Raw genomic sequence first — 72,089 nt, 5'->3', positions numbered from 1 at the left:
GCCCCAAGCACCTATGCTAAGAGGCAGTGGAGGGCCATGCTTGCACAAGCCAGTAGATGAAGCCAGGAGTGATGACCTGAAGACATCATGTTGGCATGTAACCCAAATAAAGAGCCCTAAAAACTGACCAATACTGGGTTTCTAACCAAGATCATGATTATTAAGTGGTTTTTTTACAGGTAGAGTTAGACAGTGAGAGAGAGAAAGAGACAGAGAGAAAGGTCTTCCTTTTCCATTGGTTCACCCCCCAAATGGTTGCTATGGCTGGTGCACTGCACCGATCCAAAGCCAGGAGCCAGGCACTTCCTCCTAGTCTCCCATGCGGGTGCAGGGCCCAAGTACTTGGGCCATCGTCCACTGCCTTCCCAGGTCACAGCAGAGAGCTGGACTAGAAGAGGAGCAACCAGGACAGAATCTGGCGCCCTAGAACCCGGGTGCCGGCGCCACAGGCCGTGTGAGCTGCAGTGCCGGCCCTATTAAGTGATTTTTAATCATGCTTTGGGTGAAAAAAGAACCAGCATGTCCTTTACCAGATACAAGGGTACTTACAAAAGTGCATGGAACATGAAATTAAGAGAGAAGTTTATTTTGGTGCAAAACAATTTTTGAAATCCATGAATACAAAAGATCTTTGCAAGATTCATGGAAAACATGTAATTAAAAAAACTATGCATGGATTTCAAAAATGTTTAGTGCTAAAATTAACTTATTTTTAATCCTATTTACTCAAAAATATTTTGAAGCCCCCTAATATCTTTCACACCCTAAGTCACTTTCATCTTTTCTCCATGTGGTCACTGCTCCCAAGCAGCTGGCCTGTGGATGACATTGACAGACAGGGAACTTGGGTGGTTCTATGAGGAAGAGAAGGGGCTCCTTACCTGTAGATTCATCTCAAGCAGCCAGTTTACTGCCTTTCCTATAACTCTTTCTAAGCTCTGAAGGCCTGAGGACGGTAAGAACTCTGCTTCTGCTAGACCAGACTACTATACCGTTCCAAAGGGTTCCCCTATACCACACCTTTTAAAGTAGGTCCTCTTAAATGGATGAAGAAGCCCTCATGGAATTAACTTATTTCAAATCCATCACATATTTCCTGCTTGGAACCTAACTGACACAACTCCAGTGATATGTAGCATTTCACACATGTCCCATTAAGAAAAGTAGCATTACAGTGGTAGGAGGATCAGGGAGGGGATCAGAAGCTGACCATTGAATAAGGTTTCACCCAGACTCAAACAAAAGTAGCTTCACCTGAGATCACAAAGCTCCAAAACCAGGAACACATACCAGCTTATAATGAAGTTACAAGTTCTACTGGCATCAGAGATGTCCCCTTCATATTTGCATTAAACATTTGAAACATAGAACTCTATTGAAAAAGAAGGCTCATTGGGTAATTGCCAATTATGAGAGAAAATTAAGAAATGGAAATAGAGAAAGAGATTTTATAGTGAAAAGACACACTAAACTTCGAAGAAAAGGAGATGCAAAGATCAAAACACACGGGGCAGGTAGAAGTCTGATACATGAGGATTTTCCAGGAAGATCTGGTGTTTTAGTATTCTGCTGTCTATCAGCCAATGGAAACTCTTTATCTAGTAGATAATTTAATTGATGTGAGGTATAAAAGGTGATTTTTTGTCCTACTATAATTTTGGAGGCTCCTCTGCCAATAAGGTGGCAGCCACTATTATCTTTGAGCAATGAGTCCATTTTTAAGCAACAATGTCCAAAATTTTAATCAATCAATCACATAATGGACCCTAAGTCCTGAGTCAGTACTCCTAACACAACCACTTGTCTCTTGATAACATATAGCTGAAAGGATTGATAAGATTGATTTTCTAGGGTTTGGCAACCCTAGAACACGGACCCTGGTCATGGCCAACTTAAGTGAGTGAAGGCTGTATTTTGTTCTCTTTCCCAAGGGGCATCCTGTTTTGGCCTACTCTTGAGATTCTGATATATGGGCTTTGCTATTTCCCCACATCTAGAGATCCATAATGTGCAATGTCCTTATAGTCTAAGAAATGTCTGGAGCTGCCTTAAAATTGCAAGTGTAGGAATTTGCTGTATAGCCTATATCCTCTCTAGGTCAGTACCAATTCCCCAGAAGTGAGGATAAGAACCAACGGGTTAATTTCCTGGAACACCAACTGTGCATTTTCCCTGGATACCTAGTAGCCACATTCTGCCAAAAAGTTAATGATACCAATACAAGTGCCCAAAGCCAAAGTCTTGGGTCAGGGAAAAGATGAGCAAGTCACCTACATATTGGGTTCTCTTTATACGTCCCCTCAAAAGATAGGTTCTTGAGATCCTCTGCAAAGGCCTGCCCAAATAGGTAGGGGTTGTCTCTAAATCCTTGTGGTAACACTATCCAGGTTATATGTTGCTTTAAGAATTGCTTGCTTACCCATTCAAACGCAAATAAAAATTGATAAGAACAATCTGTAAGAGTGCAGAAAAGAAGCATCCTTAAGGTCTAAGACTAAAAACCACTTAGCCTCAGGAATATTTCCCCCAAGATCATGTAAGTGTTGGGCATGATGAGGTGAATGGATATTATTGCTTCATTAATGGCAAGCAAATCTTGAACTAATATGTATGCTCCATTTTTCTTTTTTACTGGGTAAAGTCAGTGTATTTCAATGAGAATTTCAGGGTGTTAACAACTCATGCTGGAGAAATTTGTTGAGTAGGGTTTGCAGGTCCTCTCTGACATCTGGTTTATAATGTATTGTTTCCAAGTTGGGAAACATGAAAAGTCTTTCAACTTAATAGTAATTGGGCAGGCTTTTAAGGCTGAACCAGGTATGTCTGAGGCCCAGATCTGTAGGTTGATCAATGGATCTATCTCCTCATGTGGAGCAACAGAAGTTCTGAGATAACATTCAACATTCTCATGTATGGAGAAGGTTATTTTCATTACTAACTTACTTAGAATGTCCCTTCCTAGAAGGAGCATGGGACATTCAGCAATTACCAAGAACTGATGGGAAAATAAAGGCTGGCATGAATAAGTGTGTGGGGGAGGGCTTGAATCTTTTTAGGAAAGGCACCCCACTGACTCCCATTATTTGGCTGAACTGGGAAGAGAGTTAGTCCAAATAGGTTAGAATAGAGTAGGCAATTCCCTTATCTAAAAGAAAATTCATGATCTAACCTGCAATACCAACAATGACGTAGGCTCCATCCCATCAATAGTGATGGTAACTTGGAGCCAGGTGGAGTGAAGGGCTTAGGACCAATAGTCTTTGGTTTAAATCTGAAAGTACTTCAACATTTAGGACAGTTCCATTTCCCAGTGGCCTGATTTTTGGCAAAGCTGGAGGCCAAGTTCTGTCACAACAGCTGCTTGCTCAATGTCCTGGCTTCCTACATCAATAGCAGGTGCTATTTGGATGGAGACTGGTATTATTGAGTTTATCTGACAATAGATCAACACAAAGCAGCTATCAACTAGGCGTCCACCTATCTTCTCATTGCTGCTTCTGTCTAGTTCTCTATTTTTCCTCTCAGTCTCTGTTAAAGTAAAGTATGGAGGCAGATTTCAGGATGTCAGTCACAGGGATGTTTGGTCCCACCCCTAATTTTTGAAGCTCCCCTCTAACATCAAGGTGGCCTGAACTAGAAATCTATCCTAACACTATATCCCCCACAGGGAAGTGAGAAGTGAGGATACACATTAGTTTATTTTGTAAGGTCCACTTTAAGACTCTCTAAAAAGGCAGTTGGTCCCTGGATTTCTTTGGATTTCTTTTCTAAGTTTGCTAGCTTGTTAAAGTTTATTGGCCATATCTTTTTTTTAATATTTTATTTATTTGAAAGTTATTTATTTGAGAGTTATAGACAAGGGGAGATCCAGAGAGAGAGAGAGAGAGAAAGGTGGAAAGAGAAATTTTCCAACCACTGGTTCCCTATCCAAATGACCTCAACAGTCAGGATTGGGTCAGGCCAAAGCTAGGAACCTGGCATTCCATCTGGGTCTCTTGCATAAATGCAGGGGTCCAAGCACTTGGGTCACCCTCTGCTGCCTTCGCAAAGACCTGGACCGGAAATGGAGCAGCCAAGACTTGACCACCACCTCTATGGGATGCCAGAGTCACAGGTAGCAGCTTAACTCACTTTACCACAACACAAGTCTTTTTGGACACATCTTGCTGGCATGCAATCGTGACAGTATACAAGTGAACATATGATGCCTGCAACCTTGTCCTTTAGGAGAATTATAACTGCCTTTAGGGGCATCCATTGGCAGAGATGTATCCACAATTGGGTATCTTTTATTTTGCCTCAGTAAATTGTTAGAATATGTATGGGCATGTTGTGACACAGCTTGTCTTTCCGTATTAATTAAGAAATTGCCCACAAGGAGAACTATATCCTTCCAGGTAAAGTCAAACATTACAGTCACCTTATACTTCCTGTGTATAATTGTTTAGAGTCATAAATAAAAAATTCTCATCTCACTTTTAATCTGATTTAAGTCCTAAATTGAAAAGGGGACTTATGTAATGATGGAGCCATTTTGTCACACTGCTTCCTCTAGGGAGTATATTCCAGTGATTTTTATTCATGGGGGCAAAGGCATCATCACTAAATAAGGGGGAATAGCCCCCATATTAGGAAGGGCAAGTTTTAAGAGGGGCTCATCTTTATCAGACCCCTAGAGTCCTTCAATGCTTGGGGAATCTTTAGTTTTTGCATAGGCATTCCTCTGTGATAGCAGTTTTTTGTTGTTGTTCTGCCTCACAGTGGGTTCTTGGCAACTGATTAAGTAAAGCTAGCATGGCTAGGTTCAGCCTGCAACTCTTGCAGAGTTCATGATTTTCCTTTAGTGCCAGAAAGGTCTGTACATAAGGGACTTCTGTCCATTTACCATGCCCACAGCAGAATAGATACAGCTATAATGTGCTGTTATAATTTAAGCTCCCATTTTCTGGCCATGTTTCCTGGTCCCCTAATTTATATTGTGGCCAGGCAATGTTACAGAAAAAGATTAGTCATTTCTTCTTTATAGTCTAGGGGTCAAACTGTGGCCAGTTTTTGAGAATACATATTAATGGAGAGTCACATGGTAACAGAGTTTGTTTCTCATCTGGAAGAGAATAGAGGAGAAAAGGAACGAAATGATTCTGGCATTTCTACCCATTCCCAAGAAACAAGGGAAGAGCAGCCGTCCCAATCTTAATCTCCTTTCCCCTTTCTTGGGGAAGACCTAGCTAACTCAGTTGTTTTCCTGGGCTTTCAGACTTAACAAGTATTACCATATGGACTGACTACATCCATTTCCAAGACTTTTCTTTTGAGATTCTTTTGAGAGCCTTTTCTTGCACCTGACTGGACATCCACTTTTGATTCATATTCTAGCCTGGCAATGTATAGCTACTTAATATTTGCCTAGCCTGAGCCTCTATCAGTCCCGTTTCATATGATGAAACAATTTAGCCCTCTAGGGAATGAGTGTGGATTCATCCAATTTTCCTTTTGCTTCTTCCCAAATAGCCATGCATGGTGACATAGTACACACACAGTTGCTAGGTAACATAGGTGCCCTGCTCAGTGGCAGAGACTCCCCATGGATAGGCTCTCCCCAGAATTTTTAAACCTCTGCATTAGATTGTACTAAATATCTGGAGGGGACTGAGTTGAGGATAAGATTACTGGCAAAAAATGGAAGTGCTGGAGGGTAGGCTGCCACATCCAGGACTCAGTGCTGACTCAGCCATGGTCAGGCACCAGGGACAGGGAAACAGCACTCACTCCTGCACCCTGACACATGCATGCAAATCAATACATGAGCTCTCTCAAGGTAAGTTGCCCTCTCTCCTGAACTTGCAGTAGAAATGCTAAAAAGTAGTAGTAGTAGTAGTAGTAGTAGTAGTAATAGTAGTAGTAGTAGTAGTAGGAAAAGCTATGTCTGGCTAAAGCTGTGGGAGAGGAGTCTGCCCTTGAACCAGGTCCCAAGAGTGGTGACTGACCCAAGTGCTTAGGTAGCATTATTGGTAGTGTCAGTCTTAAATGTTGTAGAAGGCTCCCAAATGTCTCTTGTCCATTAATCTTATGTTTCACCAAGAACATCAGCACTCTATATATATATATCATACAACCTTTAGAAAATTTATATCACATCAACAGCACAACTAACCGAGCACAACACAGGGCCAACATCATTTTATAACCTGACAATACATTTCATATAGTCCAAAGTAGCTTAAGTAGCTATTGTCTCTTTAGAACAAGAATCCTTTCCTTTGAAATTTATAGAGATCTGGTTGGAAATCTCAAAGTCCAAAGACTCAATTTACAACTTTTAATGCAAACCATTGTTAGAGGTTTAAAACCTTTGATCAAAATAAGGCCTCAGATCATTTTAAAAGTCATAGTCTCCCACAAGATTCCAAGATGGTAGAATAGGGAAGGGTGTAATGATCTAGGATCTAGGATGGGGGACGAGAAAGGTAGGAAGCAAGGAAGGGAGGGAGGGAAGGAGGGAGGGAGAAAAAGAAAGTATAGGAAATACATTTTCAGGGGAGTTAGAGAGAAAACCACAGTGGAAATGCCATGGATCAGTGCAGAAGATGTGGACACATAGCATGAATAGGGATAAAACACACGACTCCAACAGCCAAGAACCAGAGAAAGTGCCAGCTGTGGAGAATGAGATCAGATTATAGCAGCCTGTACCACTGATGATATAACTGGAGGCAGAATGTGGCATGAGCCCGACCTGGAGCCCTAAAGGGGATAGGGTACCCACTGATCCAGTAAAAAAGGGGAGGGGGCGTGTTTCTCCTACATCATCCCCTCAACAATGGTGCCCAGCAACTGATGAGAGAGGGAGGGCACCATTTGGGGCAAAAACAGCAGCTATGGAGACTCTTGTGCATGCACTAGCAACTGGCTGAGACAAGATGCCGTCTTCTCGGCAGTAGCGGTGAAAGCAGCTCAGATGTGCACACCTGGAAACCAGCAGGGAGAAGGCAACACTCTACCAGTGGCTCTTGTGAACGTGTGTGATCCAGAGATTCTATCAGAGGAAAAAAATCTGCATTCCCCACTGACCTTGAGCCTGGCTGTGAGATGGACAGGAGGCTGGGTACCCATGTAGAACTATGAGCTGCCCCAGCCTCTCAACATATCACAAGCTCCAGGGCTAAAGCCACATAAGCAAAGCACCCAAAGGCATCTGGCTCTGGAAATGTCTCTGCCTCCTTGACGGGACAGGCTAGCAGGGCAGAGCAGATTCTCAGCACTCCAGCTGGGTCTCTGAGCAATCAGTGTGAGTTGCTCCACATGCTGCTCAGATCTCCCTGATTGCCTGGGGCAGGTCATTGCAACTGCATCTGTGCTCACACTGAGGACTGCACAGATCCTTTGTGTGGTTCATAAGGCGACATGGATGAGAATTACACCCACTGTGGCCTAACACCCGGGCATTGATCAGATATTGATCACCTTGGAAAAGAGGAGGTAAGGGTGTGATTATGCCAACAGATAATACCATCCCTTCTGATAAAAAGATCTATCATGTCATTCTGGATACTCACCTCAACCTAAGTACTAACCAGACCACTCCAGCCACATCCAGCACACACCTCTGAGTATTCACTCAAAGAGCAGACACCCTACTAAGCCACAGAGGCATAGTTCAAAGATAAAAGTCATCAGAGGAAAAAGCCAACAAGTATTTCCATAAATGCCTAAAAATAAGTGCAGAAATTCAGGAATCAAGGTTCAGGAAGAAAACATAACCCCATCCCCAAAGGAACACAATACTTCAATATTAAAATATGAAGATGAGGAGATTGATGAAATGCCTGAAACAGAAATTAAAAGATTAATCATAGGATTATTAAAATACAATGATAAGCAAATTAATAAATTAAATAAATCTATACATAACATGAATGAAAAAGTATCCCATGAACTTGAGATTTCTAAAGAGAAAACAAAATGAAATATTGAAAATGAAGAATTCAATATATCAAATCAAAGTACAGTGGAAAGCCTTAAAAACAGATTTGGTAAAGTAGAAGAAACAATATCCAAGCCAGAAGACAAATATTTGGAAAATTTTCAGTCAAATCAAAAAAAAAAAAAAAGTAGGAGGAGGAAGAGGAGAATGAGAAATTAGAAAAATTAAAAACAGTGTTGGAGATTTATGGGATACTCTCAAATGACCAAACATACAGGTCTTAGAAGTTCCTGAAGGAGTGGAAAGAGAGAATGGATTAGAAGGCATATTCAGTAAAATAATTACAGAACACTTTCCCAATTTGGAGAAAGGGATGTCCAAGTACATGAGGCACATAGAACTCCTTATAGAAATGACAAGAAAAGACCTTCACCACAAAACCTTGTAGCCAAACATTCAACAGTAAAACATAAAGGAAAGATTCTAAAATGTGCATGAGAGAAATGCCAGACTACTTTTAGAGGATCTCCAATTAGACTCACAGCTGATTTCTCATCAAAAACCCTACAGGCTGGGAGAAAATGGAGAGACATAAAAGAAAAAAAAATCAACCCAGAATACGGTACACTGCAAAGTTCTCATTTATGAATAAAGGTGAAATAAAAACCTTCTATAACAAACAGAAATTGAAAGAATTTATCACCACTCATCCATCCTTAGAAAGGATGCTTAACGATGCACCACACACAGAAACACAGAAATATGGTCATCACTATGAACAAATGTGAAGGCAGAAAACCTCCCAGTTAAAGTACAAAAGAAATCCAAAATAAGCAATAGAAATATTTATAGAAAAATTTCAAGGCCAAATCATTACTTATCAATAGTAATCTTGAATGTATGGCCTAAACTCTCCAGTTAAAAGATATAAACTGGCGAAATGGATTTAAAAATAAGATCCATCTACTTGCTACCTACAAGAAACACACCTCACCAACAAAGATATATGACCCTGAAAGTGAATGGATAGAAAAAAATTTACCATGCTAATAAAAAGCAGAAACAAGCAGATGTAGCTATTCTAATATCAGATAAAATTGACTTTAACATAAAAACTGTTAAAAGAGATGAAGAAGAGCACTATGTAATGATTAAGAGATCAATTCAGTGGGAAGATGCAACTATAATAAACATTTATGTACCCAAGAATAGGGTGTCTGGCTATTTAAAAGAAATGTTAATGTATCTAAAAGGAGACATAGACTCCAATACAATATTGATGGGGGACTTCTACTCACACTTTCAACAATGGACAGATCAATTAGACAGAAAATCAAAAAAGAATCAGCAGAGCTAATCTATACCATGGACCAAATAGAACTAACTATCCCACAGTTGCAGAATACATATTAATTTCATCAGTGCATGGAACTTTCTTTAGGATAGACCATGTGGTAGGTCATAAATTGTCTCAGCAAATTCAAAAAAATCAAAATCATACAATCCATCTTTTCAAATCACAAAGGAATAAAGCTGGGGATTAAAAACTCAAGAATCTCTAGAACATTTGCAAGCACATGAAGACTGAACAATGTGCTCCTGAATGAACAGGGTGTCATAGAAGAAATCAAAAAGTTTCTGGAAATGAATGAAGATGGTAACATAGCGTATCAAAACCTGTGGAATACAACAAAAGCAATGTTAAGAGGGATGTTTCTATAAACTGGTGCCTACATCTAGAGACTGGAAGGTCACAAAAATAAATGAGCTATCAATGCATCTCAAGGACCTAGAAAAACAACAACAAACCAAATCCAAAATTCATAGGAGGAAAGAAATAATTAAAGTTACAGAAGAAACAAATAAAATTGAAACAAAAAATATGAAAAAATTGGTGAAATGAAGAGCTGTTTTTTTGAAAAAATAAACAAAATTGATACACCATTGGCCCAACTAACCAAAAAAAAAAAAAGAGGGAAAAGACCCAAATCAAAGATGAAAAATAACTGTAATAACAGATAGCACAAAAATAAAAAAAATCAGGAATTATTGCAAATAGCTATATGCTAACAAACAGAAAAATAAAACAGAATGGAGATTCCTGAACACAATCTACAAAATTGAGTCATGAAGATATAGAAACCAAGATAGAAATTAAATCAGTAATAAAAACACTGCCAATAAAGAAAAGCCCAGGACTGAATGGCTTCACTGCTGAATTCTATCAGGCATTTAATGAAGAACTAATACCAATTCTTCCCAAGCTATTTAAAACAATTGAAATGAAGGGAATCCCAAGCTCCTTCAATGAAGCCACTTTACCCTAATTCCTAAACTAGTAAAAGAAACAACAGAGAAAGAACTATAGACCAATATCCCTCAACAACATAGATGCAAAAATCCTCAACAACATATCAGAAAAATCATTCACCCAGACCCAGTGTGATTTATCCCTGGTATGCAAGGATGATTCAACATTTGCAAACCAATAAATGTGATACAGTACACTAACAAACTGAAGGACAAAAACCATCTGATTAGCTCAATAGATGCAGAAAAGCTTTTGATAAATCACAGCATACTTTCATGATGAAAAACTTAAGCATATTGGGTATAGAAGGAGCACTCCTCAACACAATCAAGGCAATTTACGACAAACCCACAGACAGCATTTCACCTCACTCCAGTTAGAATGGCTTTCATATAGAAATCAACAAACAATAAGTGCTGACAAGGATGTGGGGGCGAGGGGAAGGTACTCTAATGCACTGTTGATGGGAATGTAAACTGGTGCAGCTATTATGGAAGACAGCATGGAGATACCTCAAGAAACTGAAAATAGCTCTACCATATGACCCAGATATCCCACTCCTGGGAATTTACCCAAAGCAAAACAATTTAGTGTATGAAAGAATTATCTGTGCCCCCATGTTCATTGCAGCTCAATTCACAATAGCTAAGATACGGAATCAACCCAGATGTCTATCAAATGAAGACTGGATGAAGAAATTATGGTATATATACACTACAGATTAATATTCAGGGATAAAAAAATGAAATCTTGTGTTTTGCAACAAATTGGATATAACTAGAAACCATTATACTTAGTGAAATAAGTCAATTCCAAAAGGACAGATACCATGTGTTTTCTCTGGCCTGTGGTAACTAATAGAGTACCTAAAATGTAATGTATTGGAGTTAAATTGACATATTGAGATTCAATGATTGTTTCTAACCCTTGTCTTGACTTTTGAGGAATAGTATTGTTTGCTTCATACTGTTTACTGAACCCTTTACTTAGTGTGGGATTAATCTATGAGTATAAAGTAAACTAAAGATAGATATTTTTAAAAATTAAGAGTGGTAATAAGAGAGGAAGGAGAAAGAAGGGTGGAAGTGTGGGTGAGAGGGAGGGTAGAGTGGGAAGTACCAGATGCTCCTAAATCTGTATATATAAAATACATGAAATTTGTGTACCTTAAATAAAATTTAAATATGAATAAATAAAGTTCAAAAATGGTAATAATCCATAATCAGGGTGTTTTAACCAGAGATTGAACTAAATTCAATCAAACTAAAAGGATGTAAAGTTGAGCTACTCAAACATTTTAAACCAGGTAGATCATCTTAACTCCTTTAAGACTCAGCACTCTCTAAGCAATCAAAACTCAATAAAGACAAAGAGATCACAAGTAAACTTCCCCATGACACACAACATCCTTGTTTCCTAAGCCAGTTACAAAAGCAAAGAAAAACTTTCAACAGAAATACTAGCACATGTTATCATCCCATTGCTTAGAACAATTTAAATAAATCAAAAAGCCTTTTAAGATAAAAGATCTGAAGAAAAGACCCACCAATTTAATTTAAACAGTATAAGCATGGGGAAAGTACAGTCTAGCTGAGGGGTTGAAAGGGTTAAGTAAGGCTCACTCGGCTAATCCTCCACCTGGGGCGCTGACACCCCGGGTTCTAGTCCCAGTTGGGGCGCCGGATCTGTCTCGGCTCTCTGCTGTGGCCCGGGAAGGCAATGGAAGATGGCCCAGGTGCTTGGGCCCTGTACCCGCATGGGAGACCAGGAAGAAGCACCTGGCTCCTGGCTTCGGATTGCGCAGTGCACTGTCCGTAGTAACCATTTTGGGGGGTGAACCAACGGAAAAAGAAAAACATTTCTCTCTGTCTCTCTCTATCTCTAACTCTGCCTGTCAGAAAAAAAGGGGGGGTTAAGTAAAAATAGATCTTGAACTTAAAAGAGTGAAACTTCCTACAAGCAGAAAATCTTGCTGCTTTCTTATCACAGGGTCCTCTGAACAAGGCCATCAGTCTTGGCTGCAGTGCCCCTCCTCCCTTCCTGACATGTAAGACAAAGGGCAGGCCATAAAAAATTGAGAAGGGCCAAGGGGGATAAGTTAATGAGTTTAGGAAAGAGAGTGTAGAGATGGAGACCTCAGTCCTCCTGATGGGCCCAGAGGAGTGGGCAGGTATGGACTTTCACAGTGTACTTATGGAATGTGGTCATGGTCTTCAAACTGATGGGGTGCCTAATGCAATCATCCTGCTGCACACCCAGCTTATCCTACCACAGGAGTCGTCTTGCAGCAAGCACCCTAGGTGGCAGTTACCTACTAGACTCGTACCTGCACCAATGCAGTATAAAGAGATCATCGCTGCCACTGAGCAAGATAGACAATGCAGGAGGAAAGACAGAAGTAGGCTAGGCTTGGAGAATTCAAGCCTGCAGGTGAGGCTACTCAGACTTACCTCTGATTTTTTTTACTGGCTGGGTTGCCAAAAAGATACCCCTGGAGATCATTGGAACAGAGGTTCTTGTCTTCCCATAATAAAAGAATTTCAGATGTGACACAGACTGGCGGTAAGCAAACTTATAAAGTTTAGTGAAGCCATATACCCAACAGGCTAGGCTGACAACTCAGCAAGGAACTGAGTGTCCAGTGTGCATTTAGACTAGGGTTTGTATGGCTATGGGGTCCAATTCTTCCTGCTATTTCTCCTTCTTTTTCTGGGATATTGCTGGGCAAAGGGCTTTTGGAATGTAAAATTCATGAAACTCCTTCCAAAGTTTTATTACACAGTATTATCAGACCCACAGGACCCCTTGGCACTGGGCCAGGAAGATTCTCCTGGGATGGCTCCAGTGGGGAAGGCTGAGACACACCTGCAAGGTCATGGGCAGGACTGCTGATGAGTGGAAATACCTGGATGTTTCCAAAGTATGCTTTTAGGGCTGCTGCATTCCTTCCCATCTGAACTTCTTGTCTTTTCACTTTCACATACATAGGCTAACATCTACCCTCCTACCTAACATTTTGAAGTGATGCTTTCCATGATTCTCAAAAAGCAAGTTGTCTTTTGTTCTGCCTCTTGAAAAGCTGAATAGGCTGATTTTGATTAAGTAGAATTTTTGGAAACTTCCTTAAACAGTGAAGCGATCTGCAACTTGTACCTCCTCCCTGATCAAACATTTCCTGAAATAGTGAAGTAGACAGGCATACAGGTTAAAATTGATTAGCTTTGTGAGCTGGAAGACCTCGCCTTCACCATGCCCCTGTGTGACCGCATGCCCCTACCTGGCCACACCTGAGCACCTACCAGCCAATCAGGTTAATTAACCACTCCCCTTTGGAAGTGGATTAAAAGCACGGGACAGGGTATGTCCAACCCCTTTCCTCCTTTTTCCTCACCCTGGCCTCTTGCCAGTAGGGAGCTGGCTGTAGCCCTGTGTCTTCAGGGCGCATGGCCTTCAGGTCAACCCACCCTATGCTTCCTGGCCTGGATGCTCCTCCACATGGCTGATTCCTGGTACTTGGTATGAACCCAGATCTATTTCTCTCCTATAGATAAAGCTCTCTCTCTTCTATGCATCTTTCGCACTAAATAAAAACTTAAAATGTACCATGCTGCCTCGTTCATTTATGCTGGTATTCAGAATTCTTCTCTGAATATTAGGAAAGAACTCACACAGTCTTATTAATATTGAGAACTTATTAATAAGCATATGGTGATAGCATATGGCACCCCAAATTCCAATATCATATGGTACCCCAGGTGGGACTTTTGGGTAACTTTAAAGGGCCACATTTCACATATGTTTTAAGGGACCAAATTCCGATATCAATATTATGGTTACAGTAAATTCTACGTGTGTAGAAGAATTAGGTCAGAAGTCAGCAAACTAATCTATGAGTCAAATCCAGCCATTTCCCTACTTTTGTAAATAAAGTTGGGAAGACGGCCACATCGATTTGTCATGAGTAGACTGGCTGCTTTCTACTAACACCCCTTCCCTCAGATCGGACTCTCTCAGGGCTCTGCACCTCTCATGGTCTTCGTGCTATGTTACAGCTCTATAAACTAGACAGTGGGGAAGTGTACAATTATTCTTGTTTGTAGATTCACAAAAGGATTTTATCTGAAGATGTGATTATGGTCCATGAATAACAATTAATTTTGAGTCAACTAATCAATCCATGTCAGTATTCCTAATGGCCTGTATATTTATCTGTTTATCAGATTCTCTGAAATTTTATCAATTTTTGTCTGTTTTTAATATCCATATTAGTTAGAGTTCTCCAGAAAATCAGAACCCAGAGGTGATATACATGTTATGGAGTCCCACAGTCTATTTGGAAGCTAGAGATCCAGGTGGTGGACCGCAGTGTTTATTCCGAGGCCTGAGAACCTGGGGAACAGATGTTGTGAATCCCACCCTAAGAGCCAGAGAAGATGAGATAATATGTCCCAGTCAATGAGGGAAAAATAGGGTGAGTTCTACCTTCTGCCTTTTCTTCTGTTCAGATCCTCAGCAGAGTGAATGGTACCCACCCTCACTGAACAGGGCTATCTACTTTTCTGGGTCCTCTGATCCAAATGTCAGTCTCACCTGGAAATACCATCGCAGAAATGGTGGTTAATCTGGGCCAGTGATGTTGACATGAAACTTAACCACAGCAATATCTTGCCAGTCTCCTCATTAACTAATAATTTAAATAAAAACCTTTGAGCATTTTTTGCTTGTAGGAGAAGTATGACTTTTTTCTTTTCGAAGATTAAGTTTTAACAGGATTGAGATGTCGCAACAGCAGTTATCACAGGGGAGCAGACACATCTGAGGGGCTGCTGAGATCCAGGTGGTATTTTTTGTCTCCATGCAGATACTGATAACAGAGGAGCACTTTAAGCTGCAGACCATGGCTCTTTGTAAATCTATGCTAACTTCAATGAAAAGCTCATTTTGTAAATTAAAAAATAAATAAAACACCAAAAGATAAAGTAAGTTATCTCCCCTCTCACACCCACCAGATAATCACTTCCCTTCTCAACATTAACCACTGTTGTTGAGGGTTTTTAATGTTTCATACTGCGGTTTTTTAAAAGCATATTCAAGGAAATGAGGATATAGATTCTGACTCCCTCACCACTTTTCTGCACAAAAGATACAACATGCACACTGCTCTGTGCCCTTTATTTTTCTCTTAACAGTAAATCTTGGAGATCTCTTCTTATCAGTACATGGAGCCCCTCCATTCTTTATTACAGCTCCATTGTATTTCATTAAATGGATGTGCCACACTTTATTTAACCAGCTCTATTGATGGGCATTTGGGTTGTTTCTAATCTTTCTCTTCATAGGAATATATTGAGCTCCTAGATAATAAGAGGGAAAAGAAAGGAAGGAAGAGGAGAAAGATGGAAATCAGGAGTGAGACAGGGGTGACTGTCACCGGCACAAAGGCCCTGAGCCACTGTGAGGGTGGGGGATGCCAAAGATGGTGGTGGGTGGCTGTGACACCAAAGATCAACTAGCTTTCTTCCAAATGTCACCTTACAGCTCCCTTCACATTTTTCTTTCAAAAGTTACCTATTTTAACAAAGGGAAGTTAGTAAATCCTGCATTTTCTCTAATGTGGCTGGATAGTATGCACACATTGGACAAAGAGGAGTTTATATGATAATGGTTTCAAATACTGGGTGTCTCTCAACTCTGACAAAGACAAGAAGAGCTGATACCAAAAAACAAGTATTTTATTTGCAGGAGCAAAATGCTAGCAGTCTCCAGCTTACCACTTACCCGGAAGCAAAGACAATCTGTTGTTGGGTAGGCCACAGGAGGCTATAATTCCCAAAGCCACTGCCCAGCAGAATGACAAGCCCAATTTGTAATTCTCCCTCATTCCCCATCGCTCCAGGATTGAACTACCCAACTGCCTCTTCCTAACCAAAATTTATTTTCTCAAGAAAGCACCATGTTCTTTCAGCTCTAGAGAAGCCCAGTATGAACTAGAAAAGACAAAACGATTGTTCTCATTTGCACAAGGGCTTGGGAAGAAAATGAGATTACTAGCATCAAGGGAAAATTTAAATTTTTCCCCAGGCAAGAAGAATTGACTTCCTCTGTTCCAAGATGAAGGTAGTAGAGAATTTACTGCTCCACCTAGCTGAAAGAAAATAAGGAGCCTAATAAACCCAGGCAATTTAAACACATACATGCATATGCACCCGGAAATTTTCTATGCTATGATTTATGCAAATGTTCTAATTCATAATTAAAAGGTAATTGGGATCACTTTAATGGCCTTTTCTTCCTCTTAGACTGTCTCAGTGGCAGACCCCTGTCACATCAATTGTGGGTGTTAATATATCAGTTCCAATGATTTTATTGTCTTGAAAAATAACTCAGCTGCTGCAGAGGCTGCCTTGGGGAGCTGAGTCTCCAAGGAGGAAGCTATCTAACAGCCAGTCCATTCTGATCTCCCAGTTATTGACATGCAGAAAAAGAAACATTCACTTTTAATAATAGGGCTCTCTTTCATGCAAAGATAGTAGAGGATTTCTAAGAATAAATAATTCATGCTCCTCCAAGCTCCCTGAGAATAAATTTGTTCCTTTTCTGTTTTGTTTTTCTTCAAGATATGACATCTTAGAAAGAAGGGGCTAGGGGAACGAAAGCGCTTTCTGCTTCCATGGATATAAACACACTGAGTGTTTCATTCCCCAGTGCAACAAAACCTCAAGATCAACAGACAAGAGCTGAAAACCTTTTCCCACCAGACAGACATGGTGCCATCTAAATGTTCTCACGAAAGCTAGCATTTTATAAACAGTCTCAACAAAGGGATGTCAGTTTTCCCTTTTTGTACATGCACAACATCACTTTCCAAAAAAAAAAAAAAAAGACCATAACCAATCCAGCATAACATTAATTTAACCATATGATTAGCTGGATATAACTCCCACTATATTTTCAAAATGCACTATGCATTTTACATGTTTAATTCCAATTGTTATTAAAAGGAAAAAGTTTGTAGTTTTCTATTGGTGTTCTCAAACTTCCATGTCTGTGAGAATCAAAGAAATTCAACTAAACACAGATTTCTGGACGTTGCCCAGCAAAGTTCCTATGTATTTTGTCTGGTACAGGCCCAGGTAATTCTTATTGAGCTACACTGTGATTTGCAAAACACGACTTGATAATTCCAATGGAATATAATGGCCCTTAATATGTTGAAAAGTGTCCTCCCTGATCTGATCTCACTGCTCATTTCCTAGGACTGACTTTGGGTCCCTATGTGTCCTTTTGTAGGACATTTTATATTTGGGTTATGTGACTGATGCTATGGAGACCTAATTTTTGGTGAAAATGAAGCAAGAATAGAGAAATGTCATAAAATCCAGGCTCCTAGGATACTGCTTCAAAACTGGAGGACAACATGTTCATTGAAAAACTGATGAACCCTAAATACCCTTTTCCAAGAAAACAGAACAAGGGCCGGCGCCGCGGCTCACTAGGCTAATCCTCCGCCTTGCGGCGCCGGCACACCGGGTTCTAGTCCCGGTCGGGGCGCCGGATTCTGTCCCGGTTGCCCCTCTTCCAGGCCAGCTCTCTGCTGTGGCCAGGGAGTGCAGTGGAGGATGGCCCAGGTGCTTGGGCCCTGCACCCCATGGGAGACCAGGAGAAGTACCTGGCTCCTGCCATCGGATCAACGCGGTGAGCCGGCCACAGCGCGCCGGCCGCGGCGGCCATTGGAGGGTGAACCAATGGCAAAGGAAGACCTTTCTCTCTGTCTCTCTCTCTCACTGTCCACTCTGCCTGTCAAAAAAAAAAAAAAAAAAAAACAGAACAAAAGCACATATACAAAAATTTTAATTTTGGTAAATTCACAGACTAGAGACATTCATCCTAATCTAATGTGTTCCTAGGCCATATATTTTAAAGACAAATTCTTATTGGAACTTAGGAACATGAAGGGGTATGTTGTGTGATGGGGTTAAGACTACTACAAAAAGTATTGTCACAGAAGTTTCACAAAAAAGGCACTTGCTAACAAACATGGCACTTCCAAAACCTTCCAACACACAATAAAACTTTAGCAGTTACTCATGTCACATAATCCATAGAAGTAGTCAAAGTGATCATTTTAAATCCTAAAGTACAAGAATTTAAGAGGAAAATACTAGGAATCAGATGGAGAATATGTGAGGATTTTTTTTTAACTTTTTTTTTTTTTTTTTTTTTTTTTTGACAGGCAGAGGGGACAGTGAGAGAGAGAGACAGAGAGAAAGGTCTTCCTTTTGCCGTTGGTTCACCCTCCAATGGCCGCCGTGGCCGGTGTGCTGCGGCCGGCGCACCGCGCTGATCTGAAGCCAGGAGCCAGGTACTTCTCCTGGTCTCCCATGGGGTGCAGGGCCCAAGCACTTGGGCCATCCTCCACTGCACTCCCTGGCCACAGCAGAGAGCTGGCCTGGAAGAGGGGTAACCGGGACAGAATCCGGTGCCCCAACCGGGACTAGAACCCGGTGTGCCGGCGCCACAAGGTAGAGGATTAGCCTAGTGAGCCACAGTGCCGGCCTGGTGAGGATTTTTTATTTCATTTTTTCCTTCCTTAAATAAACCTGAGAACTCTAACTTGCCTATTCCTTCATTCTATGTAAACAAAATAAAACATTTTTATGCATTTATAACTATTTCCTATATGGACCACCTAATATATATAGTATAGGTATAGTAGTTCAGCAAGAGAGAAGAGCACTAGCAAGGTCTAATCAGAGCCAGAAATTCCATGAAGAGATTAAGTTTGCTCATTGCATTTTATCTATCTGATTGCACGATTAGAGGAATGGTGAGATCATGTCTACAAGGCCAAGAGAGTCTCTCTAAAGAAAGGTATTACAGTAATGCAAAGCATTGCTTCATCATCATAAAACAGAATATCATTGCCATCTGTTTATTTAAGGATTCTAGGAGAATAAAACTAAGATTTTTACAAAGATATTGTCTTTATTATATAACATATGGTATACTTAATAATAAATGGAGGGGCCAGTGCTGTGGTTCACTTGTTAATCCTCTCCCTGCGGTGCTGGCATCCCATACAGGCGCCAGGTTCTAGTCCCAGTTGCTCCTCTTCCAGTCCAGCTCTCTGCTGTGGCCCAGGAAGGCAGTGGAGGATGGCCCAAGTGCTCGAGCCCTGCACCCGCATGGGAGACCAGGAGGAAGCACCTGGCTCCTGGCTTCAGATTGGCTCAGCGCTGGCCATAGCAGCCATTTGGGGAGTGAACCAGTGGAAGGAAGACCTTTCTCTCTGTCTCTCTCTCTCTCACTGTCTATGACTCTACCTGTCAAATAAAAAATTTTTAAAAATAATAAATGGAGTAGACTATACAGAAAGTATTATAACAAATGAAAGACTTTTTGATGACCCAGAGGAGAGAAGCAAGATGTTAGAAAAACTGATTTAAAGTAACAAGAGACAGCAGGAATTAGACATGGCAATTAAGACACAACTTGGGGTGCTGCATCCCATTTTGGAGTGCCTAGGTTGAAGCCCCTGATTTGCTTCTAAGTCCAACTTCCAGTTAATTCATTTTGGTAGCCAGCAAGTGATGCTCCAAGTACTTGGGTCCCTAACATGTCCATGGCAGACCTGGACTGAGTTCCAGACTCTTGGCATCAGCTTGGCCCATCCCTGGATATTGCAGACATTTTGGGGGCTGAACCAATGGATAGAAATTATACCCCTGTCTCTTTTTCCCTCTGCCTTTGAAACAAATACAGTTAAAAAGAAAGCAATTGTGGGAAGGGACAATTATTCAGTACTGTATCCACTTGCTTCTTGCTATGTAAAAAACTAGCATAAAACTTAGTGACATAAAGTAACATTTGCTGTGATTTTGTGATTGAACAATTTGTCAACTGGGCCCATTCACTTGTCCCAGCTGAAATGACTGCCACAGCTGTGATACCTGGGTCTCTCTCCATATGGTCTCTTATCTCACAGTAGACAGGGTCCAAGAAGACCAAAGAAAAGCTTCAAAGCCCCGAGTCCCTCAGAAAGTCACCTCTATCATATTTTATTGATCAAAGTAAGTCACAAGGCAGCATAACACAAACAGTAGTGAAAGACTCCACCTCTTCAGAGGAGGCATTGTAAATAAGATGTGGTCATTTGATCCACCAAAGATATTACTTGTAAAAAGTGCTACATGCAATGCAACTTTTTTTTTAAGTGAAAGAGAAATTGCCCTACATTAAGACAATTGATCTGAAAGCTGAAGTGTGATTAGAGGGCAAGTGTAGTTTCTAGCAACTTGAGCTATAGTATTTTGTTGGGGATTGGTGCAGGATTATTGGAATGATGGATTGATGATGTGTTCATTGGATAAATTATGTGTGCTATTCCAAAAACTATAAGAAACTGTTACTTGCAATGACTATTGTCATATTTGATGAAGAAATACGGTGACAGTATGAATATCTAAGTAAAATGATTTTGTGATTCAATACTAAACATATATGATCAATGTTAACCACATTCAATTGTCACACTCAATTGCTACTCTTATAGTTTTTTTGTTGTTGTTGCTAAAAAAGAGGGGGAGAGAGTTAAAAAAAAACAATTAAATTATTTCAATAGCATAAAATGAGTTGTGACATAGAATAATCATTTTCCATAATTTTTCTTTTACCTCTAAAATTTAAACAGAAGGGGAAATACAAAAACTTTACCAGATTGGAGTTATGAGATGTGTATTCTAGTCCTAATAAATTAGTAACATGTTGCAGGACATTAAATAAGGCAGATTTCTCTAATGATGTGATCAGAGTGGTAATTGATAGCCATGCAATTCTTCTATTATTAGCAGTTCTTCTTCTATTAGCATTATTATATACACATATATCGCACATAAGCATAGACACACATATATGCACATACATGTATACATGTAGGCAGAGAAAAGAGAAATAACTCTCATAAGTCAATAATGTCTTTAGGAAAGTCACAATGAAATAATCCACTTCATGGGTAGGTGTTGGGCCTAGTAGATAAGATGATGATGGTGATATCTGCATCCCATTTTGGAATGCCTGGGTTTAAACATCAGCTCCATTCCTGACTCCAGCTTCCTGCTAATGCACTCTCAGGGAGATAGTGCATGATGGCTGAAGTAATTGGATACCTACCACTCATATAAGAGACCTGGATTGTTTTCCTTGGCTCCCAACTTCAGACAAGAGCAGCCATAGCAACTGTGGGCATCTGCGGGGGGGGGGGCGGGGGGTGAACCCATGAATTAGAGCTCTTTATCTCTTTTTGTCTCTCAAATAAAAAAATAAAACTTTAATAAGAATTTATTTATTTTTATTGTTATTCATCTTTTATTCCAAAAGCTAATTATTCAAGTAAAAAATTATAATCCTAAATCTTTTATTTCATTTTAGCAAAAACCTTTGATCTTCATTTATGCTGAACATGGGAGAATTCCTTTTAAAGAGTTCTTAGCAAATATTGAAAAGACAATTCTAAATTTGATTGTCCTACCCTGAAGATATCATATAAACAGAATTACAGAATTCTAGAAATGGAAAAATCTGCTTCTGCTTTGGTTTTAGTCATAAAATATATACTGTGATAACCTGCATTCATTGAGTACTCTTTCAAAAGATTCCTTAAACCATGGTCTGATGTTGTTAATTTGTCTTTAAATTATTACTACGAAAATCAGAGGCTGGTTATTGCACCAATTTTCTACATAAAAAACTCAGTAACAAATTGATTGAGGGCTTGCATATCCATGTTAACAGATGACAGATTAACCAAGGAAACTCCAGAAACTGATGAAATTTATTCAAATTCAAAACACTTCTTGCAAATGCAGGTGGATTTTTTTTTCAATTCTCAAAATATATTTTGGTAAGTTGCTAAACTCTAAATCAAATACAGTTTAAAAAGATTTCTGCTATCAATTGTGACAGAGAACTAAGTTACATCCCATATGAAACAAGAAGAATAAAACATTTTAAAAATAAAGACAAAGCACATCAGGCAATTTTGCACAGCAGTTTCTGATAGAAAGATGATCAAAGAGGTAGACCCTAGGTATCACAGTAACTCACTGAAGAGAGATTCCAAGATGCAGAGCATAGAGTAAGAATCCCAGAAGAGTCCAGAGCTATCTATGTATTGACCTCTAAGTATATAGACCAAGTACAGATCTCTAAGTCCCAGGAGGCTAAGACTGCTAAAATTTGTGTAGCACATATCAAAGAAATGCTTGCCCAGACAGAAAACTATAGACATTTTCAGAGGGTCTCAATTTAGTTTTTGGGGAAATATTGGTCAGCCTATTCCTGTGGGAAACCACCTCAAACTAAGGAAACCAATAGAACTCAAAAAAAGCTAAGGGAATAGACTTTGGAGCTCAAACAGCAGCATTGTGGTGCAGCAGGTTAGGCTGCAGCCTGCAATGCTGGCATTCTATACGGGTGCTAGTTCAAGTTTTGGTTGTTGCACTTCCAACCTAGCTCCCTAATGCTCCTGGGAAAGTGGTACAAAATGGCCTGAGTCCTTGATTCCCTGCACCCACCTACATGGGAGACCTTGAAGAAGCTCCTGGATCCTGGCTTTGGTCTCACCCAACCCTGGCTATTGCAACCATTTGGGGAGTGAACCAGTGGATAAACGATCTCCCTATTTATAACTCCCTCTTTCTCTGTGTAACTCTGCCTTACAAATAAATAAAAAATAAATACTTTTTAAAAAGTAAGCTTATAATGAACTGTTTTCAAATTATTTATTTACATTCAAAGCAAAGCTCGAGAATATTTGTAAAATTTTCAAAAATGTCCTCTAGCATTCAATATGGTAAAATTTCAATGTTTAGCATCTAATAAAAAATTACAAGATACAGCCTCCCAGTTCTTTACTGAGCTGAATTCCTGTCTGTCAGGTACACTTTCTTTGTTCTTTCTCTTCACTAAACTTTGCTACCTAACTTACCACACACACAAAAACAAAGATACAAAAAGAGGCAGGAAAATATGATCTAGAATGTCAACAAAAGTAAGTCAAGCAAAATGGGCCCAGTAATGACAGACTTGATTAACTTAGCAGTTAAGTGTGTTAAAATGATTATAACATTCCACATTTTCAAGAAGTCAGATGAAAAATTATGCCTGGTCACAATGATGTATAAGACATGTAAAAAGATCAGTTCAAACTTCTAGACATAGAAATATAATAACTGAGATGAAAAATACATGCCTGTAATTATAAGCAGATTAGTTTGTTGCTGAAAAATATAAGTGAATCTGGAAACACAGCATGAGAAACTATCAGAAATGAAGCACAGAGGAAAAAAGTTTGTTTTTTGAAAAATGAACAAGACAACAGTTAGCTGTTTAAAAAAAAAAAAAAAACTTTCCATTGTAGTCTCCAAAGGAGATGAGGGGGAGAAACAGAAAAAATATTTAAATAATAGCTGAAGGGTATGTGTTGTGGTGCAGCATATTAAGCCACTGCATGAGATGCTACATCCTACACCAGAGTAGCAGGAGCGCAGTTGGCATCCCACCTCTTCTACTGATCCAGCTTCCTGCCAATGTGCATGCAAGAAGGGGCAAATGATAGCTTGAGTATTTGAGTTCCTGCTACCCATGTAAGAGATCTGAATGAAGTTAGTGGCTGCTGGCTTTGGCCTTGTCCAGCCCTACATGTTAACCAGTGAAAGTATCAACTATCTAATAAGGAGATTGGATTAAGATGGTGGAGTAGGGAGGGACCTTGCTAGGAGAAGATAGTTTTTAAAAAATTGGAAGAGTGCAGTTTCAGGGAAGAGTTAGGGAGAAACCACAGAGGAAACTCTATACAATTGGAGGAACACAGTAGAACTATGTGGAGGGCAAGGATGAACACAACTTAGGACCACAGCAGCCAAGACCCTCCATAGCAGCATTGGAGAATAAGGTGAGACCATCTATTTGCTGCCTACAAGACACACTTCTTACTAAAAGATGCATGCACACTGAAATTTACGGGATACCACAAAAGCAGTGTTAAGAGGAAAGTTTATAGCAATTGGTGCGAACATCAAGAAATTAGAAAGGCACCAACTAAATGAGCTATCAATGCATCTCAAAGATCTAGAAAAACAACAAACCAAACTCAAAACTAGTAGGAGAAAACAAATAATTAAAATTAAAGAAACCAATGAAATTGAAACCAAAAAACAATACAAAAGATCAGAAAGATAAAGAGTTATTTTTTTAAAAATAAACAACACTGACACACCATTGGCCCAACTAACCAAAAAAGGGAGAAGACCAAAATCAATAAAATTAAAGATGAAAAAGTAAAGTAATAACACACACCACAGAAATAAAAAAAAAAATTTCAAAAATTACTACAAAGATCTGTATGCCAACAAATTGGGAAACCTAGAAGAAATGGATAGATTCCTGGACACATACAACCTACCAAAATTGAGCCATGAAGACACAGAAAACCTAAACAGACCCATTACCAAGATGGAAACTGAAGCAGTACTAAAGAGCCTCCCAACAAAGAAAAGCCCAGGACTGGATGGCTTTACTGCCAAATTCTACCAGACATTTAAAGAAGAATTAACTCCATTTTTTCTCAAGTTATTCAAAACAATTGAACGGGAAGGAATCCCCCCAAATTCTTTCTATGAAGCCAGCATCTCCTTAATTCCTAATCTAGGAAAAGACAACATAGAAGTAGAACTACAGACCAATTTCCCTGATGAACACAGATTCAAAAATCCTCCACAAAATCCTGACTAATCAAATCCAACGATACATTGAATCTAACAACCGAAAGATCAAGTGGGACAAAGTGGGATTTATCCCTGGTATGCAAAGATGCTTCAACATTCACAAATCAACCAATGTGATACATCACATTAACAAACTGAAGAACAAAACCCATATGACTACTTCAATAAATGCAGAGAAAACACTTGAAAAATACAACACCCTTTCATGATGAGAACTCTGAGCAAATTGTATATAGAAGGAATATTCCTCAACACAATCAAGGCAACTTATGAAAAACCCACGGCCAGCATCATATTGAATAGGAAAATGTTGGAAGCATTCCCACTGAGTACAGAACTAGACAAGGATGTCCACTCTTCCCACTGTCATCAATATTCTGAAAGTTTTAGCCAGAGCCATTAGGCAAGAAAAATAAATCAAAGGGATACAAATTGGGAAGGAAGAAGTCAAACTATACCTATCTGCAGATGACTTGATTCTATATATAGAGGATTCAAAAGACTCCACAAAGAGACCATTGTAACTCATGAGGGTTTGGTGAAGTAGCAGGATATAAAATCAATACACAAAAACCAACAGCCTTTGTATACAAAGATAATGCCGTGGCTGGGAAAGAACTTCTAAGATGAATCCCATTCACAATAGCTAAAAAAAAAAAAATCAAATACCTTGGAATAAATTTAATCAATGATGTCAAAGATCTCTATAATGAGAATTACAAAACATTAAAGAAAGAAATAGAAGAAAATACAAACAATGGAAACATTTTCCATGTTCATAGATTGGAAGAATCAATATCATCAAAAGTCCATTCTTCCAAAAGCAATTTACAGATTCAATGCAATACAAATCAAAATACCAGAGACATTATTCTCAGATCTAGAAAAAATGATACTGAAATTCATTTGGAAACATGGGAGACTCCGAATAGCTAAAGCTATCTTATACAACAAAAAACAAAACCAAGGCATCACAATTCGAGATTTCAAGACATATTACAAAACAGCCTGGTATCGGGACAAAAACAGATGAATAGACCAATGGAACAGAATAGAAATTCCAGATATCAATCCAAGCATCTACAATCAACCTATGTTTGACCAAGGAGCTAAAACAATCCTTGAAGCAAGGACAGTCTCTTCAACAAAGGTGCTGGGAAAACTGAGTTTCCACATGTAGAAGTATGAAGCAGGACCCCTACCTTACAACTTACACAAAAATTAATCCAAAATGGATTAAAGACCTAAATCTATGACCTGATACCATTAAATTATTAGAGAACACTGGGGGAATCCTGCAAGACATTGGCACAAGCAAAGAGTTCTTGGAAAGGACCCTAGACACACACCCAAATCAACAGATGGGATTATATCAAATTGAGAAGTTTCTATACTTCAAAAGAAACAGTCAGGAAAGTGAAGAGGCAACCAACAGAATGGGAGAAATTATTTGCAAGCAATGCAACTAATAAAGGATTAATATCCAAAAATCTATAAAGAGATCAAGAAACGCCACAACAACAAAACAAACAATCCAGTGAAGAAATGGTCAAAGGACTTAGACATTTTTCGAAAGAGGCCAACAGACACGTGAAAAAATGTTCAGGATCACTAGCCATCAGGGAAATGCAAATCAAAACCACAATGAGGTTCTACCTCACCCCAGTTAAAATGGCTTTCATACAGAAATCAACAGGTAACAAATGCTGGCAAGGATGTAGGGGAAAAGGTGCCCTAATCCACTTGGTTAGGAATAAACTGGTAAAACCACTATGGAAGTCAGTTTGGAGATACTTCAGAAATCTGCATATGGACCTACCATATGACCCAGCCATCCCACTCCTTGGAATTTACCCAAGGGAAATGAAATCAGCATATCAAAGAGTTATTTGCACCCCCATGATTATTGCAGCTCAATTCACAATAGCTAAGACATGAAATCAACCTAAATGCCCATCAACTGCAGACTGAATAAAGAAATTATGGGACATGTACTCTACAAAATACTACACAGCAGTAAAAAAAAGAAAAATGAAATCCGGTCATTTGCAACAAAATGAATGAATCTGGACAACATCATACTTAGTGAAATAAGCCCGTCCCAAAGGGACAAATACCATATGTTCTCCCTGATCTGTGATAATAGAGTACCTAAAAGGAAATCCACATAAGTTAAATTGACACTTATGGAAGGAATGACTTGAACAGCCCTTGTCTTGACTGTTGAGAAACCTTTTTTTTTTTTTCCCTTAATGGAGAATAGAACAGGGAATAGTAGAGGGAGGAGGAGTTGGGGTGGGAGTCGGGGTGGAAGGTTGGGTATGGTGGGAAGAACCACTATATTCCTAAAGTTGTGCTTATGAAGTTTGTACTCATTAAATAAAAGGCTTCTTTGGGGAAAAATTCATCTAAATAAATCTTTATAAAGAAAAACACTTAGAGAAATAAAATATAGGACAAAAATAAGAGTCCCATAAGCTGAAAAAGGAAATATATTTTTGTATTTTTTCAATTAATTTTAACATAAAAGGTGGAGCAAGAAAGAGACAGAGGTACCTTCCATTCATTGGTTCACTCCCCAACCTTCAGTACACATTAGCAAGAATGCTGGATCAGCTATTAAGTCGGGACTCAAAGGTGGGACTTGATCCTACTCACTCTGCTATGGTATGCACATGTCCTAAGCAGCACCCAGTTGTAGGGTTATTATATAGGCAAAGTAGAATAGTATCCTTTGAAGGTAAAGTGAAACTAGTTTAAACTATATACCTTACCATGAAGCAATAACTAAAACTATAAAACCAAGAGTTAGTACTCTGTAAGCCAAAAAAATAAAATAAAATGAAAATAAATAAAAGTAAAATACGGTCAGTAAGAACACCCAGTCCTGCCTGGGCTCATCTCCAAGCTCCATTCCTGATCCCAGTTTTCTGCTAATGTGGACCCTAGAAGGCAGCAGTGATGGTTCAGGTAGTTGGGTCCCTGACACCCATGTGGCAGATCTGGTTGGGTTCCTGACTCAGCTTCCCACTGTTGTAGGCATTTGGAGAGTGAACTCACAGATGGGGGCACTCTGCCTCTCCTCCTGTCTCTCAAGTAAAATAAAAATAAAGATAAAAAACAAAAGCAAGTGAAAAAGAACAAAGAACAAATAGTACAAAAAGAAAGCACATAGCAAAAAAGTAGAGTTTAAGCCAGCTGCATCGGTAATCACATTAAATGTAAATGTTTTAAAAACCCCCATTAGAAGACAGGAATAGATTAGACTTTTTTTCACAGGAAGAGTTAGACAGTGAGAAAGAGAGCGACATAAAGGTCTTCCTTCCGTTGGTTCACCCCCCAAATGGCTGCTACGGCTGGCGCACTGCACCGATCTGAAGCTTGGAGCCAGGTGCTTCCTCCAGGTCTCGCATGCGGGTGCAGGGCCCAAGCACTTGGGCCATCCTCCACTGCACTCCCGGGCCACAGCAGAGAGCTGGACTGGAAGAGGAGCAACCGGGACAGAATCTGGCGCCCCAATTGGGACTAGAACCCGGGGTGCCGGCGCCACAGGCAGAGGATTAGCCAAGTGACCCTTGGCACCGGCCAAGAAATAGATCAGATTTTCAAAAAGATGAAACCTAACTACATGATTGCTCTAAGAATCCCACTAAAAAATAAGAAAACAGGGGCCTGCAGTGTTGCATAGACGGTTAAGCCTCTGCCTGCAGCGCTGGCATCCCATTATGTGTTCCAGTCCTGGCTGCTCATCTTCTGACCCAGCTCTCTGCTATTGCCTGGGAAAGCAGCAAAAGATGGCCCAAGTGCTTGGTCCCTTACACACATGTGGGAGACCCAGAGGAAGCTCCTTGCTTCATATCTGCTCAGCACTGGCCATTGTGGCCATTTGAGGGGTGAACCAGTGATTGATGCCCTCTCTCTCTCTCTCTCTCTGTCTCTCCCTCTCTCTGCTTATAACTCTGCCTCTCAAATAAATAAATCTTTTAAAAAATAAGAAAACAAATAGATTAAAAGAATGGAGAAAAAGATACATAATGCTAATACTATTCAAATATTAACAGTTAACTGGTATCTCATTCAAGAGACCCTGGTGATTTGTATGCGTGGAAGTAACATCCTTGATACATTTCTTTTTAATTCCACAATTCCCTTTTAAGATGGGAATTACACAATCTCACACAATGCTTTCCTAGGGGTGAGAAAATAGCAGCTGAAATCAGGAAACGAAGATTTCTCTTTGTACTTTATTTCTATTCTTTTGGTTCTCTTTGCTGTTGACCGAACAGTAAAGGAAAACAGCAACATTATCTTGAGCTCTCTTTGCTCAGTGCACCAGTTGCATTATTGATCCAGTATCATAGTGTATATAAAGCAATGTTTGCTTCAGTGACTCCCAGCTTCCCTCTAAACAAACAGCTGCATGTACGAAGACAGATGCCTACAAAGGTAAATTTAAGAGAAAATAATATAAGTTCATTCTATTTCTCTTCCCATTCTGTTTCCCTTACAATGAAATATCTAACCAAATTAGATTGCTTTATTATGCTAGATTGTTGCATATTGCTTAGCTTATTCAAAAATTTTCTCCATTTATTTTTTTCTTCTTTCTTTATTCAAAATATTTACTAAAGGGAAAGGACACTGAGAAAATTATTACTTTTTTCAGCCTGCTCTGTCTGCAATTTTCTAATACATGTTTTCAAAGCCATTTGAAACCAAGATCATTTCTTTTGCTAGGTAAGTTTCTTTTACAAATTAACTAAATATTACGTATTTCTTGAAATGAGTAGAAACTTTATACCAGTGTCATTATATGAGAGGTCTTCAAAAATGTGTGGAAAATGTGCATGATCTTTAAATTCCATTTTTCCATGAACTTTTTGTAGTATCCTTATTTTACCTGTAGATACAGGATACTAGCTACCAAGATGGACAAAACAGACTTACAGATTTAAGAAAAATATATGACAGAACATGATCAAATTACAATTTTGATTGGTTTCCTTTATTATTATTTTTACTACTGTCTGCCACAAATTCTGCAGCTTGCAGTCCGTATCAATCATTCTAAGACTCCACTTCATGAGGAAAACAAGTACATGCAGAATAAAGCAAGCATAATGTTTTAAAAGTAAATCTGTTTTGCATATTATTGGCTGGAGGCAGTTTAACATACTCAAAGAATATAGCTTTCAGAAATACGATGGTAGAGTTTTAACACTCAGGATACATAGGTTTGTTAACTCTTGGTTTGTTTCAAGTGTAACCAAGCTATATCTGAAATACACTATCGACTCTTATCAAACTCTTTACAGCTGTCCAGTAACAAGGATAGATGCAGTAAAAACATTTGAAGTGCAAAACATAATGTTGGTAATAAAGGTTTCAGAACATTGGTCCTGTGCATGGGCAGGATGCACCAATATTCAAAGGCAGGATCCATGTTTCCTAAAGCTACACAGTTTTTCTTATTTGAGGACATAAGGTTTATCATTTCTTCTAAAATTGGGTAAGTGTCGCTCCCCCTCTTCGTGGAGGAACGACACAGGACCCTGCGCTGTTCTTTCGTCTGCTCGGCCCTCCCCGGGTTTGCTGCTGGTTCTTCCCGGGTTGGCTACTATCCCCTCCACCTCCGTGGAAGGGCAGTTCCCCCTGGCCACATTCCCCACTTCCGCAGGGGAGCGGCACCCCGCCGGCCGGCTCTCTGGGGGCTGCACAGGTGTTCCCTCAGGTGTTCCCTCAGATGTTCCCCTTAGATGTTCCTGGTGCATGCCGTCTCTCTCCTCCTTTATAGTCCTCCTCCGCCAATCCTAACTCGGCTGCCCACACGCCGAGTACGCTGCTCTCCTCCAATCAGGAGTAGGTCCTACAGTTTATTGGTTGAACTGGAGGCAGCTGCGTAGAAGCTGTTTTCTCCTCTCCCAGCGCCATATTGTGGGAGAGCAGATGCATAGAATAAGTCTTAATTCCAGTAACAATATAGTCCGAGTTGCTCCCCACAGTGGGAGAGCAGATGCATAGAATAAGTCTTAATTCCAGTAACAGTATAGTCCGAGTTGCTCCCCACAGATCCCCCTTTCTTTTTATTTTTTGGCGTTGATACGCACCTGTCTTCGGTGTCCCGCGGCACACACTCTGCTCTACTTGCTAGAGTTGCCACAGGCTCTTACAAGTCCTATCAATCAGGAAAACCGAATCCGGGTCCTCTCTTCGCCATTGTGAGGAGGTTTTTAGGCGCTGATGCGTGCCTGTGTTCGGTGCCCTGCAGCGCATGCTCTGCTCTGCCCGCAGGGGCTTACAAAACCTATCAGGCAAACCGAATCCAAGCCTTCTCATTGCCGTATTGTGGGGGAGACTTATTAGTGTTGGTTTGTGCCTATCTTCGGTGACCTGCAGCTCATGCTTTGGTCGAGCTGCTTGCTGGTGCTTACCGCCTTAAATCAGGCAGACCGAATCCAAGCCTCCTAATTGTTGCATTGTGGGGAAGCCTTACTGATGTTAATTCGTGCCTGTCTTCGGTGACCTGCGGCGCATAAGCTGCTAGCCGCCCAGGTGCTCATCGCCTCACTTAATCAGGCAGACCGAATCCAAGCTTTCTCATTGCCATGTTGTAGGGAGGCCTCTCTATTTCTCTATTTCTCTATCTCCGGGCATTCCTATTTCTCCCATTTTACTTCTATCTTCCAGCATTCCTATTTCTCTCTTTTTACTTCTAAACTTCTGTTTCTCTTATCCCTGCGGCTTCCCGGCGGCACTCGCCCCGAGGCTGCTTCTCGGCACCTCGCCCCGCGGCAGCTTCACGGCTCTGCGCGGCTTCCCGGCGCCGCGCCTCGCCCCGCCGGCGGGTTCCCGGCTCTGCGCGCACGCTCCGCGGTCTCCATGCACTTAGCGCCCGCACCACGGCCTCGCGCCAGCCCCGCATTCCCCATCTATTCACGCCCCGTGCTCTCTCTGCACGCAGCGGCTTCCGCGAATGTTTCCGCCACCACCGGCATTCAGTCCAAGTTCCCCGGACTAACCTGGCGAATTTCAACCTGGCAGCCCACGTCTCTGCCTCTGGTTCCAGATCTTCGCCTCTTGCTCCCCGGGGTGACTTGAAGAATTCCAAGGTGGCTTATATCCGCCTCGACCTGCACTCGCGGCTTCATCCTCCCTAACATTTTTCTCTACCCGGTATGTTTCCTTAAGTTTTCTTCCAACAATATTCCTCTCATTTCTCCTGGCTTCTCCCCACAGTCCGTATCCGAGTCCAAGCCTCCTCCAGGTTTCACTTTCGCTTTCAGTCTCCTAGCTTCCCCGCCATAGTCCGCATCCGAGTCTATGAAAGCTTTCACTTTCGCTGTCAATCCTAACTTCTTTCCCACAGTCCATATCCGAGTCTATGCCTAGGCTTTCAATAGCTTCTTCCGGCACCTTTCTTGTCCGGCTTTCCCCTAGGCTCTTCGCTAGTCTCTCTCTCCGGTATTTTCCTGCTTCTTCCCGTTTCTTCCCTCCTAGGTTTCCTATCCGAGTCACGGCACCATTATGTCGCTCCCCCTCTTCGTGGAGGAACGACACTAAGCCCTGCCTAGGCTTCATATCCGAGTCACGGCACCATTATGTCGCTCCCCCTCTTCGTGGAGGAGCAACACAGAGTCCTGCCTAGGCTTCATATCCGAGTCACGGCACCATTATGTCGCTCCCCCTCTTCGTGGAGGAACGACACAGGACCCTGCGCTGTTCTTTCATCTGCTCGGCCCTCCCCGGGTTTGCTGCTGGTTCTTCCCGGGTTGGCTACTATCCCCTCCACCTCCGTGGAAGGGCAGTTCCCCCTGGCCACATTCCCCACTTCCGCAGGGGAGCGGCACCCCGCCGGCCGGCTCTCTGGGGGCTGCACAGGTGTTCCCTCAGGTGTTCCCTCAGGTGTTCCCCTTAGATGTTCCTGGTGCATGCCATCTCTCTCCTCCTTTATAGTCCTCCTCCGCCAATCCTAACTCGGCTGCCCACACGCCGAGTACGCTGCTCTCCTCCAATCAGGAGTAGGTCCTACAGTTTATTGGTTGAACTGGAGGCAGCTGCGTAGAAGCTGTTTTCTCCTCTCCCAGCGCCATATTGTGGGAGAGCAGATGCATAGAATAAGTCTTAATTCCAGTAACAATATAGTCCGAGTTGCTCCCCACAGTGGGAGAGCAGATGCATAGAATAAGTCTTAATTCCAGTAACAGTATAGTCCGAGTTGCTCCCCACAGGTAAGTGGGGAGTGAGGGAAGGGAAAGTATGAAACATTTGAAGAAATTAGATATGGTCCAGGTTAGAGCAAAGTTGGGAGTGCAGGCATGGGTTCCCCGTGTCTGAATTTGGTTGAAGAGAGGTTAAAATCACACAACAGAATGAATTGCAGCACCTCAACTTTTCGTGGAAGTAGCAAGAAATGGTAAATGGAAACTTACTTCTCCATTAAATGGATTCATATTGCTATTAGTCCTGGCTAAGGCAACCAAAGTAGGATGTTAAACTTCAGTGGTGGATTTGGAATCAAAGTACAAGAGTGAATAAATTTGGAAAGAATAGACCAATGAGCCACAACTGTCTTCAAAAGCTCTGATTAACCCCAAGAATATCGTAAGTGTAAGCTCTCTGGTACCCAGCACAGGCTAAAGGGCTTCAGTTTCCTTACAGAACTGAGGAGATTTGGCCCAATAACTATCTATCTTGACTCCTAAATTGAGAAGAATACTGCATGTGTATCTCTCCTTCAAGAGCATCCAGACTAAAAGAAAGAACATTCATACCAAGGATATATTTAGGGGAACATTAGTTTAAAATAAACTTCTAAAAAATCTCCTTTGAAAACTCCCAACATGAATTACCAACATTATCCAGCACAGTGAACACATTTATCCAAAGAGTAAGTCTTCTCATACATAACAAAGGCAACTTGTCAATTTTCAAAATAATTAGACTACAGTGAATTACTTGGCCCTGTATTAGTAGAGAGAAACATGATAGAATTATGTGAGCATTCAAGATGAGCATTTTGCAGAATCACAAGACTGATTCTGAGCGTGAGTTGGGGAGGGGTGTGCATGATGAGTAGGAATTTGTGACTGTTTAAAATTCTATAAGTAAAAGATTGCTGTATTATTCTTATTTCCAGGTTGAAAATATAGAGGAAACACTCATGGCAGGAGGCATTCTGTTGTATAAGTCTGAGAACACCATTATTCTTCCTCAAACAAAATGTCAACTTTGAATGACAACATTTTGATCTTCAATACCATATAACCTGTCCTGTGTCAGATCTTGACCCAGCATCAGCATCAACAGGAAACAGGGGGCCAGTGTTACGGCACTGCAGATGAAGCTACTGCTTGTGGTGTTGGCATCCTATATCCAAGCAATGGTTCAAGTCCCAGCTGCTCTGCTTCTGATCCAGCTCTCTGCTAGCACACCTGGGAAAGTAGCAGAAGATGGCCCAAGTAGTTAGGCCCTTGCCTCTCACATGGGAGACCAGGATGGAGTTCCTGGCTCCTAGCTGAGTCCCATCTGTTTGGGCATTTGGGGTATAAACCAACGTATGACACATTTGTCTCTCTCCCTCTTTTTAATTCCTTTCTCTCTCTCTCTCTCTCTCTCTCTCTCTCCCTTTAAAATTAATAAAATAAAGGCAAACAAAAACTTTTATTCTTCCTTTTTGTTGTTTTAAAAATATGCTGGTGGGGGCAGCATTGTGGTACACCAGGTTAAGCCACCACTTGGGACGCCCACATTCCTTATAGAAATGCTGGTTCTGGTTCCAGCTGCTCCACTTCAGTCACCTGCTAATGTGCCTCAGAAAGGCAGCAGAAGATGGCCCAAGTTCTGAGTCCCTGCCATGCACATCAGAGACCCAAATGGAGTTTCTGGCTCTTGGCTTCAGCCTGTCCCAGACCTGCCTGTTGCAATGATTCGGAGAGTGAACCAGTGGATGAAAGATCTCTGTCTCACTCTTTTTTTCTGTCTCCCCCAACTCCATCCATTTGTCTTTCAAATACATAATCTTCAAAAAAATAAGAATATGCTTTTCTTATTATATTTACACTTGATATCATTTCAGGTACAAATCTTCAAGAATAAAGATGTTCTATTTTTTGAAACAGAAATGCTTACAGAAAGACTACCTGTTCTCGTTCATATGTAGAAACTAAAAAAAAGTCGATTTCATAGAAATAGAGACTAAAATAGCAGTCACTGGACATTAGGAAATGCAGCAGGAGTGGGGGGTAGCAGTCAGAACACAGGTACTACAGTACAATTATACACTAAGAATACGTCCTAATGTTCTACAGCACAACAGGTTGACTAGAGTTCAGAACAATATATTAAATAGTTTTTAAAGAACTAGAAGAGAGGAGTGCAAAGCTTCCCAACACAAAGTAATAAGAAATATTTAAGGAGCACGAAACACTAATTATACATTTTATTCATTCCATAGCTCTAAATATTTACAACTATGTGTCAGTTAAAAATAGAAATAAAATTTGAGTTCTTAAAAAGCAGGGCTTGGGGGGGGGCAGTGCTGTGGCATAGCGGGTAAAGCGCCGCCTGCAATGCCAGCATCCTATATGGGCACTGGTTCAAGTCCCAGCTACTCCATTTCTGATCCCGCTCTCTGCCATGACCTGGGAAAGCAGTAGAAGATGGCCCAAGTCCTTGGGCCCCTGCACCCACATGAGAGACCTGGAAGAAGCTCCTGGCTCCTGCCTTTGGATGGGCGCAGCTCCGGCCATTGTGGTCATCTGGGGAGTGGACCAGCAAATAGAAGACCTCTATCTCTCCCTCTCCTTCTCTCTCTGTGTAACTGTGACTTTCAAGTAAAATAAATAAATCTTTTAAAAAAAAAAAAAAGCATGGCTGGGGAATGTGTAGATCAAGGTAAAAGTGGAAGTTTATATGGTCTGGATATGAGAATAGACACTAAGGTGAGAAAATACTGGGAAGAGCAAAAGCAATTTAGCAGGATAATAGCTACTATGTTTTGAGCAGGCACTAACAATTTTACTTCTATCCTCTCTAAACCTTATAGCAACCCACAGAGCAAACATCATAATCTTCATTTTATAAATGACAAATAGAGGTTCATGTAATTTAAATAAGTACCAAGGGCAAATACTCGTACTTTTTTGCCATAGTCATGTTTAAACAAGAGCCTCCATAATACTAACACCCAAGCTGGTTTAGGAAGCCACAGACAGAGCAGATTAGAAGGCCTTAAATGACTTTGTGTTAGATCATTTGATTCTATGAGTATGGAAAGCACTGGAAGTGTTAAGCAAAGAAGTGCCCACACAGGATCTCTGTTTGCAGAAGATTCCTCTGACAGCAAGAAGTGGCTGAAAGGAAGTGCAGTTAGAAAATCTCTCCAAGAGTGAGAGGTAATGAGAGCCCAGCAATTGTCTTAAGAGCACAGAGGAAGAGGCCAGAGAAGATGGAAGGTGAAGTTTTCAGACAGAAGCCATGAAACTTGGAAACTTCACAGTCAGAAATTGTCTTTACAGTTCTGGCTCCCTCACCTGCACCTGAGATGTAGGAGATCCTTCTGTCAGCCCAGGTGTAACTCTACCAACCAGGCAGTTTCTCTACTTCTCCTTATAATAGCAACAGTGGCTGTTACTTACTGGTTATCATAGGTTATATCTGTGATAGAAACGTTATGCTCTCAGTTGATCTCCCTTGCTAGAAAAAAAGGACAGTGATCCACCCATTAAAAATAAAGAAACTGAGCCTCCAACTTAAATTGTTAACAAAAGACTACAGCTCTGTACTCCTGTCAAAACCTGTATGTTAACTACTTAACTGTGCTACCAACCCTAAAATTGATCCAAATTAATTCCTCCTGTGCATATTCAAAAATGCAGCCAAAAGATTCAAAATTAAAGAACCAGACAGTTCACTCCTCTTGGGCTTCTATTGGTAGGAATATTTTGTCCTGTGTACCAACAGAAGAGTTAGAAGAAAAAGGAGGAGAAGAGGCAGCAGGAGCAAGTAGGAGAGAGCTGAGGGGAGGAGAAATCAAAGTAATCAATCTAATCTCTATCAAGTCAAGCAACACATACTAAAGCTATGGAAAGAGCTTCTGGTCCATGACCCATGTCCACTCCAAAGGACAAGATGAAGAGACAACCTAAGCTCCCTAATAAGAGAGTTCCCAACAGTAAAATGTAGACTATTGAGACAAGAACAAAATTTAAGATTTGTGCTATATTGATTATTTCAGCATAAAGTGTGGTGTTAGTCCTAATCATAACACAGCTAAATCCCCTATAGTCCATTCAGATTCAAGCTATCAAATACATAGCAACTATCTATCATATGTTACATGGGTAATGTGTTGGCCTTGTGAAGAATATGAAGAGATTTTCAAATGTATGAAATGTAGGCTCTGCCTTCAATAAGCTTTTGATATAGGATACATTAACAGTGCTCAGATAATAACAGCAAGAGAAAGGCTATGCACCAAGCCAGGATCTATCAATTCAGCAAGAAGGTGCTGCCTTCAGATGGTTTTCTGTTCACATCTCACCTCTTACTTCACCTTATAATTTGAAAAAGTACTACTTTGGGAGAACGTGTTCATAATGTAAAACTGCATGTGTTTGGATCATCCAGAGTAACTATCCCTACTTCCTTCTACAACCTTCCCATCACATGGCTGAAAGGTACAATCTTGCATTTGACAAATACTGGGGCTGAACACTAGGTTCAAAATGGGGAGAGGGAGGCAGAGAAGAGAGGAAAGGGGAGACACAGGAATAAGAGGAGGAAGAGGGAGGAGAATAGAGGTGGGTAGGGGAGGGGAAGGAGAAGGAGAAGGGAAGAGAAGAGGGGAGAGGAGAGGAGAAGAGGAGGAGGGGATAAAGGGAGGAAGGAAAGAAAGAGGGAAGGAAGAAAGGGAGGAAGTAAGAAGAAAAATCATGGTCCTTACTCAAGACATAATGACCTCAGGGAGAAGACAAGCAAACAAAATTATGATAATGCAGTATGAGGTGGGCCACAATTGAGAACACACAGTACGCAAGCTCAGAGGAAGATACAAACTCAGGATGAACCTACCACTGTGAGTTTGCTTGTGACTTTCTCAGAATCTGACACTCAAGCACAAATGCAACATTCCAGTATGGCAGGCAGGTATGCCTTGAAAGGGATGCCACACGAGCCCACATTTACTGACCTCGTGACCTGAGCTTTGATGTTTTAACAGAAGCTGAGCAGGCAGAAGTGGCCAGGTGGAAAGAGAAGGAGTTTCTACTGAGAAAAAAAGTGTGGGCAAAGCCTCAGCGAACCCCACCTTCCTCATGCTGAGTCAGTTTTTGCCACAGGGCATTTTTGCTCCAGTGTCAACATTTCTTCAGCTCTCAGACCTTCCGCAACTGTCTCAGGAGAACTATGCCCTCACCACACCAATCAAACCATTCTCACTGTGGCCTGCTCTGACCTCTAGGCTCCCAAACCCTACAGTGCATCTCTATCCTTGTAGTTCTAATGCACACTGTCTTAAAATTCTGTTTCCCTTCACTCTGGCTACTCCTTAACTGTCTTTGCACGATTCCTATTGTTACTCAGTGGATCTTGTCAGCGAGGGTATGCCTAAATTCTCTATTCAAAGTCTCTTTCCTCATTTCCAAATGAAATCCTTCTTTACTTCCATGAACCCCAAAAGTTCATCCTCAAATTCATGTGGCTTTGGGGAAGTAATTAAGACTGGATGTCACGGGCCGGCGTCGTGGCTCACTAGGCTAATCCTCCACCTTTTGGCACCGGCACCCCGGGTTCTAGTCTCGGTCGGGGCACCGGATTCTGTCCTGGTTGCCCCTCTGCCAGGCCAGCTCTCTGCTGTGGCCAGGGAGTGCAGTGGAGGATGGCCAAAGTCCTTGGGCCCTGCACCCCATGGGAGACCAGGAGAAGCACCTGGCTCCTGCCATCGGATCAGTGCGGTGCGCTGGCCGCGGCAGCCATTGGAGGGTGAACCAATGGCAAAGGAAGACCTTTCTCTCTGTCTCTCTCTCTCACTGTCCACTCTGCCTGTAAAAAAAAAAAAAAAAAAAAAAAAATTGCAAGATTGGATGTCACAAAGGAGGGGCCCTCACCATGGTATTAGTGGCTTTATAAAGAGAGGAAGAGAGGAAGCCACTGCACAAGGCTAACGTAAATGTAATTTACTTTCAAACAAAATACCACGCTTTCTTAGATTCCATTTGCTTTTGGGAATGGTTGGGTTTGTCCCTCTTTTTTTGTAATGAAATTATTTACAGCCATTTTTCTTACTCCCCTATTCATTTGCCTTCTTTCCTTTTTAATGTCAATACCTACATTTTGCCAGTAAACCGTATCAGTTTAGTCCCATAATTCTATTTGATAACATCTTTCTGAATTGTGAATCTATTGTTCGGAAGCCTATTGCTAATCTGATATTAGTTTACGACACATTAGATGCATAGGTATGAATGTATGTATGTATGTATGTATACATGTATCACTTGCAGGCATAGAATATGATAAATGTTTCCTAGGCAATTTAGCTATTGTGCAAAACCATATCATACACTTACCCAATCCTAGATGGTATAGATTAATCATTTGCTGTGGCCCCCTGATGCAAACGAGGAACACAGTGAACAGAAGCTGAGTGTGGCTATCGCTGGTGTAACCTGTCACACTGTTTTATAGGAAGCTTTTTTTCATTAGCAGAAGGAATATACTCTAATGATAAAAAGGATAGCCTAATAAACACATGGCCCAGTAAGAGTCATTTATTATCACATCAAATGTTATGTAGTGTACACAATTGTATGTGCTACACTTCATAAGACTAGCAGTTCCGTAGGTTTGTCTACGCCAGCATCCCCACAAACATGTAGGTAACGTGTTGCCTTATGATATTATGATATTACAACATCACTAAGGTGATAGGAATTTTCCAGTTTCATTATAATCTTAGGAGCCCTCCACTGTACACATAGTGTGTTCAAAACATCGTTATGTGGTGCATAATTATACATATGTGTATAATTCCTAGTTGTTAAGGGAAAATTTAGAACAGAAATTTAAAGCATGCCACTAAATAACTGCCTTCAGATTAATGTACTAATCCTCATTCTTGGGGAAACATTCATTAATTTTGGGTTACAGTCCACTTTTGGTATTCTCAGTGAAATTACCTGAAAAACTATTACATGATTTTCCCATGACATCTAACTTACCTAAGTCTATTGCTGCTATCAAACGGTATTCTAGGGTAGTTGAACATGGCTGTTTTTCATCAACTCATATCCTCTTCTACATGCTCATCACCTTATTTCGCCTCTAAAACTGTTAGAACCACATTTTTCTACTTTCTAAAAACATGCTCCATATTTTAGCACCTGACTTCTAGATTGCCAAGTGTATTTTATTATTACTTCTTTAAAAAATCCCAGTATCATGGGACATGGTTCCTACAGGTCTAAAGCCTTAAAACCACTTACCCAAAACAGAGCTTCCCCATTTTTTTCAGAACTCTCTTTCCAACATATTCCTACCCTTCTCAGTTTCAAACTTAATTACCTACATAGAAAGGACAGGAGAAATATCTGAACCATGTGGATGTACATTCTTTTGGTCATCAGATCTACATGACACTCTTTGCTCCAGGCATTTTGACTAACCCAACTCCATTGTTTTTCTTTCAGGCAAAGCAGTGCGCTGGGTGTGTGTCTGGATTAACTAAACGTTTTGTATCAGGCTACTGTGACTTTCTGCTATTGGCCTGCTGTGTAAACTTTATGCAGAGTAGTCCCATGCCTTTCTGAATCTCAGCTTTCCTAACAATGCCTTTGCAGTTTCTCATGGTCACTGGCTAGTCAGTCCTCCTTCCAACTCTTGTCCTGTCCTTTTAAAGAACACGTGCAACTTACGCTCGCTTCCAGTTCTGTCCATCTGCATTTCTGAGATTCCAGCATGCTTCCTTCACACTTTGCTAAGTCTGAAATGGTAAGTTATTGAACATAGATCAGTCACCTTCCTCCACCTGTCTTCCCAACTGCTACAAATTTCACTTCCTGAAACTATTAGTACATGACGAAAATCTGCTCTTACACAAGCTCTGTAGAATTTCCCATCCTGCTCAAGCAGGTCCCTGACCCTGGAAAGCTGGAGAAAATCATGTTCTAAACAACTTGCTCTAGGTCATTATCTTCACCTAAACGTAGGGCCCCTCCTTGACCCCGGCTGCACTATATATCCCATAAACTCTCTGCATCTTAACTGCTACAGACTATCATATACATCTGATCTTGAGACAAAAAACTTTAAGACTGATATTTCCAGTGTAACAAAAGGAGTGTGTTTAATTCCCTAAAGAAGGCTGAAGTGTGGATTTTGTCTTGTAACTCAGATGTCAGTTGGGGTCACCTAGCCCTGTAGGCAAAGATAAAGCAAAATAAATGGGGCTCAAGTCTCCATTACTTCTCCAGAGGCCATCCATGCCCTGTCCCATGATAGCTGCAAGCTCTCAGGGTGGGTACATCTCACAGCAATCCATGGTTCGGAGTTTTTACTTCCATGGCATTAAAGGTATGAAGGACCTCTGTCGCTCCCCCTCTTCGTGGAGGAGCGACACAGGACCCTGCGCTGTTCTTTCGTCTGCTCGGCCCTCCCCGGGTTTGCTGCTGGTTCTTCCCGGGTTGGCTACTATCCCTTCCACCTCCGTGGAAGGGCAGTTCCCCCTGGCCGCATTCCCCACTTCCGCAGGGGAGCGGCACACTGCCAGCCAGCTTTCTCGGGGGCTGCACGGGTTCCCTTAGATGTTCCCCATAGATGTTCCCGGTGCATGCCGTCTCTCTCCTCCTTTATAGTCCTCCTCCGCCAATCCTAACTCGGCTGCCCACACGCCGAGTACGCTGCTCTCCAATCAGGAGCAAGTCCTACAGTTTATTGGTTGAACTGGAGGCAGCTGTGCGGAAGCTGTTTACTTCTCTCCCAGCGCCATATTGTGGGAGAGCAGATGCATAGAATAAGTCTTAATTCCAGTAACTCAGTCCAGTCCGGGCTGCTCCCCACAGATCCCCCTTTCTTTTTATTTTTGGCGTTGATACGCGCCTGTCTTCGGTGTCCCGCGGCACACACTCTGCTCTACTTGCTAGAGTTGCCACAGGCTCTTACAAGTCCTATCAATCAGGCAAACCGAATCCGGGTCCTCTCTTCGCCATGTTGTGAGGAGGTTTTTAGGCGCTGATGCGTGCCTGTGTTCGGTGCCCTGCAGCGCATGCTCTGGTCGAGCCTGCAGGGGCTTACAAGCCCTATCAGGCAAACCGAATCCAAGCCTTCTCATTGCCGTATTGTGGGGGAGACTTATTAGTGTTGGTTCGTGCCTGTCTTCGGTGACCTGCGGCGCATAAGCTGCTAGCCGCCCGCAGGTGCTCATCGCCTCACTAATAGGGCAGACCGAATCCAAGCCTTCTAATTGCCATGTTGAGGGGAGGCCTTTCTATTTCTCTATTTCTCTATCTCCGGGCATTCCTATTTCTCCCATTTTACTTCTATCTTCCAGCATTCCTATTTCTCTCATTTTACTTCTAAACTTCTGTTTCTCTTATCCTTGCGGCTTCCCGGCGCCCGCCCCGAGACTGCTTCTCGGCGGCTTCCCGGCTCTGAGCCGCTTCAGCCCGCGCTTCTCCGATCTGCGCGGCTTCCCGGCTTTGCGCGGCTTCCCGGCGCCTCGCCCCGCGGCAGCTTCACGGCTCTGCGCGGCTTCCCGGCGCCGCGCCTCGCCCCGCCGGCGGGTTCCCGGCTCTGCGCGCACGCTCCGCGGTCTCCATGCACTTCGCGCCTGCACCACGGCCTCCCGCCAGCCCCGCGTTCCCTATTTATTCACGCCCCGTGCTCTCTCTGCACGCGGCGGCTTCCGCGAATGTTTCCGCCACCACCGGCATTCAGTCCAAGTTCCCCGGACTAACCTGGCGAATCCTGGCGGCCCACGTCTCTGCCTCTGGTTCCAGATCTTCGCCTCTTGCTCCCCGGGGTGACTTGAAGAATTCCAAGGTGGCTTATATCTCCACCTCGGCCTGCACTCGCGGCTTCATCCTCCCTAACATTTTTCTCTACCCGGTATGTTTCCTTAAGTTTTCTTCCAACAATATTCCTCTCATTTCTCCTGGCTACTCCCCACAGTCCGTATCCGAGTCCAAGCCTCCTCCAGGTTTCACTTTCGCTTTCAATCTCCTAGCTTCCCCGCCATAGTCCGCATCCGAGTCTATGAAAGCTTTCACTTTTGCTTTCAATCCTAACTTCTTTCCCACAGTCCATATCCGAGTCTATGCCTAGGCTTTCAATAGCTTCTTCCGGCATCTAGGCTCTTTGCTAGTCTCTCTCTCCGGTATTTTCCCAGTTCTTCCCGTTTCTTCCCTCCTAAGTTTCCTATCCGTCCTAGGTTTCCTATCCGAGTCACGGCACCATTATGTCGCTCCCCCTCTTCGTGGAGGAGCGACACAGGACCCTGCGCTGTTCTTTCGTCTGCTCGGCCCTCCCCGGGTTTGCTGCTGGTTCTTCCCGGGTTGGCTACTATCCCTTCCACCTCCGTGGAAGGGCAGTTCCCCCTGGCCGCATTCCCCACTTCCGCAGGGGAGCGGCACACTGCCAGCCAGCTTTCTCGGGGGCTGCACGGGTTCCCTTAGATGTTCCCCATAGATGTTCCCGGTGCATGCCGTCTCTCTCCTCCTTTATAGTCCTCCTCCGCCAATCCTAACTCGGCTGCCCACACGCCGAGTACGCTGCTCTCCAATCAGGAGCAAGTCCTACAGTTTATTGGTTGAACTGGAGGCAGCTGTGCGGAAGCTGTTTACTTCTCTCCCAGCGCCATATTGTGGGAGAGCAGATGCATAGAATAAGTCTTAATTCCAGTAACTCAGTCCAGTCCGGGCTGCTCCCCACAGACCTCACCAATCTGCAACATGGTTACCTTTTCGTAATGTCCACTGAAAGCTGCACCCTTCTGTTCCAAGCCTCAAGATGATGCTATGTGGGAAGACAGGGAAAGCAACCTGAAGCCGGAAGTACTATCCCTGAGACCTGCCCCGCCTTTGGATCTCTCACGGAGTTAGATCTCTTCAGGATGGAGGCTGATTTACTACAGCCATGGCTGCAGTGAATACCCCCTTCAAGTCGTCTATATCACCATCGTGTGCTGCCCACGGTCCACGTGTTCCTGCAGTCTGTAACACAAGCACAACATAATTTGTTCAGTTGCACATTGCAAGCCACAGTGCCTCATATAATACCAAGTCTCCAGAGCTGGGATTTGGGGTGTGGGGGAGGGGCATTTACAGATTATCTCTTTTGATTCAACCACTTCTATAAATGACTGATCACATTCATTACATGTTTTTGTGGTTTTGTGTGTGCGTTTTCCCCCTAACTTCCTTCTCAGGGAGTAACTTTCACTTCAGTCTTGAAGGTATCATGCAGTTAGCACCATTTACCACCCGTGAGGGGCTGAATTAAATGTTCCTTCAGGTCCTTTCCAGCAATAAAATTTATGATTCTATATAAGAACCAGTTTCCCTATCTGCCAGACATTACACACAAATGCTTCTCTTTTATCTGAGCCAGAGTCAGGTGGGACAGCTTCAAAATCTAAAAGCAAAACCATTTTTGTTTAGAATCCTCTTAGAACACATAGAACAAAAACAAACCAAGTAGCTGCCATCTAAGTTTCCTTTTGCTGTAAGAACAGAGAAGTGGAGGATTGGTTTCCTTAAATACGTAATTGTTCCTGTTGGGGAAATTATCTGACACTATCTATTTCATTAAAAACAGATTCTAATAAGCATTCAGAGTAACACACATGATGGTTAGTGTTAAGAGTGAGTAATGAAACCTCCAGTGAGTCAGATCTGAGCTTGTACATCTAACTTGGGAACCTCCTCTCTTTCATTGAACCTGAATCCCACTGGTGAAATGAATCAATAATGCAACACCTGATCCCGCATTGAAGGAAATTTGCAAACACCTTGTTCCACACCTAGAAAAACCTTGCCGCTGCAGGACAGAGGAGCGCTATGCGTGCTCTTTTAAGTATATGACTTTGTTAGTTAAGGAGACGAGAGAAAACATGGAGAGTGTTTCTCCCTTGTTTCTAGCTGTCACGGAGGCAGAGGCTGCCGGCCGTTGAGGCTGATGCAGGCTGACAGGGCGGCGCGTTTCTCCCTGGATGTGACGATAGATTCAGGGAGAACCTCTGAAGCCCTCATTATCTGCTGCTGTGCTCGTTCGACGCCGCCTCTGCTCCCTGCAGAATGCAGGGGGATTATTAAATATAATTCGACTAATTATGGCTTGGTAGCAAAGTTGGACGGGCCCTGAATCAGCGCCCCAAAGGAAGAACAACATGAGGTAAAGATTGGAGGACTTTTATGGTGGTGCTTGAAGATAATTATAGGTATAGAAACCAATTCCACAGGGAGAAAAAAGTTCAGCCAAGCCCAGACTGTTTTCATAATGCAGCATAGCTCCCTTTTAAGGGGAAACATTAACTGATTTTCCCTGAGGGGGCAAGGTTCTCGCAATGTCAGTCTCCTGGACTAAGACTCTCTGGCTTAGGGCACCAAGCAGCAAGTGGAAACTCAGAAATCTCAAGTGCCTGTTGCAATTTTCCATCTCCTTGCCAAGGCAGCCAGGATGCAGCAGAACTCATTTTGCCGCAGGTTCTCCAGCAAACAAATAGGTAGTAAAAATATTAGCCCCTTCAGTGTACACTGCATTTTACAAAGATGATGTTACCTGTAAGTTGATTCACAGTATAATAACACAGAACCAGAAGTTGACATCGTGACTAATGATACTGACTCATCATCATGCGCTGGAACATTTAACGTGCAATCAGTTAATAGCAAAGAATTCAGTCTTTCTCTTTAAAATATTATGGCCCGGAATAATTACTCTAATAAGTATTCTGAAGCAGAGTCACGTTAATTCTACAAAAATGGATTACAAGTGCATTTTAGATGGCCTCTTTAATGGGGTGGAAGTGGACCATAAAATCTCTAAGAGGGCATTTGCCATTGGCTGCCAATGATAGACTCTGAGTTTTTATTTTGCAATCTAAGATTTCTCTGACTTTCCTTGATGCAGATAAACAGCCTGGGTTGCAGGTAGCCATTATCTGGTTGCACCAGGAAATACACACCCTAAAGATGATGCTGAAACACTTGCTCAAATCCACAGCAGAACAAGAATCCCAGCAGCAGGATGAATATATGAAGGACACATCAACTCAGTGCTGCCTGCAATGTGGGGCTTCTATTCCTGTAACCTTGACTGGTATGAAAGATGGTGCTCAGTATTAAATGGATTGAAGATATGAACTTAAACACCGATGAGTCACTGTATGAGAAAGTTACTCTTTAACTCATCAACCCGTCTTATTTAACAATCCAGTTTCATATTTCTCTTTAGAACTTCTGTAAACATATTCATCCCTCATTTATTAGACAGATAGAAGCCATCGTATCAACTCATAATTAATAATGTTGCTTTGTCTTCATTGTAAGCAGGTTCACAATGACTTTATACTTCTGAAAGCTATGATTGTTTTTCTGGACATGATATTATAAAGATTTCACTTAAAATAAATATATTTCTTTTGTTAGAAGTGAATTCCACTTGTGGAAAAGCACTGTTATCTTAAAAATAATGCTAGAGGTGTATGGATCTGGCAAAAGTAGTGAAAGTCCGAGATGAATGATTGACGTTTGTCTAAAGACTTTTTCTCATTTTTTAGAAATTTTATTTGACAGAAAGAGAGAGATATCTTCCACCAGCTGGTTCATTTCCCAAATGCCTGCAACAGCTGGGGATTGACCAGGCTGAAACCAGGAGCACAGTACTCAATCCAGGTCTCCCAAGGTGGCAAGAACCCAAGTACCTGGGCAATCTCTTGCTGCCTTCTAGTGTGCATATTATCAGGAAACTGGAATCAGAGGCAGAGCCAGGACTTGAGTGGAGGCATTCCAGCATGGGATGAGGCATCCCAAGCAGCATCACAATGAACCAAATTCCTGCCCCTCTTTTTTGAGAGATGGGGAGAAAGCTTGGGGGCATGGAGAGAGAAAGAAGGAGCTCCTATCTAGTGGTTTACTATCCAAATGCCTGCAAAGAGCCAGAGGTAGGCTGAGATGCACCTGGGAGCCAGGAACTTAATCCAGGCCTCCCATATGTGTGGCAATAACCCTGTTAGTTGAGTCATCACCACTGTACCCAGGGCCCACATTTGCAGGAGATTAGGATCAGGAGCCCGAGCCAAGTATCAAACCCAGGCACTCCAAATGTGGGATGAGAGCATCTTAACTGCTAGGCCAGATGCCTACCTCTGCTCAGAGCTTTAGAGCAAGGGGTTACCCCTTCAGCACTGTTGGCCCTGGAACTGGAAACTTTGTAGAAGTCGCCTTGTGCTCTGCAGCTGCTTACCAGCATCCCTGGCCATGACCCACCTGATGCCAAAAGCAGCCCTCTGCCCTTGCTGTGACACCCCAAGTGTCTCCAGACATTTCCAGATATTCCTTTGGGGGACAGAATCACCCTGTGTTGAGAATCACTAATAATGAGGAATATGGTGCCTGAGTAATTGTTTTAGTCCAAGGAAGCAATGTCAGGCATCAAGGAAGTGACAATGTGAAGAATTCTGGGAGTAAAAACCAGAAAAATCAAAGCAGGATGGTACAGGAAGGCAGAGAATGTTGGGTGGATACATTTTAATAAAGAAAGATTTCCTCTGAGGGCTTTTCCCATCCACCGGTTTATTCAAATATATTAAGATCAACCATACCACTTCTAATAAAGGATTCCAGATATGAATCCCCAAAACAAGGTTGCTGAGGTCTTTGCCTTTGCAATTCATTTCTCTACCCAACCAGACAGTAGAATGGTTTTGCAAACCTACAGGGAAAAAAACACAAGATCTAGCCTGCCAATCTGGCATGCCTCAGTAGGCTGGACTGGCCTGGCTTTTTTATGAGGTGTTTGGCAGCCTGAGTATTTATTTTCATTCTTTTGTTTTATGTTTTGGGTGCATATGCCCAGAGGCCTTTGGACAATTGCCTCTTTTTTTAATAAAGCTAATAAATGCCCATAGGAAATTTACCTATATCTAAACTGACATAACAAAGCTGATACATCAGAGGGGTCAGCCATAAGAGATTCCAGCAATTTATATAAACGGAGGAAGCTGGCATGGATTCAGACTGCCTGGAGTTATTACTCAGGCCTTGGCAGCCTTCCAGGTTGTTCATAATTTTAAATAAATTCTGATCTTGGTGATGTATACTTATTGATCAAGTTTTCAGAAAGTCATCACTATGTACTCTTTGACTACCTATTGATCTGAAATCTCTACAGTTCCTGAGAGAGGTCTGGCATTACATTAGCTATTATCTTCACCACAATTTATCCTTCTATTTGAATCAAGCCTGTGGATAAGTGAGTCATTCTGTTCCACTTACCATGGCAAGAGACCTGGAGAGCCACTGGAAGCTAAGATTCTCAGGTCCTGCACCTCACTTAGCACTAATTTTCTTTGGCTGTTTCATTTCTTAAACTCTCAGTTTATCCTTAATGTTTAAAAAGTAAATGGTGTCATCTATGACAGGAAACCCTAGCTTTTTCATTTCAAATTCCTGTTCCAAACTATGATGTCTTTTTCCATGATAATTCTCCTGCAGGCCTATTATCTTATTCCATCATTTCTCAGATGGAAGTGGGCATGCAAGAGAGTTTAATAAAATAATCATACTCAATTTCCCTTGTAAATACCTGGCCATGTTTCTAAAATAGCTATCTAGAGAAGAGCATCCAGGGCCCAGAGGAGATCTTTCCTTTGTGTAAAGCTGACTTAATGAGGTATATGAGGATAGTTCCAAAAATACATGGGAAAATGAGGCTAAATTTTATCCTGGTCCAAAAAACATTTAAAATCCATGCATAGTTTTTTTTTTCTTACATGCATTTTGAAGTACTCTCATATTTGCTCATTAATTCCACAAACATTTATTGAATACATACTCTGTGGAGTCCTGAACTAGATGCTAGAGTGATAGCAGCAAATAAGAAACTGCTTTTACCTTCATTGACCTCAGGTATCAAGCAGCCAAACAGATACTCATAGCACAACTTTTCACGGAAGTGCAAATAATCTGTCCATGGCAAAGGGCTATTATCTTATACCACTTAGTAAGTTGCCATCCTAGTTCTGTCTTCTGAAATGAGCTTCCATTGATGGAAATACTCAACCTTCGTGGTGTACTATACGCTTGACACTATCTTTATCCTCACCCACCTGATAGGCAGAGGAGTCCGTATGATGGTTCAGTGTCACCATCTTGCATTATTACCTGATCACTCAGTCCAATTGTTCTGCCCTGCAGCTGTGCAGTGGTATCCCCATATTAGGCCAGTCTGAGAAAGACAACTGATAAGACCTGCAGAGCAGTGAGCATTTCTAGAATATTTAACAATACTTAGTAGGTATTGAACAATTTTTGCTATAAACTCTTCCCACTCATGATGTACCTCCACTGAGGCTCGTCTCCTGTGTCTTTCTATCTCTATTAATAAAATTCAATGATAAAAATGTTTTTGGGTGGTGAGTGCTTAGTCTAATGGGTAAGTAGCTGGATAAGATGCCTACATCCCACATCAAAGTGCCTGAATTAAATTCCTAGATCTAGTTCCCTATTTCAAATTCCTGAAATGTAGACTCTGGGAGGCAGTAGTGATGGGTCCAGTAGTTGGATTTCTACCACCCATGGGGGAGACCTATGTTGAGTTCCCAGCTCCTGTCTTTGGCCTGAAGCAGTCCCAGCCATTGCAGGCATTTGAGGAGTGAATTAGCAGATGGAAATCAAATCAGTCTGTCTCTAATCTCTCTCTCTCTCTCTCTCTCTCTCTCTTCTCCCCCTCCTCTCTCCCCCTCCCTCCCCCTTCTCTATTTCTATCTCAAATAAGCAATTTTAAAAATGTTTTAGAATGTTTATGAATTATTAGTTATCAAAAGAACTGTGTAGTCTAGCTCTTTTATTTGGCGAGTCACTTAGCAAGTCTTAGATGAGTACCTGCTATTTACATTGAATACATACTCTGGAGTCCTGAACTAGATGCTAAGGTTGAAAGCAGAGAGTAATAAAGCAGCCTTCTGCTCAAGGAGTTTACAACTTAGTACAGCACAGCACAGGAGAGTCATTTGTTCCACGAACACTAACTGAACTCCTGGCTAACATTAGACATACATTTAATTATAATGCAAGATAAGAACCCAAATTCTATAAACAAACTATATACATATGAAAATGGTAGGGAAAAGAGTTCACTGAGTATCAGCAATGCAAGAACTCATCACCTCTCAAAATCCAAAATCCAGCTACCTGATACTCAAACCACAGTCAAGAAAAGAAAGAATGACAAAATGAAAAATGTCAGATGATGCATTAAAATTCCAAATGCAGACACTCAAATATCTTGCATGTAGAATGGCCTCACATACTTTCATTCAGTGCCTATTTTCCCATTTTTTACAAATCATTCTGATATAATCACCAATCTTTTTTCCTGGTCCATAGACAATTAGAAAAAGCAGAGTAGAACTGCTAAACATAGGTACACTAATAGCCAAAACAGACAGTATGCCAGCATGGCATCAAAGGAAAGAATAAGAATACCAAAGCCAAAGTTTAGCAGAGTACAGCCAATTATGTCATTGGTAAGCTGTCTGTGCCAATCGATAAACCCCAAGACTGTCCCGGTCACGTACTGCATGCAGCCATCAGTTTTTAATGATTCTGAATCTCCTACAACACATTCAAATTATGTTCTGCATATTCAATTTAGGAAAGCAAGAAAGTATGTGACTACTTTTGCAGAGACTTCATCAGAATCTATTAATCCTTGTAAGTTTCGGTGCTCTCCGGAGGACACGTTCACCGCTCCATGCACCAAGTAACAGACAGCTGAAGGGCATGGGCAATGGGTCCCTGAACATGGAAAGAGCCATTCCAGCACTAAAACATTCTCAACGTGTCCACTGCCTCGGAGGCTAAGCAACAAAGATACGCAGAATATCAGTGACCGCTATCAGAAAAATTGCACTGCTGAGAAAAAGGTGGAAGCAATCATCCTGGGCTGGAAGCTCATTTGCAAATGTCACATTGAAAATATAACATTATTATGAAGAAAACGGTTTAAACTCACCAATAATGCCTGACATTCCAAGATGGTTCTTGCTCTATTTTTACTAACCACACTCAGGGTAACTTTTTCATATTCCTATTTATGATCAGAATATGATCTGAACTTAACAGAAAAAGTTCCTAGGTAAAGTCCTAGAATTGGATTTTCTAGGAAATCTTAAGTCAGTTACTAGAGGTACGTCTTCAGCTTTCTCTTTATACAAATCTAAACCTTGTAGGAGGTTCTTTCATTAAGAACAAATAAAGTCACAAACAATATCAGTGAGACCTGGAAAGGTGATTTGCCATTGAATCTTACAGTGAGGGAAGCCACTCTGCTGTACTTCACACTTGCACTTGCCTCGGTGACCTGGCTTCTACTGAAGACTGCACAAACTGCCACATACATGAAGTCAGCTTCCCATGTGTACTGTGGATGCCTGAGAACCAGAAAGTATCCACTGAGCAATCCAGACAGCATTTCTAGCAGCACTACCCTGTTCTCTTCCCATACACAACGGCAGAAGGAGCCAACTCTTTAATCACTATTTTTTTCCTTAGTGTTGCCTCAATCTTTACCTAAAACCAGTGATCAGCACTAATAGCTAATATGTATAGACCAGTTCCTCGTTCCAGGATTTTTCTAAGAAGTGTCTCCTTTATTCTCAGCACATCCCCTATTCTTTCAACCTGATCATTCCCAAATATGGTTGGGTAACTGTGCTTGAAATGAGTTGAGTAGCCTGCTTAGAGCCATGCTGGCAGACAAGGGAGGAGTCAAACAGCAAAATGTCAGAGACGCCCCTCTCAACCATGATGTTAGTGAGTGTGAAGAGGTCCGAACCCCAGGCCCAGGCGGGTGCTATAACTCATACACACAGTGGACCAGCAGCAATTTGAACACTAAGCTCTATCCTTGCTAGAATACTTACATGCTCTAAGATTCCATCAGCTGTACAGTAATCTCTTCAAAAAGAAGATAATGTGCAGAAAAGAACATAAAACTCTCCTAACCACCCCCCTAAAAAAAAAGTACGAAAGGAACAGTTTGCTAACAAAGTATCACAAGTTCTTTCTGTCATCAAAACCAACCTGGTCTATTTCTTAGAGAGTCTCTTACCCATTACTTTAAAACCTGACCTATTTCATTGTTTTTCTTGTGTATTTCACGCAAGGCATTGTGTCACTTCAGTTAATAATAGCTAGTATCTACTGTTGGGTGTGTGCCATTCTCCATGTGCACTGAGTCTTGTTGGAAGGAACTGATCTGATCATTTTTCTTATGAAAAATACTGTTTTGTGTCTTAATTAATTGGAGGAATTTTTTTTTTTTATTTAAAGGAAGCATATGGTGGTAGAACTAGAATTAGCCCTAGGAATCAGAAATCTAGAATTCTGACTGAAGTTCCATCATTCAAAAGCTGTCTCCCCTTGGGAAAATGCATCACCATTTTCTTTGAATTCAGTTTTCTTCTCTGCAAAAAAAAAAAAAAATGGGAATGATAACATCCTGACCATCTTGCACATTTCTTTTTAAGATCAATCAGTGTAAATACGACTTACACCTATAAAACCCTATATAGTATAAGGTAGTATTATGGTGATCATATACTGAAAATATGTAAGAAGCAAAAGTAGGATGTAAACATCCCAAGGGAATCATAAGAAATCATAATGGGTCTTTTCTGGGAAACTGAAATATTACATTAATAGTGGCCATAAGCTACTATTCTGTGCAGTCATAGATACTAATCTATTTTTCATTCCTTTTGTACTTTACAATGAAGCTTCAAGTCCTCCTAAGAATTCTCCTCTCTTGGTTAAAAGTCCATGTTCCCTCAATTATTCTACATAGGATATGGTTCTTGAGACCTTTTATCATCTTTGTCTTCTTATTCTGTTTTGTCAGTGTCTCTCTTAAAATGAATACAATATTGTGGGGGCAAACTGATGAAATCTTTACTTAACATATACAAAATTGATCTTCTGTATATAAAGATAATTGAAAATGAATCTTGATGTGAATGGAATGGGAGAGGGAGCGGGAGATGGGAGGGTTGTGGGTGGGAGGGAAGTTATGGCGGGGGGAAGCCATTGTAATCCATAAACTGTACTTTGGAAATTTATATCTACTAAATAAAAGTTTAAAAAATGAACACAATATTCGAGGCATGCTCAGATTAGCATAAGTATTACTGCCAACTTTGATCAAGATTATATACTTCTATAAAATACAAACTGTCATTGGTTTTTGTTGGGGTGAACTGTATGCCCCAGCTGTTTTCTTCATGTGTATTTGCCTAACAATACTGGCAAATCTGTTTGGCTTTGTTTTAAACCCTAAACCCAGGATGTTAGTTTCATTCCTCTGAAATATTACCTTGTTGAGTTCTACCTGTTTTCCCAATCTGATGAAATCAGTTTGAATGATGATTCTCATCCATCATATTACCTATCTCTCCCAAGTTCTGTCATCCACAAATTTGATAAGCAAAACTCTATGTCTTTATAGAAGTAATGGATAAAAAACTGTACAAGACAGATTTAAAACAAAGTCCTGTTTGAAAGTTTCTAAGTACCACTTTCTAGTGACTGTCACTCAGATCAAATTATTTGGGAATGCTTATCAACTAACTCTGAATCTCCCTTCTTATCTGCATGGTGTATTTTCAGAATGATGTAGACCATCCACATTACAAATTATTTCATGTTCATAACTCAGATATCATCTTCTCATGTTTGATCTTTTAGAACTTTTTCATTTCTCCATAATTTTATGATAATCACAGAAACTTCACTTTTACTTGTGCTAGGTCTGAGATAAAATTTGCAGTTATTGATGAATGATATTATCTTCTAATAGCCAGAGCCTAACAAATTATTTTATATCTACCTGGATTTTAATTACCTATTAAAAATGTTTATTCTAGCCTCTCTAGTCCTAGCACCACTCTCCTTGGGTGAGAAAACAAAATCAAAATAGAACTTAAATGGTCTCTGTTTTATCCCTTTCTTCTGTTTGCATCACACCATCTGTAACAAGTAGAGAATTTTTTCATTATTTATTATATTATCATAGTCCTAAACACATCTTTTGTGTTTCACATTTTTCATAAACCTTAGGAGCGAAAGTCTGTGTGTATGTGACAGAGAGAGATCTGCGTTCATCTGTCATATTTTTCTCTCTTCTACTCCTACATGTGCTTTTTTAAAATCTGTACTGATAGAACTGAATCCATAATTTCTGTAACCAAGCATTCAAAATTCGATTTCCAGAACCCCTTTCTCTTGAGTTGTCTTTTCTTTTGAAGTCACCTTTCTCTTGTAAGATACCATGCTTAGGTTATTTTTTTCAACTTTTATTTAATAAATATAAATTTCCAAAGTATAACTTTTGGATTATAGCAGCTTTTCCCCCCATAACCTCCCTCCCATCCACAACCATCCGATCTCCCAGTCCCTCTCTCATCCCATTCTTCATCAAGATTCATTTTCAATTAGCTTTATATACAGAAGATCAACTTAGTATATACTAAGTAAAGATTTCAACAGTTCTTTATTGGAGAACACTATTACAAGATCATAGGATTTGGAAATTGGGGGAAGGGAGAAAACACTGATAGAACAGGTTAAGCCAATGTTTGGGACACTTGCATCTCATATGGGAGTGCCTGGTTCCTGTCCCAGCTACTTTCTGATACAGCTTTCTGTTTGTGCACCTTAGAAAAGACCTGTGTGAGTTTCACACTGGTTGTTGTGAACATAGGAAGTAAATAAACAGATGTAAGATCTCTCTCTCTCTCCCCCTCCTTCTCCCTCTCCCACTTTCCTTCTTCTCCCTCTGCCTCTCCCTCTGTCACTCTGTCTTTCAAATAAGTAAATCTTTTTAAAGAACAGAATTTATTTTACATTGCAGTAACATAAAATTAATTTTGTTATAAATTATTAGTAAGCATATATATATAAATCTATCTACTGGCTTTTAACTAAGAAGGAAAATAAAAAGAACATAAGTATATGAACATATTAATGTAGGAATAATCAAAATTCATGTTGGGAAAATCATGATTGCCAAATAAACAGTCTCATCATCCACAAAGAACCCATCAAATTGAAATCAGATTCAAAGTGAAATAGTTACATTAGTCTTCACACAGAGCTAGCCCAAGTAGGAATTACAGTGACAAACAAGCAGATCTCTTTTCTCATGGAACTCACATTACTCTAAAAAAGACTTATACTAGCAGGTAAACAAACCATCAAACTAAATGGATTGGTGATAGGTAAGATCTACTCTGTTTAGATGAGCTAGTCATAAAAAACCCATCTGAGAAAGTGATGTTTGAGTTAGAATCTAAAGGCAAAATATTACCCAGATATGCCAAGATCCAGGGAAAGAAAAATTCAGGGACCTGGACCCTCAAGGTCAGCATCCGTAAGATCAAGAGAACAAGAACCATCAATCACAGCAAAAGCTTATTAGAGGAAAAAAAAAAGTTTAGGAATCCAAAATACTCAAAATACTCCTAATATGCCTAGAAAGGTGACAAAGTTTATATAAAACAAAAACTTTGTGAAAGATAGATTTTAGAATAATTCCACAAAATAATCTACATATGCTTTTTTCACTTCAATTTAGCCAAAGAAAATTGCCCACCTGTGGTTTATTTATATATTCTAACTATAATAACTAGCATACCAACAAATAGTTGCTCACATGTGACCCTATAACTTCAAATAGGAAGAACTTCAAAAAGTTCATGGAAAATATAATTAAATTTATTTTGATGCAAAAAAATTTTGAAATCCATACATGGTTCTTTCATAAGATGCATTTTCCATGACATTATTAAATCTTTTTTTAAATTTTGTATTCATTTGTTTGAGAGACAGAGAAAGAGTGATACAAAGACAATTCTCATTTGCTGGTGCCCTCCCCAAATGCCTGCAACAGCTGGGGTTAGGTCAGGTGGAAACCAGGAGACAGAGACGTAATCTGTGTCTCCCATATGAGTGGCAGGAACCCAAGTACTTGAGCCATCATCTGATGCTTCCCAGGCTGCACATTAGGAGGAAGCTGGAATCCAGAACAGAGCCAGTATTCAAACTCATTCAGATACAAAATGTAGGCATCTTAATTGCTAGGCCAAACACCTACCCCCATGAACTTTTTGAATACACCACCCCTCACATACCCTTAATAATTACATGTCTAAGACAAAGGCTGTTTGATCATGTTCCAACAGCAACAACTCAAACACCATTCTTCTCTGCAGCAACTGCACATTTGCTGAGAATTGCTAATGACAGCCAAAAATATTAAAGACCAAATCCCCAGTCTCTCTGTCTTGCCTTCTCAGTGGAATTCTTTGCTCACCGCTCTCAAGTCCTGAATGTATTCTGAAATTATCAAGGTTATGGGTAGAGAAGGGAACTAAAGAAAACCCAGAAAGACAGAAGTGTTATATAAAACAGGCCATGGAATTATCCTCAAAAGAAAAGTAGAAAAAAAAAAAAAAACCTAAGAAGCCTGAGAAGGCAGTGAAAGGGAGAAACAGAAGAATGAGGACGAGAGCAACTTTGCAGAGTTTTGAGAAAGAGAAAAAGGAGATGGGGTGAGGGGTAGCAGGCTCAGACACCATGGGAGAAGATTCTAAAATTTATTTTCAGGAACTTTTGCTACATGCTGTTTGATATAATTTCTTCCTCTCTGCCTTCTTAAGAGATCTTCAAAATAAGCCTGAAATAATTTTCCAAGGTTTTATAGAATGGGATTGAGACTGATAACTCACTTTTATTCACATTTTACATGCACATTAGATGCTCTATAAATCCATACTTTACAACCTCAATTGGGCCCCAACTAGCTGTTGCTGGAAAACCCTTCAAATATCTAACTCTCTTGATTCTTTGCCAAGGACTTCACCCTCTAATTCATTGAAATACTAATCAGAATTACTCACCTTGCAGTCCCTCCTCATCAAAATTCTCCTATTCCTTTATCCATTATTCTTTCTCCTTGTTTGGCTCAAAGACAACAGCATCCCTTCTTTTCCAGCTAACCTGTACTCCATGTTGCAACCCTCACTCCTCCTGGCTTATCCCATCAATCATCAATCCATCCACTATTCTTTCCCACGTTCTGTCTCAGTGGCAGCCTCTCCTCTTTTCCTTGTTCTTACTCTTCTTCTTTTCAAAATAGAAGTAACACCTCAATCCATCAGTTTCATTACTGGAAATGTATGTTAGAGCAACCCCTGAATGATATAGAGGTCTACAATCCAAATACCTTTTCCAAAGTTTCTCCTCGATAATATTTCAAAGACCCCATTACTGGTCAGATTTTCATTACTATAACGAAATGCCTGAGGCAGCCTGACTTTACAAGGGGAAGAACCTATTGTGGCTCACAGTTCCAGAGGTTCACAGTCCAAGATTGGGTGGCCCCATTGGTTTGGCCTCTGGTGATGGTGTCCTTGCCAGCAGAGACCCAAGGTGGTGTAGATCACTGCATGGGAAGAGACACGGAGCAGGCTTGTCTATGTCTATCTGATCTCTTATAATGTCACCAGGATTCAATCATGGGGGCTTTACTCTAACAACCTAACCCAATCTAATCACCTCTCATAAGTCTTTCCTCTAACTACCATTGTCCATAAAGTTTCCACCCTCAATATCTTTAACTTAAGACTTTGGGGGCTAAACTCCTGAGTTCAGGGGGATAGATAACAGACCCAGAAATTATCTGCAAGGGACTTTGTCTGATACTATATGTGATAGTATATGTGCTGTTACATCAGGATGTATCACTTTTTTAAGAAAAACAATAAGGAATGCCAACAGCTCTTCATCCACATCCAATTACCCATCAAATACCATAGATGCTACTTCTGAGATGATGCTCAAATCTGATCTTCTCCTGCAGCTGTCCACACCCTGCCCATGCTCAGTACTTTTTTGGATATTAACAGATAAGTCACAGGATCTTGACTGAACTTATTGGCTCTATTTCAACACTTTGCAATTCTACTTAAGCAGAGCGCTCTCTCTCTTCTAATACTCTAATTGGATCATGTAATTGCCGGAATCAAAACCTTCAGTAGCTTCCCAGTATCTACCAACTAAAGTAGGAACTGCTTCCATGGCATGTAAAGCCTCAGGAACATGACCCCAGCAAAAGCCTTTCCCTCTCTAGTCATCAACCTCTGTAAAACTTCATTGGAGCTACACCAGTCCTTCTCCTTCGAACATGAACTTCCACCCTTCCATCCTGTGCTAATACAGCTTCCTGGACATGTTATTCCTTCTCCTCGCTTTATGTCTAAGTAAACTAAATCCTACCTTTCCAAGCCTACTTATACCAAGCACCAGGTCAGGATCTACTCAGGCTGCTCTTCAGAATTAGCCATCCCTTTTCACTCAGTGGCACCATCTGTCTCCAGTGTTGAACTCTCCATGCCATGCAACCTAGTTACTTATAGAACTTTACATTTCTCAATATCATGAGTTATTTGAAGCCATAGACTATTTTTATTCACATCTGAATTTCTTCTGCATATGTGACATACTAGTTGTTGAGAAAATGTGTGTTCTGATGATTTTAGAAGAATCACTCATATCAGCACTGGAGTTAGTATCTGATACTAACTGTTTTATTTTTCAAACTCTCTACAAAACTATTATAATTAAAAGGCTTATGCTTGTTTTTGAATTTTGTCTTAACCTCAGGGGAAATGGAACAGAATTTTGCTCATAAATTTGTCTCTTTGAAACTACATAGTTAATATTAACAATAATACTTGCCTTTTATTGAGTATCCAGTATTTTCCAGGCACTGGTTTACCATTATGCCTTTGTTGTAGCATCTAATCATGCAAAGAAATCTGTGCAGGTGCCAGCATTGTGGCACAATGGCTTAAGCCGCCACTTGCGATGCTGGCATCCCATATATGGGTGCCAGTTCAAGTCCTGGCTGCTCCACTTCTGATCCAGTACTAATGGACCTAGAAAAGCAGCAGAAGATGGCCAGGATTGGCCCCCTGTATCCATGTGGAAGACCTGGATGGAGTTCCAGGCTTCTGGCTTTGGTCTGGCCCAGCCCCAGCCACTGCAGCCATTTGAAGACTGAACAAGCAGATGGAAGATCTCTTTCACCTCTGATTTCTCTCTCTGTCTCTCTGTAATTCTGCCTTTCAAATAAATAAATCTTAAAGGAAAAGAAATCAGTGGAGTAAAGAATACTCTAACCCCATTTTGCATATAAGGAAATTGAAACTGAGTCTTACAGAAGTGATTAGCACCCAGGTCATGCTACCATATGGAACTGCCAGGAAACAAAGACAAATTCTTCTGTATTAAACCTGAGTTCTCTCAATTTTATTCCAAGTACTTTCGAGGGAAAATTATGAGGACCAAGCAGAACCAGAAGGGAACTAGACTGAAGCAGATTGATGGTACAAGCTGTGCTTCAGAAGGTACAAAGAAAAACATTACATCTTGACTGGAAATACAGAGTAAGGCAAGAGGAGAATAATGGGCCAATGGTTATCTAACAAAGCATTTGGTAGTACAAGAAAATTCTTGTAATTTGTGAGTTCATGGTTGGAGTATTCCTTGGTGTGATGAATTTGGCCCTGACTGTCCTGTGTTTTCTTGTTTAAGTCCCAATTCCCACTTCCCATCCATTATCATGATAAACCTCAAAAACTGGCCTGGAAGTGGCATTGGAGCCAATACTCAGTTCTGTAATTTTTATCCTTACATTAAAGAACACTCCAACTCAAGGACAAGAAAGATAGAAGTGTATTGCATGAGTCTTTTAAAGTGGCAACCAGTTCTGTACTTTATCACCTTTGTTTGAAAATATTTCTACTCTCCAGAGGGGATTTCACCAGCATAACACTCTTGAAATCCCAGAGAGGTAAGAAAGATGTGGGAGCTAACATTTACAAAACATTTGGGAACATTTGCCCTGTGTTAATTGAGTATTCATTTCTAGGTGGGTTACTGTGTCCTGTGTAAACCAAAAAGGGTTGTGTTTTATTTCAAGGTCTAAGAGCTCTTATCCAAATCTATAGAAATTCCTTTTATTTTTCTCCCTTTCTTTAAATTTCTGCACGAAAGTCCTTTCCTCCTTCCCCTTAAATGTCTCTCGCATATCTACGTGGTTGTGGGGGGAGGGCCAGAAGACTCAAGAAAGAAAAATGCCTCTGAACACACAGCCAGATGTCTAATATGTCTGCACAAGGAGAATTACCCAACTTCTCCTTATTCATTTTCTGTCTTTATGGTCTTATATGTCTCATTAGATCATCAGCCCACAGGGAGAATTTGTGCTTTTAGGATCCATTCAGCAAGCAGTATATTGCAACTGCTGAAAAGATGCTTATCTTTAGAAATATGCAATGATGTAAAGTTATAATGGTCATAGAGGAGAAGAACTGACCTATTTCTTGTTAAAATTCTCCGCAGTTTCATGTCAAAAAGAGATAAAAGTGTTTTATTCAAAATATTAACCTCTAGAAAACCTCCCAGGAAAGAGCATTGGCTGGAAATTAGAAAACAAGTTTCGCCCTAATGCCTCCACTAACTCATCCTATGAAATTGGACTAGTTACTTTACCCTTTTGTACTAGTTCCCTTGTGCATAAAATAGGCATCTTGGCCCCTTCCTACCATCTTCCTAGGGATCTCCAAATGTCAGATGAAATTAACCACATAAAAATACATTCAATAGTTCAAAACAATAATTGGCCACCATGACGGCTGTATTGTTGTGCATCTTGCTTTTCAGTGATTTCCAGTCTCCACAGTGAAGTACGCACATGCATTTTCCTTTTACCCCCTACATCACCTGACACCAAAAATTATCAATTTTTAAACAGATACAAGTCACAAAGACAAAGACACAGCAGGGAGTGACCACTACAACAAACATTTAGAAGACGAAAAGTTCACCAACAAACTAGCATTTTGAGAAAGCTGAGTGCCAAGTGCCAGGAGACCCAAGTCAGTTCAAACCCTCAAAGCAGATTCAGCTCACCTACTGCAGGCAGCAGTTCCCTCTGGAGGGATGAGTGAGGCAGGGGATCCAAGAGGAGATAGGTTGTAGAAGGAAGAGGAAGGAGCGAGAGCAGTCAGATCTCCCCTGAGGCCCCTCTTCCACTACAAAGAGGCTCAATTGCACGGTATGAGTACCTCATAGAGAATGGAAGAGGCACTGGACAGAAATCGGGAGAGTTAGGATGAGGTCTAAATATTACCCTCTTCTGCTTCATTCCAAAAATCCTGACCCACCTGACATGCCACGAAGACAACCAGGACACAAGCCTTGGCTGTGAACTCATCAAAGACTGAGAAATATGGAGGCAATACCTGGAGAACAATTTCCTTACAACAGGGGTGGGGAATGCCCAGCTCACAGGTTGTACAAGGCCCACAAAATCATCTGGTCTGGCCCAGCCAAGGCAACTGCAGGAAGGACTTAAAATTCAATAAATCCATAGCAGGCTAATTTTTAAGTTGATAATTTTGTATTACCTAGGATTGATGTTATAAATATCCAAATGTTCCTTGGCAGAAAAAAAAAAAAAAAAAGGTTTCCTACCCCTACCTTTACAGTAAAACTCTTACACTATGAATAAACCACTGATGTGTATTACATTGAAAAAATATTTAAATAATTTTAAAGGACTTCCCTTTCAAAGAAACCACAATATAGACTAATGGAAGGAGTTGATATATGCCCCACTTTTGATTGTATTAGCTAAAACAGATTAAATTCAACAGATGGAGAATGTAATAAAATCTACATAAAATGGCACATGCAACTTAGAATGTCTGAGGCTGAGTCAGCCCAGTCAGGTCAGAATTATGTGCCTGAGAGTGTTCACCTGATACTTTACCGCTCATGGTAGGGTGAGGGGCAGACCCTCACTATCAGAGAGTCAGAGCTCATTCGAGAACTTGCCTACTGATGTCCCTGTTTTCCTTTGCCCTTCCCATTCTACTGCATTGCGACCTGAGCACTATCTCCAAAATGTGATCTGATCAAATCATCTCCCTTCTCTAAATCCTTCATCAGCCCCATGTGAGCCTTCAGAATGAAGCCCAGTCCCTACCATCCAGCCAGCCTGATCTAAACCTCCCTGCTCAATGGGCCCACCCAATGGAGAACTGACCACTCACACTCTCCACAACCCCAGTGCATGATCTTCCCCCTTCCTGGGATGCTCTAATAATTTTCCAGGCAAAATATCATTCCTTACAAAAAAAATTGTCTGGCATTTTGCATAGTGGGTAAAGCCACCACCTATAATGCCAGCATTCTATATGGGTGCCACTTCAAGTCCCAGCTACTCCATACTTCTGATACAGTCCCCTGCTAATGCACCTGGGAAAACAGAAGATGGACCAAGTGGTTATGCTCCTGTATCCATGTGAGAGACCTGGATGAAGCTCCTGGCTCCTGCCTTCAGCCTGGCCCAACCCAAACTATTGTGGCTGTTGGGGAGTGAACCAGCAGGTGAAAGATCTCTGTTTCCCTCTCTTTGCAACTCTGACTTTCAAATAAACTAAATCTTTAAAAAGAAAGCTTAAAAAAATCATCATCCGTTCTCAGTAGGGCCAATTACTTGCTCTTTAGTTAATCCGCCCAATGTTCCTACCGTTACCATGAGTTATCAAGAGCAGGAATTGGGTTCTTCTCTCTTGTATCTTGAATATGTAGCAAAGTGTCAGCACACAGTCAGCCCTCCAAGAGAGTTTGTTGAATGACTCGGCAAAGTTTGAAGTAAGCTAATGTTAAACTGGGCCTTGACATAGCTTATATTTGCATGACTATATAATGCTAATGTGAGGACATAGATTTATATCCCCCTAGGTAGTTACCATCTAAGCTTGCAGGGCATGAGATCAAAAGATCTCCTTAAATGCAGGAAGCATCTCAACACTCTGTTCATTCCCTGAGGTTACTAGAGAGGAAGTCCTAGGATGAAGCTGATGTACTTGCCATTCAGAGAGGATTGTTTCCTACTAACACTCTCCCTCATGTAACAAAATGATTTTCTGTAATATTCATTTTCTTGAGATATTCAGATTTTTGAAAATTATAAGTTTAGAATAAAGAATCAATCAATTTTAACTTTCAAGATAGCATTCAAACTTTAGTTCATGTGTCAACTAAAGTAGACTCACCAAACAAAAATATTATACTTTGCAGTTCACACTCAGTTTTTTTTTTTTTAACTATTAGGCAAAGACAAAAATCCAAATGATTACAAAGAATGACCAAATTAAGGTAGTGAACATGACTTTTCCTCATCTTTATAATTGTGTGTTATTGTTCATTTCCAACATACTTTTAAATTGTTTTCTTTAAGAAGCAGAGGGAGGCTGGCACCGCGGCTCAATAAGCTAATCCTCCACCTAGTGGCGCCAGCACACTGGGTTCTAGTCCCAGTCAGGGTGCCAGATTCTGTCCCAGTTGCCCCTCTTCCAGGCCAGCTCTCTGCTGTGGCCCGGGAGTGCAGTGGAGGATGGCCCAAGTGCTAGGGTCCTGCACCCCATGGGAGACCAGGATAAGCACCTGGCTCCTTGCTTCGGATCAGCGCGGTGCGCCGGCCATTGGAGGGTGAACCAATGGCAAAAGAAGACCTTTCTCCTTTCTCTCTTTCTCTCTCTCTCTTTCACTGTCCACTCTGCTTGTAAAAAAAAAAAAAAAAAAAAAGCCGAGGGAGAAGAGACAGGAGAGACAGGCAGAGAGAGAGCGACCACCTACTAGTTCATTCTACAAATGCCCACAAATCTCAGTGTTGGGCTGGGGCTGAAGGAAGGAGTGAGAAACTCCATTCATTGGATTGCTGGGATCCAAGCCTTGGAGGCATCACTGCTACCTCTGAGGGTCTGCATTAGCAGGCAGAGTTGGACACTAAACCAGGCACTCCATCATCTTAAACACTAAGCCAAATGCCCATCCCTCACATTCTTCATAAAAGCAGGAATGTGAAGAACCTCGTGGCTGGGAAACAGACCACGCTCTTAGCAAACTAACAGAGTTCTGAATCCTGATGTACTTATCCTGCAAGCCAACACCCATGGCTGACTTGATTGTATCAGATTCTACTAGAGAATTCTGCAGGTTAACTTCTCTTTAAACTGAAATTTTTATTAAAGGAAAGATAATAAAAACATGTTAAATTGGAAACATCAATATGCATTCATAAAACTCAACAGCAACCACAGCAACTGTTTAGCGTTTAGACCCATGGAGTATTCTACTCAAGACTGTTCCTTTTTTTTTTAACTTTTATTTAATGAATATAAATTTCCAAAGTACAGCTTATGGATTACAATGGCTTCACCCCCCATAACCTCCCTCCCACCCGCAACCCTCCCCTTTCCCGCTCCCTCTCCCCTTCCATTCACATCAAGATTCATTTTCAATTCTCTATCTATATACAGAAGATCAGTTTAGCATATATTAAGTAAAGATTTCAACAGTTTGCACCCACATAGAAACATAAAGTGAACAATACTGTTTGAGTACTAGTTATAGCATTAAATCTCAATGTACAGCACATTAAGGACAGAGATCCTACATGAGGAGTAAGTGCACAGTGACTCCTGTTGTTGACTTAACAAATTGTCACTCTTGTTTATGGCATCAGTAATCACCCTAGGCTCTTGTCATGAGCTGCCAAGGCTATGGAAGCCCCCTGAGTTCACCGACTCTGATCATATTTAGACAAGGTCATAGTCAAAGTGGAAGTTCTCTCCTCCCTTCAGAGAAAGGTACCTCCTTCTTTGATGACCTGTTCTTTCCACTGGGATCTCACTCGCGGAGATCTTTCATTTAGGTGTTTGTTTTTTTTGTTGTTGTTTTTTTGTTTTGTTTTGGTTTTTGTTTTTTTGCCAGAGTGTCTTGGCTTTCCATGCCTGAAATACTCTCATGGGCTTTTCAGCCAGATCCGCATGCCTTAAGGGCTGATTCTGAGGCCAGAGTGCTGTTTAGGACATCTGCCATTCTAATAGTCTGCTATGTATCTCACTTCCCATGTTGGATCATTCTCTCCCTTTTTTATTCTATCAGTTAGTATTTGCAGACACTAGTTCAAGACTGTTTCACCTCTGCATTGTCTAAAGTAGTGGAGCAGCTGTAACACTAAGAATGCTAACTCAGACTCATTTAGTGATTGGCTTTACCTTCTCTGCATGTAATGTATCCCCTCACTGTCTGCCTCCACAAGACCACAGTAACTCTCACCTTCCCCCTTCCTCTGTTGTATCATGACTTTCCCTTCCTTCCAAGAGACTAGCAGGAATAGGCCCTGGAGAAACTAGGCTCTCTCCAAAAGCACGGCCAGAGTAGCCTGCCCTCAGAAACAGATACATGCTTGTGCACCCTTCCAAATTAGCCAAGCACCTGAGCGTCAGAATTCAGCTACCCTCTACTGGTGGCCAGACACACACCACCTGCTGAGAGGGCCCTGGGCTGAACTGCAAAAAGTCCAGCTCTATCATCCTCGCATCTGTTTCTGAACTTGTCACCGTGCCCAGGGCCCCAGTCATGTTATTCTGCTCAGGCTGCCATAATACTATGTCCCAGCTTGGTTGACTTAAACACTAGAAATTCCCTTTTTCTCAGCTCTGGAGTTTAGAAGTCCATGATCGGCCAGCACCGCGGCTCACTAGGCTAATCCTCTGCCTGCGACATTGGCACACCAGGTTCTAGTCCCGGTTGGGGCGCCGGATTCTGTCCTGGTTGCTCCTCTTCCAGGCCAGCTCTCTGCTGTGGCCCAGGAAGGCAGTGGAGGATGGCCTAAGTCCTTAGTCCCTGCACCCACAGCACCCACATGGGAGACCAGGAGGAAGCACCTGGCTCCTGGCTTTGGATCGGCGCAGCGCACTGGCCATAGTGGCCATTTGCAGGGTGAACCAATGGAAGGAAGACCTTTCTCTCTGTCTCTCTCTAACTCTGCCTGTCAACAAAAAAAAAAAAAAGAAGAAGAAGAAGAAGAAGTACATGATCAAGATGTCAGCAGCACGAAGGGACGAAGGGTGTATGTTTGGCATAGTGATTAAGATACCCACTTCCCATAGCAAAGTGCCTGGTAGCTTTGCCTCTGATTCCAACTTTCTGCTAATGTGCACCCTGGAAATCAGCAGGTGGTGGCTCCAGTACCTGGGTCTCTGCCACTCACATGGGTGACTCAGACTGAATTCCCAGCTCCTCACTTTGGCCTGACCCAGTCCACCCTGTTGCAGATATTTGGGGAGTTAACCAGTGGACACAAGATTTCTCCCTCTCTCTCTCCTTCTCTCTCCCCTCCTCTCTCCCCTCCTCCTCTCCCCACCCCGTCCCTCTCCCCCTCTCTGGTGCCTCTCCCCCCTCCACCCTTTCTCACCTCTCCCCTTCCTCCCCTCCCCCTCCCTCTTATCCCCCCCTTTCTCCACCCCTCCTCTTTGTCACTGCCTTCAAATAAACAAACAAGCATTAAAAAATAAGGATACCAGTCACAGCCAATTAGGGCCTACCCCAATGACCTCATTTTACCTTAATGACCTCTTTGAAGTCATTATTCCAAATACAGTCACATCCTGAGAGGCTAGGGTTTGGACTTCCACCTGTGGATGTGGGAAGGACACAGTTCAGCCCAGAACACCTACTCTCTGACCAAGGCACTGAACCTGACACCATCTCTTCCCTTCATATGCACAACTCACAATCCACTCTCTGCACCTGGAGCACCACCTTCACCTCCCTGCTGTGTCTCAACTTCATGCTCTAATGTCTCATATCCTTCTTTCACTGACTGTTGAAATAACCAGCTTTCGTCCTCTCAGAATAAGCTGTGTTTTAGAGAGTCATTTAATACTCCAAAGAAGAGAATAAGCAGTTGTTAGGGATGGGGCCCAGGACTGTTGGTCCCTTAGGGGCTCATACTCAAGTATTTCATCTCAACACCACCCTCCTTGCTGCCCACTCCATCCTCTATCTTGGACAGGGTTTTCAGGATTAAAGTACTTCAATGTCTTTTTTTTTTTTTTTTTTTTTTGACAGGCAGAGTGGACAGTGAGAGAGAGAGACAGAGAGAAAGGTCTTCCTTTTTTGCCGTTGGTTCACCCTCCAATGGCCGCCACAGCCAGCGCACTGAGGCCAGCGCACCATGCTGATCCGATGGCAGGAGCCAGGTACTTATCCTGGTCTTCCCATGGGGTGAAGGGCCCAAGTACTTGGGCCATCCTCCACTGCACTCCCGGGCCACAGCAGAGAGCTGGCCTGGAAGAGGGGCAACTGGGACAGAATCTGGCGCCCCGACCGGGACTAGAACCTGGTGTGCTGGCGCCGCAAGGCGGAGGATTAGCCTAGTGAGCCGCGGCGCCGGCTTTAATGTCTTTCAATCCCACAACTTCCTTTCTTCTTCCCAAAGTTCGTATCACTGGACACCTTAGGTGTGAACATGGCGTTCAGCAGACAGGGAAGGTCATTTCATAGAGCAAAAAAATTAGGACCATACCAAATTACACAGTGCAAAACACAAGTTCCCACATTTATAAGTTCTCTTAGGTACTGTGCTTCAGTAGCTACAGTTTAACCCTAAATACATTGGAATCTGTGTGATAACGTCTCTGTGTAACAGCCTCCGATGTGGCAGCCAATGCCTAGGAAAACCATGCCTTTTCATGTTTTTTATTATGCAATTAGGAAATCATAGGGACAGGAAAGTTAAGACTACATCTGAAAGAGAACACATTCCCAAATGGGCATTGTCATATGCCACAAGTTATATTTTACCTGTCAGTGTTATTGGTGTCCAGAGAACTATTCTGAAAAGCATATTAAAATAATGAAAAACAAACAAAGAGAAAGATGTCAAAGGCATGTTGGCACTGTACACCATAGCTTCCTACAATCACATACAAAAATATTCTCTCCTAAGGAAAGGAATTAAGTGTTTCAGTATCACCAGCTATCTTAAGAATGTAAGGTGATCTATAACTATATTGAACTGAACTAAATTGAATTGAACATGTGTTTATTTGCTGGCCTATAAACACATAAATAGCTTATTGATTTTCACCATTTAAGTCTTTGATGGAAAGACGATCTGGACATATAATCCCATGTGATCATTTCAGCCACTATAAAGTCTAAATTTCTGAGTTTAAATAACACTTTACATTTTCAAAATAAAAAATTTAAATAGAGTAGAAATTGTCTTTTATCTACCAGTATATCTTACTGGTAAAATCTTACTATTATTTCAAATTTCTCTCAACATTCAAGCCAGGCTGTTCAACAGTTAATTATCCTATTGCACCCAAAGTAAACTGCATTCAAAAAAAAATTAAATATACAATTTAGAGAAAACAAAACATGACATTCGGTATTCTCATACTTTCAGAAAATGATTCTGTATGCATGTAGAGCTTACTATGAACTAGGGAATAGTTTAACTTTATGACCCTCTTATTCAGTTGTTAATTACTTTTTCCTTGTCCTCAATATATTTCTATTGCATCAATGGGAAGCTATAGTAGTCCTCCTGTGACCAAAATCATACATATCAATTGTTATGAATATTAATTAAAAGCTTTGTGTCTTCATGAAAAGCCATCTACTTCCTACTTCAAAGGCATTGAATTTCAGCGTATAAAAAATTTACTTGAGTTAAAATTTTCAGTGCATTCCAATCAATAAGATTATGGGTTCTTTTGTTGTTCTTCTTCAACTTCAGGAAAGACAAACATTTTTAAATGAAGTAATTGATCTACAACATTTTGCCTGTAAAAGAACCTATTTTGAAAGAAAATAAATGTACCCTATCTGACTTACAAAAAAAAACATGATACAGAGAGAAAGCTGCTGAGTTATTGAGGCCTCTAATAACAGAACTGGCAGTTGGGAGAATCAATCAACTATATTTGCTGTGTGTGTTCAACCCCACAGTGGTGGAGCATAAGGTGGGGGTTATGGCTATGGGCAAAGCTTTCAGTCTCACACACATGTTACTTGGAAAACGCGTTCCAGCATCTGCCCATATGAGCACACACACATGAGTGCATTTGGTAAAGCATTAAGATGGGTAGAAGAGAAGACATGAACTCCTGCTCATCTGGGGCTTTGTTCTCTTATTCCTTTCCTTGTCCTTGTAGGACAGAACTGGCAACCATAAGGTATAAAGAACACAAGGTTGAAGGTGGTTGTACCAGAATTTTGCACAAAACAGTTGTTCTTAGTCTTGGTTTTCCTACCTTCAAGAATAAATTTGACTATGTCAACAATATGACAACATTTTTTAAGGCAAAATAAAATCAAAGTTTGTTTTTACCTTTGCTAGGAAGAGGGTCTTTGATTCGAGGATATTGGCAAATTGGGGGGGGTGGTAGGGTTACAAGTAGAGGAAGAAATTTTTTTAAGATCGATTTATTTATTTGAAAGAGCCGGGGTGGGGGGTCTTCCGTCTTCCATCCTCTGATTAATTCCCCAGATAGCTGCAACAGCCAGGGCTGTGCCAGGCCAGAGACAAGAGCTAGGAGCTTCTTCTAGATCTCCCACATGATTGGCAGAGGCCCAAAGACTTGGGCCATCTTCTTTTGCTTTTTCCAGGCCATTAGCAGGAAGCTGGATTGGAAATGGAGCAGCCAGAACTCAAACCAGCACCCATATGGGATACCAGCATTGTATGTGGCAGCTTTCCTCCACTACACCACCACACCAGCCCCAAGGAAAAATTTTTGTAAAGCAAAGTCAAGGAGAAAAAAAAAAATCAACAATTACTGGACAGGTAGGATGCATTATAAAGTCTTTTAAGTGTATTGCACATATTTTAAAGACATTTCCCAGCTACCAACTGAAATAGCCAATAGCACACATGCCCTGTCTGTGCACTCTCTCCCTGGGGTTCTGTTCTTGGAATGCCTGACCTTGACTTGAGCTTCACCTGAGTCTCATTTGTGCCCCCCCCATTTTCTTCTCCCAAGGCCAGGCCTCCGCAGAAGTAGGGCCAGTCACTCATTCCTTTCCTTAAGCTCACTCTTCATACCATTTATGGTATAGGAGACTTTAGTGAAAGTTGGTGAGATCATAAGAAATCATAACATAGAACAGCAATAAAACCCAAAAATTAATATTTGGATTTTTCTGTTATTAAAACACTTCTCAGTGGACAATAACACGTGTTGGCAATATTGTGGAAGAGCTGGAACTTTCATCCACTGATGATAGGAATGTAAAATGGAGCAGCCGCTTTGAAAAGCAGCTTGGCAATTCCTCACAATGTTAAATATAGAATTACTATGTAACCCGGCAATTCTACTCCTAGGAATATACCCAAGAGAAATGAAAACATATGTCCTGTTCAAGAAAAAATTATTCTGACACTTTTTTTAAATGGCAAAGAAGACTTCATTCAGAACTGCCGCAATAGGTGCCAAGACTATCCCAATAGGGGAGCTAGAGCAGGTTCAACTCCAAGTATGGCAAGGACAGCTAGGAATTTATAACCAATGAGCAACATGAGAGGGTCAAAGGATGGAAAATTACTAGGAGGAGACCACAAAGGCAGGGGGATTCTAACTGAATCAACTCAATAGGATTCTTGCTGAAGGCAGGTGGAGGACTTACACATACCAAAGGTAAGAAACAAAGAGCTTGGGCAGGTGTCAACTGTGGACTTGTCCTGCGAGGGCGACGATGTTCTTCGACAAGAAGCACCAGGGACAAGTTTCAGTGAACATATCCATTTATTAACAATCAAACACACCTTTTAAAGGGCAGGCAGGGGGTAGGGAGGGGGGGCATAGCTAACTCAAGGCAATAGTAATTCTATAAGATGAAGGCGATATTGACGTCACTATGCTTCTATGCTTCTCCAATCAGCTTGAAGGTCATGTAGGCCACAGTAGCCTCCCAGGTGGGCCTGGGCCACACCCAGGAGCAGTTTACCTGATTGGCAATTACAGAGCCCTTTAACAGGGAGCAGGGGTGGGGGAAATGTGCCTGGGGCTCCCGCCACCTGCCAGCAGTCAGTCTAACCTCCAGCATGGGCTAGGCAGGTAGTCTCACAGGATCACCCACAGTCAAGGGCAATCAGCTATCAAGGACAGGTTCATTCTGGCCAAAGGACAGTTCCGCTGGAGTCTCACTCTCCCCTACAACCCCCCCCCCCCATCACTAATATGTCTTCCTCTTAGAAAGAGGAGGAAAGCAGAAGATGTCCCAAGTCCTTGGGCCTCTGCACCCATGTGGGAGACCCGGGAGAAGCTCCTGGCTCCTGCCTTCAGATAGGCACAGCTCCGACCATTGTGGCCATCTGGGTAGAGAACCAGCAGATGGTTCTCTCTGCCTCTGCTTCTCTAACTCTGCCTTTCAAATAAATAAATAAATAAATCTTTAAAAGATAGAGAGGGAGAGAAGGAAAGAAAGGAAGTGTTTGCAATCTGATTCAACTTTAAAGTTTTGTGAGCTCTTTAGCTTGGTACAATTTTATATTAAAATGAAATGCATCTATTGTATTTTTAAGGTATTTGCTTTCAATAAGGTTATCTTGAATTTTCTTAAAAATCCAAAACAGGAAAGATAAGAGAATTATCATGCAATGACTACAAGGTTACTCTATTAATACTTCTAAGAATAAATACAACTGAGCCAACAGAAGTAATTAATTTCTATCTTGGCCTCTGTCTGTGTTTTTCAAATAAAAATAATAAAGTTCTGTAAAAGAACTAACAATGACTCCAAGTATTGAATTAGATCATTCACATGTTGAAAATCACAGCCATCCATCATATTCAGCTTAGATAGCCCCTAACCTGAGCCTTGATTCTTTTTTAAAAATTTACTTGAAAGGCAGAGAGGTAGAG

At 41.3% G+C, this 72,089-nt stretch overlaps 1 long non-coding RNA gene across 2 annotated transcripts; it reads right to left on the bottom strand.

The window, feature by feature from the left end:
- Nucleotides 1-31,928: 31,928 nt before the first annotated feature.
- Nucleotides 31,929-70,972, bottom strand: LOC149125025 (uncharacterized). Of its 2 annotated transcripts, XR_016211930.1 has the most exons (4): nt 70,858-70,972; nt 43,971-44,223; nt 40,930-40,997; nt 31,929-34,449 (listed from the first exon to the last, which is right to left on the bottom strand). It is a non-coding gene; the product is annotated as an uncharacterized LOC149125025 (long non-coding RNA). The 2 variants fall into 2 exon arrangements; XR_016211931.1 differs by lacking the exons at nt 43,971-44,223; nt 70,858-70,972 and adding an exon at nt 42,970-43,107.
- Between the last annotated feature and the right edge of the window lie 1,117 nt (nt 70,973-72,089).

Source organism: Oryctolagus cuniculus, chromosome 8 (assembly GCF_051225735.1).
Source record: "Oryctolagus cuniculus isolate XC-2025 breed Fujian yellow rabbit chromosome 8, ASM5122573v1, whole genome shotgun sequence".
In the NCBI taxonomy this organism is placed as follows: domain Eukaryota; kingdom Metazoa; phylum Chordata; class Mammalia; order Lagomorpha; family Leporidae; genus Oryctolagus; species Oryctolagus cuniculus.
Note: the sequence above shows the minus strand (reverse complement) of the source record. Positions and strands in the feature narration are given on the sequence as shown.